General features: G+C 34.3%; 1 long non-coding RNA gene across 1 annotated transcript; it reads right to left on the bottom strand.

The window, feature by feature from the left end:
- LOC110262168 lies at nucleotides 13,440-43,613 on the bottom strand. The gene is made up of 3 exons (XR_002346823.1): nucleotides 43,417-43,613; nucleotides 41,874-41,989; nucleotides 13,440-13,801 (listed from the first exon to the last, which is right to left on the bottom strand). It is a non-coding gene; the product is annotated as an uncharacterized LOC110262168 (long non-coding RNA).

Here is a 72,089-nt window from a genome sequence, read left to right as displayed (position 1 = left end):
AAGGAGAATGAGCTACTTAGAAAGCTGTTCAAAGAACCAGGAGATCATCTCCTAATCTCTGCCTCTAGGAATGACTCCTAGAATGATATGACTACATTGTGCTTACAAGGAAATTGATTTTGATTGAAATCAGGAATCTGGGCATCAACAAAATACTATCATAAGATTGGGCTCCAGGAACAGGGCAGCTGTGCATAAAAAAAAAAAAAAAGAAATCAGAAAGTTACTGTCAAAACTGTCAGCTCTAGTGTACAGAACAATCTGAGCTAGCAAAATGAATCACACAAACTATTGGATGTTCCCCCTCAGCACGAAAATTATGCAAGTAAATCTTACTGGCAGAATCTAAATTTTAACCAGAATCTTTGCTGCAAGCATGGAAAGTGGACTTTATTTTGCTAGTCTCTATACTAACGGTAAATACACCAGGAGGATATTGTAACATATCTTGATCAAGACAGTCTACTGAATCGACACAACCACCAGCAATCTAAAGTACAGCTGCAGACATGACCCTGTCCTGTCATTTAAACAGAAGTGCTAAGAAGTGATGGTGAGGATTAATGATGAGTCATAAATCTGAGTTCAAGTTGTGGCACTCCTGCACATTAGTAATGGTAACCTAAGCAGATCCCTTCCCCACTCTGCCATTGTTTTATGTTCATATGTAGTATTAATCATTTAGACAAGGCTCTTTTAAGTTTCTAACTTGTGTTTTAACATACTCTAGTATTTGGAGAACATATGCTAAAAAGAAGAGTTCTGGGATTTAGAGGTTTTCCATTCTTTACAACAGATTTGTTTTAGCCTGTGGTGGAAGACTAGAGAATATGTCTGTGTACTAGTAAGAAAATGTTAAATTTATTAAAATTCAGTATGAGTAGCATGAACATTAAACTACAAATTTATAAAAAGCTACAAGGAAGGAAAATAAGAAAGATAAAGTATTATTATGCCTCAGAAAATGAAGCAGTTGCCTGAAGCTAAGGGGAAAAATGCGTCTAAACCCAAGGGACAAGCTTTACGAAATAACCAACTTCAAATACAAAGATTTTTATGCCAAAATACTTATTTAGGAACGCAGTAATGAAAATATTGTAGGAGATGCTGTGAAAGGTTTCGGGTGTTGGGACAACCTATATCCTTTTTTCTTTTTATTTTCTCGTCTCCATCTCTTAGTTCTCTACTGTGAAACATTTTATAGCAATAATCATGCCATGTTTTATTTCTAAGGGAGAAAAAAGAAAAGGAAGAAAAAGTCGCCTCTGATTATATTTTAGTGTACATTTAAAGTTTTTGTAATTGGGAAGACTTTGAAAATATGGCATATGCAGATGTGTGTAAGACAAACAGTGTGACTAAAATTAATAATATGAAAATATAACGAGTAAATCTTGCATTCTGAAATTATCTTTTGCTATTACACTGGAGGTTACCATCTTAAGGCTGAAAAGAATTAACTGCTCTATAACTTCTAATATTGTTTATCAATATTTATCAAGGCATTAGTCATACATTTAATAGAGTCAAAATTTACCATTTGATTCTTAAAACATAGATAAATCGGTTAAAGTAGGAATGAAATAACCTCTACTAACTATTATTAGTATACCCAGACATTATTGAAATTTAAATTTGTGTGACTAAAGAGATGGGAAAAAAACTGAAAATTTTGGTTTAGTTATATCAAACTTCAAGCAAGTGTTAAGGAAACCAGGATACAAAAGCAACTAAGTCTGGTCACTCTATATAGAATCTTTTGATTTCTTTTTTTTTTAAATTTATTTATTTTTATTTATTTTTAATTTTTTTATAATTTATTTTTTCCCACTGTAGAGCAAGGGGATCAAGTTATCCTTACATGCATACATTTTTTCCCCCACCCTTTGTTCTGCTGCAATATGAGTATCTAGACATAGTTCTCAATGCTACTCAGCAGGATCTCCTTGTAAATCTATTCCAAGTTGTGTCTGATGAGCCCAAGCTTCCGATCCCTCCCACTCCCTCCCTCTCCCATCAGGCAGCCACAAGTCTGATTTCTTTTTGGTCCTCCCTTTACTTTAACAAAATGTCACATTTCCTTGTCAGGAGACTGTCTATCCTATCTCACACAAACCCCACCATTTCCTTCTACTTGTGCAGATAAAAATGTACCAACTTGTGACAGAAATTGAGAATAATGCTAACTTTTAATATGTTTCTACATATAATCATTCAGACAGGGTATTATTCTAAGGCATTTCCTAGTTGTTATTTTTTCTTTGTATTTCTGCCCTGATGAATTAAGATTAATAAAAGTAAGGCTGTTGATTTAAGACTCTGAACCATAGAATTGACTGTCAATCATGCGGTGAATTCAGTCTTTAATCTTTGTCATTCAATTTTCAAATGTATAATCTACATAAGGAAATCCAATGATTACTATGATTATTTTCAATGACAATTAAAGTGTTTCATTTGAATTCTGTGTCAAGATGAAAATGTCTTAAATTGAGTGCTCATCTCAGCAGTTAAAACTAAAAGGACCTATAACCTCATACTCTGTTCCTTTTACCCATAACTGAGTCCACTTGACATACAATTTTTGACACTAATTATTTTCCTATAAAACAGTAATAAATATTTCTGACATCGGGTTGTTTCTTTACTTTTAGATATGTTCTAGAGTAAAAGACAGTGATTTATTTTGCTCCATTTAATTATGGGTTCAAAGGAAAGTCACCTAATGCTTATATGTAAAAGGACCCGCAACAACTCCAGCTCACTGCTCCAGCATTCCTGGCACGAATCTCTTATCATGGTTTAGGGGAACACCTGCATGGAAGGTAGTAGAATAAAGAAAAAAAGAAGAAAAGTAATAGGTGCTTTTCCTTTTTTGCTTGCTTTCTTTTTATGGCCACACCTGTGGCATAGGCGTCAAATCAGAGCTGAGGCTGCCAGCCTGTACCACAACCACAGCCATGCTGGCTCTGAGCCACATCTGTGACCTATGCCACAGCTTGCAACGATGCTTTAAACTTAACCCCACTGAGCGAGGCCAGAGATTGAACCTGTAACCTCATGGAGACTCTGTCAGATCCTTAACCCACTGAGCCACAAGGGGAACTCCTGCTTTTCCCTTTTTTAAAGAAAGATTTTTGGAAACTGCCATGAAACACTTCCAGTTACATTTAACTGGCCAAAATTCTGCCATATATCCGCATTCAATTTGAAAGGAGTATGAGAAATGTGGTCACCATTCTGGGTAGTCATGTGCCTAACCCTAAATCAACAGCTATAGCATATTGGAAAGGGAATAATAGATACTGAAGACATCTACAATTCTTTGCCATGTTTTCTCTTCATTTTCTTTTCCTTCTAGGTTAATATTTTTATTTTGGCTTCTCCTAAATCTGACCTTTAACTGTCTAAACCCAGATTCTCTGTTGACAGAAGAAATAGGAATCCCCAGGCATTTTATCTTATCTTGAAAAATTCTTATTTTCAAGAATTTTTTCTCAAAATTCATCCATAGTATTTTATGTGGCTGATTTTTAAAGTGGTAATATTGTCTATAATGTTTCTAAGTATATACTTAAACTTTTGCATTTGTGTATTTTATTAGCTGTGGGAATGAGATCAAATCCAGCTCTTGTAAAGTGATTAAAATTTTGTTGCCTTTCACTATGCAATCATAGCACTTAATCTTATATTATAATAAAATTAATTAGTGAAGCATTCCAGTGACATGACGTATTATTTGGTAGACTGTATTGCTCTCTCTTATCTTGGTGAGACATTATTATTTCTTTGTTGCACAAACCTCAAGCTTGGTTAGGTGACTTGCTCTCAAATGAAAACATTTTAGTGGAAGTGGCATGTTCACTTTTGAGCAGAAACCACAGAAATCAGTCTGGGATTCATCATGTTCTATTTTTATTCTGCATGACCCCAACACTGTCCAGACAAGGCAGACCCCATCTGCATGGATCCTGAGTCAAGACAATGAGGAGCAGAATTATATCTGATGGGGGAGCATAAAGGACAGTTTTGTTGACTGTATCATAATCCTACCCATCCTAACTTTAAAAATCATTGTGGGGAGTTCCTGTCATGACTCAGTGTTAACCAACCCAACTAATATTCATGAGGACATAGGTTTGATCCCTGATCTTGCTCAGGGGGCTAAGGATCCAACATTGCTGTGAGCTGTGGTGTAGGTCTCAGATAATGGCTTGGATCTCACGTTGCTGTGGCTATGGCATAGGCAGGCAGGTACAGCTCCAATTTGACACCTAGCCTGGGACTTCCATATGCTGCAGGTGCCATCCTAAGACAAATAAATAAATAAATAAACATCATTATGTCTAAATTTCAGGATTCCTCAAAGCCACTAGTCTCATCAACCTTGCTTTTCATATAAAACCTTCAAAATGCTTTCTCCAAAACAGAATAAAGTCTAAATGCCTTAACTTAGCCAATAATGATTTTTGTTCTTGATCTCTGCCAGATCATTTGGTAAAATCACGCCCCACAACTTCTACATCCAGACCATATCAGCCTTCCTTCCGCCCCTGGAAAAAAAATGATCAAGCTTGTTTGAAGCTGATAACCCCTCCAACAGTTAGTTATCTCCTCTGCCTAAAGGCCAGTTTCCCTGACCTGAATATGTTGGTTGCTTCCTGTTGCTCAGGTCTCATCACATACATACTTGGTATCTGTATTTAAAGAACCCATTGGTTTATTTTTGCTCTTATTTCTGTTGCTTTGGGAGACTGACCTGAGAAAACATTTGTAAGGTTGATATCAGAGAATGTTTTGCCTATGTTCTCTTCCAGGGGTTTGATGGTGTCTTGCCTTACCTTTAAGTTACTTATGATGGAGCATGATAGTGTGAGAAAAAACAATTTATACATGTAAGTATAACTGGGTAAACATGCTGTACAGTAGAAAACTTACAGAACACTGTAAATCAGCTATAATGAAAATCATTATATATAAAAAAAGAAAATAAAAATAAAAAATAAAGAACCCTCCTTCTCTCAGTAACTCAATCCTATAACTTTATTTTCTTTATGCTACCAACAACATTTTAATTTGTGGTTCAAGCAGTTATTTTATGTCTCTTCTCACCAGTCTTAAGGCATTATGAGTGAAAATGACATTTATTGCCCAGAATGAAGTGGGTAATCCATAAATGCTTGTTGAATAAATGGTTGAGATGAGATATGACACCATTTGCTTGAGATGAGTTTGATGAGAAACTCCTACTATTGATTCAGAAGAAAAATAAAGATATCAAGACAATTTCTATCATTGGCTAAATTTGCAAAGCTTTTCAGAGTAAGGCTTTAAAAAGATCATCACTTGGATGAATCCAGTATCATTTTCTCCAACCCTATCATCATCTATAAACATTTAGGCACAGATTAAAGCAGCTGATAATTCCACCATTCTGCAGCAATTGAAAATTCATGTTTCTGGTGCACTTGGAACTTTTAAATGAGGAGGAACATTATCAGTTAGAGAGAAATGTGATCATATTCAGCAGTAAAAACTCATATGGGCTAACTGCTCATTGTTCTGGTTAATAGAGTCAGTTCATATGTAAGCATCCACAAGGAAGAATGATTTATTCTCAGTTTCTTGAGAGTCTCCATCCAGTGTCTCAATAGTCAATTTAAAATGTCTCCTTTTCAATATGTAAGTGAGAGGATTTAAATTCAGCTGACAAGAGGCAAGCCAGTGTTCAAAGAGCAAACACTTGCATGATCCAAACTCTGACAATTTAGACTACAGCTGTGTAATAAAGAGGCCGCTGTGATTTATGAAAATTCTTTTAAGAGAAAATATTCTCTTGATTCTCATAGAGAGCCCACATAAAAGCATGTTTCAACATAAAAAATTTATCTAGTGGGAAAATTTCATGGGAATTAGAACAAGTTAGTTATAACTTCTAGAGACAATGCATGTTTGTAATCTTGTTTCTTCACCAAGATTCACATGATTTTTACATAATTAATAGTGATAAATGTTAAATAATTTATTAATAGTGAAGTTCTTATTTCTGTTCCAAACTTTCTACCAGCACAATTTTTCCTTTATCAGATGAAGTAACTTAATCCAACAAAATATATGCAAGACTTTTACAGTTAAAACTAAAAAATATGTCACAACTTCTAACCAAATTGACCTAAAGAGAAAATGCCATTTCAGTCAAAATCTTAGCAGGCTCTTTTTTGGTAAGAACTGTTTACCCAATTTAACATATATGTGGAAAGAGCAAAAGTCATAGCATAGGAAAAATCTTTCAGAGAAGAACAAGTTTGTAGGAGAGGCATTATCAGATTTCAATACTTATTAGAAAGATACTCCTCATAACACTGTGTTACTGGCAAAGAAATTAGATGAAAATACCAATGGAACATAATATAAAGTCCAGAAATAACACTCATGCTTACACTATTCATTATTTTTCAACCAAACCACCAAACAAACCCAATGATGGAAATAAAGCATAATTTCAACAGATGATGTGAGATAGAATAAATCCGTGGGGAAAAAAGTTAACATCAACCCATACCTCCTACCACACACAATAACTATCTCATAATGGATAGCAGACATAAAAATAAAGTGAAAACTGAAAACACTCTAGGAAAAAAAACATGGAAGAACATTTTTGAGGACTCTGGGTTATCAAAGATAACTTAGCGAAGAGACAAAATGCACTAACTGTTAAAACTAGCTGATAAACAGGACCTCATCAAAATTAAACACTTTAGCTCATCGAAAGACAAAATTTATAAGAAATGAAAAAGCAAAGCCCAGACAGGGAGATATTTTGGTGCAGATATCTAAGGAACGGTATCCAGATAGTATGATATAGTTTAACAAAGTAATAACTAAAAGACAATCACTCCTTGGGTAAGGGAGAGCAGACAGTTTACACAAGAGCATACATGAATGGCCAATAAATACTTTAAAAATATTTTAATATCATTATTATTCAATTAAATGCAGGAAATTCTGAGAGTTAAAAGCTCCAGGGAACTCAGTCATGGGAGACCCACACTTTTGTGAGTTTTACTTCCAGGAGTCTGACCAGGTTCTTCCAGTAAGTCCCTCATTTATATCATTAGTATTCAGGAATATCCAAGTTAAAACTACCAATTTAGAAACACTGGAATGACTAAAATTTAAAGGAAAGCATTAAGAATTGATTAGGCTCTGGAGATACTGGAATACTCATACTTTCCTAGGAATATAAGATGGTTCCATCATTTACAAAGGCAGTTTGTTTCTCATACATCTAAACATGCAGCTACTCTATGGAAGTTCCATTTCCAGGTACTCATTCTGGAGAAATTATAACCTATTTCCACAAAAGGCGTATTCACAATATTCATGACAACATGCAGTTAAAACTGGAAATTAATGTTAAAAATAACTAAATTGTGTAGCAGTGGAAATAACCAAATCGTCAACATTAGGAAGAATAAACACATCGTGATATATTCTTACGGTGATATACTATTTTAAAAAGAAAGAAGCACTAGCATGAAGTGATCTCAAAAACATTATATTGAATGAACAGGTGTGATCTCAAAGCATGGGTGATCTCAAAAACATTATAGTGAGTGTAAAAGAAAAACCTAAAAAATTACTGGGAGACTCCATTATATGGCTATCAAGAACAGGTGAAATTAACTTACGGAGATTAAAAAGAATAGTCATTTTTTGGAATTGACTAAATGGGAGCATAAAAGAATGATCAAAATTGTTCACAATTTTGTTTTTTTACAAATTGAAGGTTTATGGTAACCCTTCATGGAGTAAGTTTATTAGCACCATTTTTTTACATGAGCACATTTGTGTATTAACATTGATCAAATTTGAGGGACTCCCAGTTCTGCATGTAAGGAGCTTGGAAGTTACCACTCAATCTTAACAAGTAAAAAGTTGAACATACTGAAAAATCAACCCCTGTTAAAGCAAAGAGAAGTGGGGCCATAGGGCAAAACACAGCCCCCACAACCCACCCCACCCCACCCCCAAAAAAAACTGGAGAGAGAGACAAGCAGGTATGGAGAATCACAACTTACCAGAACAGAAACTGGGGTTAAAACCTCTGTAGGAACCAGCACTGGGGGTAAGAAAACCTCAATTGTGGTTGACAAATTGCTGGAGACTCACTGCAGACAATTCTGAGAGTTCAAAACTTCAGGGATCCAGTCATAAAGTATCGCACCACGCTTTTGTGAGTTTTACTTCCAAGAACCTGACAGGTAAATGGTAAACGTCAGAGAAAAATCCCCTCCTTCTCCTGGCAGAGGAAGTGGGGAAGGAACCATTCTGAACTCTCCGAGCTTAATAAGGTTGGCTCTCAAGAGAAACTAATTAACAAGAGCCCAGTTTGCTGATGGAGTTCCATCAGAAAGTAACTCACTTGGGAGAAGGAAAATACCCAATTCCAGCTCATGATAGCCATCCTACCTAAGATGGGAGGGAAAAATATGAGAAACACTTGTGAAAATTCACCTTTCAGAGGCAAAGGCTGACAGACCAAGACCTAATCATAGGACTATGAAATGCTTTCCCTCCCTCACACCTCAGGACCATATTATTAAAGGTTATTTCTGGCAGTTCTTTTTACCTAGCACAGGCACACCTCATTCTTTTGCTTTATTGTGATTCACAGATAATTGTTTTTTACAAATTGAAGGTTTATGGTAACCCTTCATGGAGTAAGTTTATTGGCACCATTTTTTCAACAGCATCTGATCACTTCTTGTTCCTGAACCACATTTTGGTAATTCCTGCAAAATATCAGACTTTTTCACATTATTATATTTGCTCTGGTGATCTGGGATTAGTGATCTCCAATGTTACTATTGTAATTGTTTCAGGGCCCCACAAACTGCACCCATAGAGGAAAGCAAACTTAATTAACAAATGTCTGTGTTCTGACTCATTGGTTGTTTCCTGTCTCTCCTCAGACCTCTCTATTTCCTGACACAACAATATTGAAATTAAGCCAATTAATGGCCTCTATGGGTTCAAGAGAAATGGAGAGTTACGTGTCTCTCATTTCAAATCAAAAGCTTAGTGAGGAAAGCATGTTGAAAGCTGAGACAGGTTGAAAGTAGGCCTCTTGAACCAAATAGCCATGTTGCTAATACAAAGGAAAAGTTCTTAATGGAAATTAAAAGTGCTACTCCTGTGAACAAATAATAAGAAATCAAAACTCTCTTATTAATGCTGTGGAGAAAGTTTTAAATGGTTGGATAGATCATGCCAACCACAGAGTTCCTTTGAGCCAAACCTATTCCAGAGCAAAGCCCTAACTCTCTTCAATTCTATGACACTGAGGGAGGTGAGAAAGCTGCATAAACAAAGTTTGAAGCTGGCAGTAGTTGCTTCATGAAGTTTAAGAAAGAAACCGTTTTCATAACATCGAAGTTCAAGATAAAGCAGCAAGTGCTGATGTAGAACCTGCAGCAAATTATCCAAGAAGGTCTAGGTAAGATCATTGATGAAGGAAGCTACACTAAATAAAAGACTTTTAATGTAGATGAAGCATCTTTATATTGGAAGCAGATGCCATCTAGGACTTTCATAGCTAAAGAAGAGATGTCATTGCCTATCTTCAAAGCTTCAAAGGACAAGCTGACTTTCTTGTTAGGGGCTAATGCAGCTCGTGACTTTAAGTTGAAGCCAATGCTCATTTACCATTCCAAAAGTCCTAAGGCCCTTAAGAATTATGTGAATTCTACTCTGTCTGTGCTCTATAAATGAAATAACAAAGCTGGGTGATGGCACCCAGCTTTAACATGGTTTGCTAAATATGTTAAGCCCATTGTTAAGACCTACTGCTCAGGAAAAAAAAAAAAAAAAAAAGATTCCTTTCAAAATATTACTGCTCATTCACAATCACAATGCACCTGGTCACCGTGGAGGTCTGATGAAGATGTACAATGGAATTAATGTTGTTTTCATGGCTACTAACCTGACATCCATCCTGTAACCCTGGATAAAGGACTCATTTTCACTTTCAAGTCATTACTTGAGAAATAAAATTCAAAAGGCTATAGCTGCCTAGATAGTGATTCCTCTGATGCATCTGGGGAAAGTCAACTGAAAACCTTCTGGAAAGTTTCATCGTTATAAACCCCACTAAGAATATTCTTGATTCTTGGAAAGAGGTAAAAATAACATTAACTGGAGTTTGGAAGAAGTTGATTCCAATCTTCTTGGATGACTTTGAGGGATTCAGGTATTCAGTGGAAGAGTAAATGTGGATGTGGTAGAAATAGTAAGAGACCTAGAATTAGAAGTGATGGAATTAGTAGCTAACAATGTGACTAAATTGCTGCTATTTCAGAATAAAACTATAATAGATGAAGAGTTAAATCTAATGTAAGAGCAAATAAAGTGGTTTATTGACATGGAATCTACTCCTGGTGAAGAATCTTTGAAGTTGTTGAAATGACAACTAAGGATTAGAACAGTACATAAACTTAGTTGATAAAACAGCAAGATTTGAGATAATTGACTCCATTTTGAAAGTTCTACTATGGATAAAATTCTATCAAACAACATTGAGTGCTACAGAGAAATTGTTTATGAAAGGAAGAGTCAGTTGTGTGGCAAATTTCATCGTTGTCTTATTTTTTAAGAAATTGCTGCTGCAGTCACCCCAAACTTCCCCAACCTTCAGAAATCACCACCCTGATCATTCAGCAACCTTCAACGCTCAGACAAGACCCTCAACCGGAAAAAAATATTATCACTTGTGAAGGTTCAGATGATGGTTAGCGTTTGTTTGTTTGTTTGTTTTAGCAATAAAGCATTTTAAAATTAAAGTATGTACATTGTTTTTCTAGACACAAACTACTATTACATACTTAGTAGACTTAGTATAGTTTAACATTTACATGCACTGTGAAATTAAAAAAAATTTCTGTGGCTTAACTTTATTGTGATATTTACTTTATTGCTCTAGTTAGGAATCAAACTTGCAATAGCTCTAAGATATTATTAGGTATTATCTAAGCCATATACGTCTGGCTCTCAAAAAAAAATTATTAAGCATACTAAAAGGCAAGAAAAAAATTTGATTATTTTCAGCTTGAGTGTCAGGTGAAGGAAATTCAGTGATTTTTCCCACTAGATACTACTCCTTTATTCCAAAACTTTGAGGAAAAAATTTAAATAAATGTAACCAAGAGAAAAGATGGACTCTTCATCTTTTTTTTTTTTCTCTCTTCAGCAGTGCCAACAGCATGTAGCAGTTCTTAGGCCAGGAATCAAGCCCACACCACAGCAGTGACCCAAGCTGCTGATGTGACAACACTGGATCCTTAACTTGATACTCTACTAGGGAACTCCCCTATGTCTTTTAACTTAATGTTAAAAAGCAATTTTGCCCTGGTAATTATTAACATATTTGATTTTATTTGGAATATTTTATCTATTTCTTTGAGGAAGTTATAACTTTAAAGATAGAAAATGACAAGTTATTAAAGATACCTATTTTCAAAGTAATACTTCCCTGAAAGAAATACTAAAATCTTTCAAATAAAAGCAAAAGTAATATTATGTCAGTGAATATCTCAAATGTGGGTAGATACATTTATTAGGTAGGGAAATGAGATCTGAAGCATTTTTATGCAAAAAAATTGAAGTATAATCGGTGCTAATATCTCTTATTGCCTTTCAGTCTGCTTTTTTCAGTTAATTTATTTTTTTAATCTCCTATATTGTAGGTTTATGTGGCTGCTATAAAAAATTAACACAGTGGTTCAAAACAACAGAAATTTATTTTTTTCACAGTTTTGAGGGCCAGAAGTCCCAAATCAGAATGTCAGCCAGATTGTGCTCTTTCTCGAGGCACTTGGAAGAATATTTCTTGCCTCCTCCAACTTCTGGAGACTGCCAGCTTTCCTTGACTTGGGACTGCATCACTCCAATCTCTGATTCCATATTCACATTGACTCTGTCTCCTTTCTATGCGCCTTACAAGGATACTTACCATTGGATTTAGGACCCACATAGATAATACAAGCTGACACCCACATCTCAAGATCCTTAACATAATTTCACCTGCAAAGACCCTTTTTTTCAAACAAGGTAAATTTTACAGGTTCTGAAAGTTAAGACACGGACATATTTTTAGAGGGGTCATCCTTCAATCCACTACTGTATCAATTAATATCAAATGAGCATTACCCTGTGCTCATCACTTTGTCTGAAGTTACATAAGAAGGCATAGAGAATGATCATCTTAAGGTCTTGGTTTATATACCAGCTCAGTCTCTTAAGCTGAGAATGAGTATGTTACTAAAACTTATGTTTCAGTAATCTATAAAATGTGGATTAATAAATAATATCTAATCAAACATTATTGGGGGAGTTAAATAAATTAAGAACAATGAAGTGAGTAGAACATTTCCTGGCATAGATTAAGTGCTGAGGATATTTTTTCTATCATTTGTTCAATAAAAAAGAAACATTCCCTGACTTTAAGGTATTTTTATACCATCAGATCTACACTAGAGGGAAAAAGTACAGTCCCAACTTATCTGGCACATATTTGGAGTTTAGGTCTCATCCTGGAAACTATTTACCTTCCTAGCTATTTTTGTTCCTCTTATATTGCTAAAACAATGTTTGTGTTCTTGCTTTATATCACCTACTACTGAGAAAAGCAGATCAGAAGAAAGATAAGTGGCTTGAGAAAGATAGCCTGGAATTAAAGATTTGACATCAATAACTGCACTAGAAAATCACCCATAGGCCTATTTTTCCTTCCCCATCCCTGCTTCTTGCCCACCTCCCTCCTTTCTATCTACTTCCACCTGGTTCATAGGCATATTACCAAAACAGCGTATGACGGAAAGAAGAAACAGCAATAAAGTAAAATAATAAAGTGCAATAAAACCAAAATAGATTTGTCTTTTCCAATAAACAGACTTTCTGGATTCAAATTATTCTCCATTCTGCTGTGAGGCCCCAACTGATGCTCACAGCAGGTGGATGAGCAAAGCAAGTCAGTTCTCAGCAGTTGCATGTTTATACTCAGTTGCACTTGCTTCAAACCCTATTTGTTTAAGTAAACATTATGAAGATTAAAAATTATTAATGTGAAAAAAGACAGTTGTCTTTATAAAACTTAAGTTGAACTATTTAGCAACATTAGGTAAATGTAAGTGTGTATTTTAAAATTGTTTCCAAAATAGTCACAAGCCAGACCACAATAAAAGATTGGGGTCAGTGTGGGGAGAAGAATCATAAAAACCTCAGTAAGTTCTGCATTCCAATGCTTCACTTTAAAAGATTAAAAATGGAAACTGCAATTTAAGTGAAAACATGCTCTTTGGGATTCTAGTGAGTGAAACCAAATCAAAGAAAACGCTTTCATCCATTATCAAGCGATTAGCCAAGGCAGAGTTTCTGAGAGCTGCTGTAACAAAGTACAGCAAAGTACAACAAACCTGGTGGCAAAACAAATAAAAAATGCAAACTTTTCATTTGTTTTTTTGAGAGGCTGTTAGTCTGAGATCTTGTTTCCTTTTTGGAGGTGCTCAGGGAGAATCCAGTCCACACTTCTCTCCCAGTTGCTGGGTGTTTCCAGGAATCCTTTGTGTTCCTTAGTTTGTAGATCCTCTAATCTCTGACTCCTCTTCACGTGATTCCTTCCACCCCCTCTTTGTTCCATGTGTCTGTCCTTGTCTCTTCTTAAATGGACATTAGTTGTTGGATTAGGGTCCACCGTAATTGAGTATGGCCTCATTTTAATGAGATGACATCTTCAAAAACCCTGTTTCCAAATAAGGTAACATTCCCATGTTGTGAATGGATATGAATTTTTGAGGGACATTATTCAACCAAGTGCAGCTATAAATTCCATTTGTATTTATATATTTTGGAAAAAAATGAAGGCTTAAAGTATGCTTCTGTAAGTTTTACCACCACCTTTAAATTATTTTTCAATTAACCACATATCCCAGTTGCATTACCTATAAAGAGTAAATGATTTAGATCAGAAAAACATAAACTATATGGGACTATAATTGGTCTATACATGGGAGCAATGGGGTAAGTTATGTAATTTTTATCGTATTAAAACCTAAGAAATAAAGAGGGGAGAAATAAATATAAAACAAAGAAAGAAAAAAATGTTAAAATATAAAAAAGCACATAAAAATCAAGAGATAAAATTGGTTTTTTGAAAATGCCGGAGAGGGTGTGGAAAAAAGAGGACCCTCCCACATTGTTGGTGGAAATGTAAATTAGTGCAACCACTACAGAGAACAGTATGGAAATTACTTTAAAAACTAAAAATAGAATTGCCACATGATCCAGCAATCCTACCCCTGGGCATATATCTGGACAAAACTATAATTTGAAAAGATGCATTTACCCCTATGTTCATAGCAGCACTAGTCACAATAGCCAAAATATGGAAGTAACCTAAATGCCCATTGACAGACCCCAAAAAGATAAAGAAGATGTAGTATACATATACAGCAGAACACTACTCAGCCATAAAAAAATAATGAAATAATGTCATTTGCAGTAACATGAATTGACCCAGTGATTATCACACTAAGTGGAGTTAACTGAGAAAGAAAGACAAATACTGTATGATATTAATCATATGTGGACTCTAAAATACTATATAAATGAACTGATTTACAAGAAAGAAAGAGGCTCACAGACACAGAAAATAAATTTATGGTTATCAAAAGAGAAAGGGGGAAGGGGAGGGATAAATTAGGAATTTACACCACTATACATAAAATAGATAAACAATGTATAGCACGGGAATCTATATTCAATATCCTAAAATAAAACTATACTGGAAAAGAATATGAAAATATCATTTTGCTATACATCAGAAACAAATACAACATTGTAAGTCAACTATTTTTTAATAAAAATGCTATTTTTTTAAAAAATTGACACTTTTGAAAAGATTATTAAAATCTACCAATATTTAGCATGACTGATAAAGACAAAAAAGAAAATACAACTTTAGTACAAGGGACATAAAAGGGGACCTCACTACAGATGCAACATCAAAAATACAACATAGGAGTTCCCTTCATGGCTCAGCAGTTAATGAACCCCATTAGGATCCATGAGGACACAGGTTCAATCCACAGCATTTTTCAGTGGGTTAAGGATCTAGCGTTGCCTTGAGCTGTGTTGAAGGTTGCAGACATGTCTCAGATCCTGCATTGCTGTGCCTGTGGCATAGGTCGGTAGCTACAGCTCCTATTTGACCCCTAGCCTGGGAACCTCCATATGCCATGGGTGCTACCCTAAAATAGCAAAAACAAAGCCAAAACCAAAAAAAAAGACAAAAATATGAACACCTTTAGGATAGTAAATTTGAAAAATTATCTAAAATAGATGTCTCCCCCCAAATAAAATAAAATCCTTACCTTATTGCAGCTGACAGAGGTTAAAAACTCAAATTAATTTAATATATATTTCAAAAATGAATGTTACTAAAATCTATTGACCCAAAGAAGCCCCTTGACAGAGATGGATTCACCAATACATTCTTCCAAATACTATTTATGAGGGAAAAAAGGAATCTTATACAAAATTTCCAGAGAACAGAAAGAGAGATGGTACTTCCCAATATGTTCTATGAAAAAAGCATGAACTTAAAACCAAAACTACGTAAGAATATCATTAGAATGCATTATCACAGAACAATCTCTCTCCTAACTATAAACAGTAAATGTCCTAAATTAAATGCTTGCCAAGTGAAACCAGTAATATAGAAAAATACATCATAACCAGGTAACATTTTTCTAAGAATTAAAATATGAATTTTATACCGTTTAAGTCACGCCAATAAGCTGGTGCATGTTTCTGAACAACTGTGTGATCTTTTACAATAAAACTGTTTTAAAAGGTAGGGGGCAGGGCAAGCTAAAAAACAAAACAAAACAAAAAAAAGCATCATTCGTTTCCCAGCAATACTTGCCTCCTTGGTATCAAAACAGACATACAGACAAATGGAACAGAATAGAGATCTCAGGAATAAACCCAGACACCTATGGTCAATTAATCTTTGACAAAGGAGGCAAGAACATAAAATGGGAAAAAAGACAGTGTTTTCAGCAAGTATTGCTGGGAAACCTGGACAGCTGCATGCAAAGCAATGAAACTAGAACACACCCTCACACCATGCACCAAAATAAACTCAAAATGGCTCAAAGACTTAAATATAAGACAAGACACCATCAAACTCCTGGAAGAAAACATAGGCAAAACATGCTCTGATATCAACCATATGAATATTTTCTCAGGTCAGTCTCCCAAAGCAACAGAAATAAAAGCAAAACTAAACCAATGGGACCTAATCAAACTGACAAGCTTTTGCACAGAAAAGGAAACCAAAAAGACAACTTACAGAATGGGAGAAAATAGTGTCAAATGATGCAGCTGACAAGGGCTTAATCTCTAGACTATATAAACAACTTATACAACTCAACAGCAAAAAAGCCAACAACCCAATGGAAAAATGGGCAAAAGACCTGAATAGACATTTCTCCAAGGAAGATATACAGATGGCCAACAAACACATGAAAAAATGCTCGACATCCCTGATTATTAGATAAATGCAATTCAAAACTACCACGAGATACCACCTCACACCAGTCAGAATGGCCATCATTAAGAAGTCCACAAATAACAAATGCTGAAGGGTGTGTGGAGAAAAGGGAACCCTCCTGCATTATTGGTGGGAATGTAAGCTGGTACAACCACTATGGAGATCAGTATGGAGGTACCTCAGCAAACTAAGTATAGAACTACCATATGACCCAGCAATCCCACTCCTGGGCATATATCCAGAAAACTTTCCTTGAAAAAGACACATGAACCCGCATGTTCATTGAAGCTCTATTCACAATAGCCAAGACATGGAAACAACCCAAATGTCCATCGACAGATGACTGGATTAGGAAGATGTGGTATATATATACCATAGAATACTACTCAGCTATAAAAAGGAACAAAATAATGCCATTTGCAGCAACATAGATGGAACTAGAGACTCTCATACTGAGTAAAGTAAGTCAAAAAGAGAAAGACAAATACCATATGATATGATTTATATCTGGAATCTAATATAGGGCACAAATGAAACTTTCCACAGAAAAGTAAATCATGGACTTGGAGAATAGATTTATGCTTGCCAAGGGGAGGGAGAGGAGGAAGGAGTGGAATGGGTTGGGAGCTTGGGGTATTAATAGATGCTGACTATTGCCTTTGGAATGGATTAACAATGAGATCCTGCTGTGTAGCACGGAGTACTATGTCTAATCACTTATGATGGAGCATGATAATGTGAGAAAATAGTATGGGTACATGTGTGTGTAACTGGGTCAGCATACTGTACAGTAGAAAATTGACAGAACACTGTAAACTAGCTATAATGGAAAAAATAAAAACCATTATATAAAAAAATAAAATAAAAATAAAAAATAAAATAATACATTCAGTTTATCAGAGCATAAAAAAATAGAAAATGAAATTTTAATTATACTTATAATACCATCAAAAATTATAAAGTAGAAATAGTTTGGGCTGAATATGAGAAAAATATGTCATACTGTAGTATTAAAAAATGGAAACATATTTTCAAGAAAAATATTAAAAGACAAATAAATGTGGTTTTATACATCCTGATCACATAACATTAAATAATATTATATCACTTCAAAAAGATGTAACCCATTTCACCACTGACCTTTGTGTCTTGTTGGTATATTTTAATTCTACACAGGATGCAAATATACATTTTCATTACATTTACTTTAAATAGCCAAAGGTCTTTAAGAAAAATTTTTCATCAAGCCTAGAGGACCCCCTTTAAATTTTAAGTTGCCGTGCTGGTGTTAAAATTTTTCAGCCTTTGATTTTGAAAATATTTTTATTTACCTTTATTTTTATAGAATATTTCATTTAATATGGAATTCTGAAAAAAATCTGATTTTTTTTCTTCTGTACCTTAAAGATTTTACCTTAATTTTATTCCAGTATTCATAATTAGCCATCTTTTGACATCATTGTTCCCTAGAGTGGAAGATATCTTCTTATCTCCAGCTACTTTAAAGATTTCTTTTCCTTATCTTTGCTTTTCAGACATGTTTCTGTTGAAATTCCACATTTACTTAATTATGCATTTTCCCACTTTTCTACTAGATCATAATAATTATTTTAAAATCCTTGTCTTGCAATATTAATGTCTAAAACATCCACAGATTAACTTCTATTGACTGTTTTCCCTCTATTGTTTATGACTCACATGTTCTTGTTTCATTGGGCACTTCATAAATTTCATTGTATATTGCACGTTTGTGTCAAAGAAAAATATAGATTAAAATCAATGATACTTAAACCCAAAAAAGGACATGTTTCTTCCTCTTTTAAACTGCTTCAAGAGTGATAGAAGGTATCTATATAACATGTGCTTCTGCTGGTTCTGGGCTTTGTTGCAGACTTTGGTAGATCAACCTCACTGGATTCTAATATTTTATGATCAGAATAATCCCCTCAGCATGGCTTGGGATTTGAGCACTGGTAATATTCCAAAGATCTCTCTGCTTTCCAGTTTGGTAGCTAGTTTTCTGGAGTATTAGAGGTCCCTTTCTGTTTACAGTCTAGCATACACCCTTCTAGGTGACTGGGGACTTTTTCTTCCAGCCCTGACCCTAGCTTTTCACCTTTACGAAATCTTTCTCCACTTGCTACATTGTTCTTAGCCTACCATGGGCTCTAATTCTAACTAAATACAGGTCCGATGTCATTGGGGGATTTCTTTCAGCTATCCTACCCTTTTCCCAGCAAAGAGCATCTGCTTGAATTTGATGAAACACTTGCGTACCCCCGGAAAATTTTTCAAGGCCTGTTCCCATCCTTCAGTTACTCAGAGAAAACCCTGGACAACTTGAGGGGCTTTCTCAGCCCTTTTACGCTGCCCCCAGTCTTCAACTCACTACTTCCATGCATTCAGTGACCTTGTGTAGCTGAGAGAACTCGAATTCAGTTATCTTGCCCTGTTCCTAACCTACTGCATACCTGGTGATGGTCCCATGGCTCTAAGAAATATTCTATCAGCTCTTCTGTCTTCCAAGGACATTTAATGCACTGCTATTATGCACTCAGTGAAGGCCTTATGTGAAATAGTTAGAGCCTGGGCACAAACTGAGGTTCTTTGGGATACTAATTAGTCATGTCAGGCCATATGCAGCCATTAGAATTTTTTAAAGGTTCTGGTTTCTTAACTATTCCATCACAGGTCACTCTTTTCTCACCATATGTGCAAAGAAGAAAACACCTATGAGTCCCTTTCCTCTCCTAGGATGGGTTACTCACTCCTTGAAACATTTAGATTTCTATTTATCCTAAGTTCTCTGATGGTTTTAAAGGTAAAACCATGATTTTATAGCTTATTCATTTGTTCTCATTAGCCCAGAACTGTTTTTTTAAGTAGGACACAAAAAGTCCTAAGTATAAATAAAATATTGATACATGCAAATTCACTAAAGTTAAACATTTCTGCTTCTCAAAAGACTCCACTAAAAAAGTGAAAATGCAATCCATGGGTAAGAGGAAATATTTTCATGCATGTAACCAAAAAACAACATCTATCCAAAATATGGGAAAACCTTCCACAAATCGACAGGTAAAATGCGGCCATCCACGAGAAACCAAAAACCAAAAAAAAAAAAAAAAAAAAAAAAAAAAGAAAGCCACACAGAAGAAAAAAATTCAAAAAACCAGTTGAAAAAAGCATTTTATAAAAGAGGATATCCAAATGGTTAATAAGAACTTCAATATATTGCAACATTTATCAGGGAAAAGCACGTTAAAACAACAATGAAATATCACTTCTTACCCAGTAGGATGGAAAAATTAAAGAGCCTAACATTTTGAAATATTGGCAAGGATGTGGAGCAACTGGGATTGTTATACACTGTTGGTGAGACAAAAACATTTTGGAATACTGTTTGCCAGTATCTGCTAAAGCTCAATATATGTGCACTCTATAATTTAGCCATTCCAGTTATAAGTGTATACCCAACAGAAATGGGAATACATATGTTCACCAAACTATGTGTACAAGAATGTTTTTAGTAACACTGTTTGTAATAGACAAAAAAAGGAAGAAACCCAAATATTCTTGAAGAGTGGACATCATAATTAAATTATGAAATGATAATACAATAGAATATTGTATAGCAATGAGAATGAATTAACGCCATACACAACATGGATGTATCTGATAGTCATTATGTTCAGTGAATAAAGATAGACACAAAAGATCCCATTTTTACAAGGTGCAATAGTAGGCAAAATAAATATAGTATAAGATTTAATAACATTTTTCATGGTTAGTTATTGAATGGAAAGGTGTGTAGGTGAGAGGTTTCTTGGTTTATTCTAATACTCTATTTCATAATGTAGAAGTATTCACTTTTAAATATTCATTAAGCCATAAACTTAAAATTTGGCCAACTTATGTGTGTTATCCTTTTATGTTTAAAAGGTGGCAGAGCTGAACCTCAGACCCGTAAAATCTTACTCAACCTGACTAAAACCTTAACCACTGCTGCTACTTCATCAGGTTGACAATTATCAAGGGGACTGTTTTTTATTTTCTCATTAATGAATATGCAGTGTGGCATCAAAAAGTCATTTCTCATTAATGAATATGCAGTTTGGCATCAAAAAGTCAATCTTCTTCCACTTGAATAATGTGATTTGATTATTTCTTACCGCCAGTTCATGGAGAATAAATTCTCAAGTTTTTATGCTACATGGTTTTAAACTTATCTGGTCATAAATTTATTTTCAGTGAGGATTGTTTTCTATAAGTACTTTGAAAACTCTGGGTTGTCCAAGCCAGATTTCAAGTTGCTTTCACCAGGGCCCTGTGGGTTTCAACTCTTCTGAACTAGTTTTATGCCTATTTCTTGACTCACTCTCCCAGAACCACGGAGGTAGCTTAATACCAAGCTCCACAGCAATGAGTCAAGCATGAAGGTCAAACACCTCCTTGATGAGTTTACATCCTTTCATGTCTCTGCTTACATGCCTACCTACATTCAGTTTCCAGATTCCAGTGGGCACAGTTGTGCAGGCTCCCATCCCCAGATGGGATAGAGAGCGAATTCTTGACTTACTCAGGGATACACCTGTTGCCCATATGGTATAAGTTTGAGCAATAAAATCATATGCCTAATATCTATTTGAGTATTAAAACCCTAACCTCAGAAACTTTATTTGATTCTTACAGGAGTCCATTTCCTACTTTTACTACCTACAGTTTAGTTCTAGAAATTATGCATTCCTTTTAACTGTGCAGTTTAAACATATTATGCCTACCATGTATGTATGTGATGATGTATGTATGTATTTGCAGTGAGTGGACTTTGTCTCTCCACATTAACTGGTTTTAAATATCAACTATATTTGCAATTTGAAAAATATATTTTTATATTATAATACTATATATTTGTTAAATGATATTTTTTAGAATCAACTTTTCCAGAGTCATCTTTATTTATGCAAATGTAATTTGTTTCTACTCAAGCATTCTTACTCGTTTTAAACTTAAGCAAAATTTGGGAAGAGTCCTAAGACTTTCAGGATATTCATCTTTGTCATTCATATCATATTAAGTGTAAAATACATTTTTAAAATTACTTATACTTGGAAATATGCATTGATGAGAAACTGTTTACAATTAGCATGGATGTCTATTTTTTAAAAATTCATATAAGTGCACACATTTAAGTTCAACGAACAGGTTTATTTGAAAATCCTTTATTTCCCAAATCAGCCCCAAGGAAACAGAAGCCACTTACTCTGCAGCCAGCAGACAAACACAGCTAATAATCTGGTGATTTCTATTATAAAAATTCAACCACTGTGGCCTCCTTCCCCTGTCTCTGATGTGAGAGAAATCCCCCCCCCCACCGCCGTATTCACACAACACAGTTCACAGTGCATCCTAGCTTAGCTTTTATACAGAGTGAAATATGTATGTTTTCCTATCCCAGCCACATTCTTCCCCCTCTTATATTAAAATCTAACATAGTAACTTACCTTGTGGTGTTCTATTTGTTACTACTCATCTAGCCCTGTAAAGATCCAAAATTTTACCAGCATCTGGTACCACATCCTGTGATATGCTAAGCTGTTTGGGGGCTTCATTCTGTTCAATTTGAAACTTCATATTCAAGGTGACATTTCATATGTCAGAAAGCTGAAAACTGTGAACAGTGTTACCTTCCTCAGACTGAGAGGCTGCTCTAACCTTTGTATATCCTGGAATGTGTATTTCCTGTGTTCTGTAAATCCTTTCAGTGAAAGTTTTCCAAATGATTTACAGAATGCATTTATGTTAGAAGTTGCTCCTTCAGTTTCTGCAATTTAGTACTTAGGGGCTTTTCAAGGACTCCTATAGAGGCTAGATTTCTTTCTTCAGGAAAAGTTGTACCATTATGGAATATTATTATTAGTTATTCTAAAGGTCATGCTACGTTGTATAATTTAGACAATTTCAGAAGTCACAGTTTTGAGAAAGAGCAAGTTGGCATTATAAATAGCAGCAATGCTCCAAACCAAGCTGTTGAGTCTACTTGTGAAATTTAAGTTTGATGCATCTTTGAAATATAGACATAAGACTTTCACAGTTTTATTAGTTTTCTGAGAAGGATCACATTGTGAAACATGTTTGGGTCCCATACTGAGTCCAAAACACAGCACGCTTCCTCTGTTCATGGCTCTCTGGTTTATTTCCTTCAGGCTAGAGCAGGCTTCAGATCCTCTGTCTTATTTAAAGCCCAGCTCCAGTGAGCCTTCCAGGAAAGGGGACTACTTCTACCCTCAAAAGTCTCCCAGAGCAGTGCTAGTCCTAGTCGTTGACATTTCCACCCAACAATAAGTCTGTTAGAACCTGCACTGGAATGACTACACAATCTTACAGAACATAAAAATACAGGTGGGGATATTTTCAATAATTTTAAAAGCATGGAGTTAGAAGTTTTGCCTGCCACATGCTTATTTTAAAACATTAATTTTGGGGAGTTCCCATCGTGGCTTAGCAAAAACGAATCTGACTGGTATCCATGAGGATGCAGGTTCAATCCCTGGCCTTGCTCAGTGGATTAAGGAGATGGCATTACCGTGAGCTGTGGTGTAGGTCACAGATGTGGCTCCGATCCTGCATTGCTGTGGCTGTGGTGTAGGCTGGCAGTTACAGCTCCGATATGATCCCTAGCCTAGGAACCTCCATGTGCCATGGGTGCAGCCCTAAAAAGAAAAAATAATAATAATTTAATACCTTGTCCTATTATCTAATCTACTATGATAAAGTATTTCTATATGTTCCAAAGTTTTTAAAGTTAAAGATCGAAATTTGGGTCATACATAAACACTTCTAGTAAAGTAATTGTTTAAAGAGGTACATTCACACTTTCATACAAGTGCAGTACAAAATGGTTTTCTACAAGGAAAACCAGACTGAATTGAAAAGTCCCTCCGAAAGCAGAGCTCAGATAGTGTTTGTATTTGGGACTAGTTCAGGCTGGTGACATTTCTGAGGACTTTCAAATGGACTCAATATACTGAACAAATTTGTGAAGAAAATTAAGTTCTGAGCTTATTCGGGTTTTTGGTGGAATAACTCAAGTATCTAACACATAATCCTGAGAAGTTGCTAAGATAGGCAAATACTATTATTTTCTTGACTCTTTTTATTTTCTGATTTTCAATAATCAAGATAGATTTCAGTCACTATGGAATTAGAGTACAGGGCTTATATCTATCAATCTACCCAACTATATTGGAGTATACACACACTTTCTAAATGAAGAGTTACTAAACTTGAATCTAATTGATTCTCCTCTTTTAATCGAACAAAGTCATTTTACTCAAGCTGATATTATTTCCCAGAGAAGATTTTCTAACCAGTGTCCTTTCATAGAGGCCTGAGACTTACTCAGTGATATTGTCATTTTTTACATTCTTCTAGTTGGTCCATTTTCTTCTTAATTAGAGATCATTTTGCATGAGACCTTCCCTATTTGATTTCTCAAGAAAGTCAAAGTGATAAACTACATTCCTAAAAATATTTTCTACAATAGAGTGAAGATTTGCAAGGACTTGAGAATTGAGTGTGATAAAAAATAAGATGAAAATGAGAAGCTACATTCTTAGTATATAAACATGCTTTATTGATATTATGTAGACACTATTCCAAGACCCACTAGTGAACTGCACTTCATTTTTCCTTAAAGTTTTCTAGGTTACTGTTTGCTTAGTACAGAATGAAATATTTTCTTTGCCATCTTAGCTTACTGCACTAAAACAATAGGACCAACATAAAGAGAGACCTGCCTTTCCACATTTTATTTACATTAAGAAGACAAGTTTAAATATGTTGGATACTTAAAAGTATATATTTCTTATGAGAATAAGTGTCATTTTCTGTTATACCTGGTTTGTTGGAAGTAAAATTGTTTTCAGAAAGGAAAAATTTCTCATTGATGACCTTTCAGAAATTGAATCTCATTTAAATAGTCAATGATTTCTCAGAATAACTGGTTTTTAAGGAAAGATCATTTTTCTTTAACGCTGTCTTTCAGTTTAAGGGAACCAGTTCATTTCTCCTACAGTTAAAGAGATTTTTTTTTCCTTGTTTCTAAAAGGAGACTTCTTTGGAAATTGCAGTGTGTCTCTTAATGACAGTGTTGCCCAGAATAGTTCCATTGTTAGTCCTGTGCCTGCTCTGTGATGTGCTGCCAGTTAGAGAGGCTGGAAGGAAACAAGAGCACAAAGGCCGATAATAGGAGCTTCTGCTACGACTGACAAAAGACAAAGAATAAACGTGAGTTAAATCTGCTCCTTTTAGTATCTGAAAGCATAATGTTTCCAAGGAATTTAATTTTAATTTCCTTTTTGGGGGGCTATGTAACTTTTTCTGTGAAGATAATATCTATGCATAAGCCACAAATAAAATATATTTTATTACTTCAAATCATATATCAAACAATAGCCAAGTTTGTCCTATGGAAAGTTGAATTTATACTCCGTTTTTTTTAATAGATGATAGAGACAATCTTCTTACTTCCACAGAAACAGACAATAAACTTAAGGTTACTCATGGACAGTTAGGCATCATGCATGCTCACGGCTAAGAGATTTATATGCAAGAACAAATTTGAGGTGGCTGATAAAGGCATAAATGATTTAGCTGAAATGACAAATCTATTTCAGACACTAATCACTTCCTTTCGCAATTGTTAACTTTGTGCACAGAGGTAGCTGCAACTCAGATACCTCTTTTGTATGTCTCTTCCTTCTACTTTTAAAAAATTCTTTTAACTATAATGCTTGTTTTGTTTAGCTTAATTTTCAATTTTATTTCTAGCTCCAGATGATGTGTCTAAAGGCAAATTTCAAATCTTTAAATATCATTTGGGTAACATTTCCTATTTTCTAGAGTTTTTGAATTTCAAAATTAGTCTTCTGTCAATGAATTTATTTCATATATTTTGATCATGTTGTCTCTTTTCTCATTACATATGTAATTTACTCTAATGTAGGGTTTTCCAGAAACATCTTAAACCTAATTTTTACACTTCCATGCAATTATATTGCTACACTTTCAATTTCCGCTTTCAAGATTGAAGCTATAGAAGGAACTATATGCAATCTCAACGCACATTCAGTGGCCTGATTAGAGAAGAAAATTGAGCCAAAACACTAAGAAACACATACAAAATTTTCAAACCCACCAGAATCCACAAAAAATATCATTACCCCCTCCCCCAAATTTGGTTAAAAAGGTGAAAATACTTAAAGGTGCATAAAAAGTGCAAAAGCATCTCCATGTGCAGAATTATGAATAACTGGAAACCAATGACTGAAATACTCATTTTTGACCAATTTGTCATGTTGTGTAATTTGTCATTATGATCAGTTTGTCATATCAGTTAGTTTATTTTCAACCAATTCACCTATAGTTTAATAACATTGTCCATAACTTCCAGTGTTACCACTGAATTTAAAAGTCCCTCAAAGGGAAAACTCTGTTGGAAGTGAATGTTCGTAAAGTCTTCCAAGAAAGCACACTTTTTTCCTTGTCTCTAGGTTCCATTTCTTTCAGGAGATTCAGTAACTATGTGTACAACCTTTTTTAAATTTTATAAGGACCTCAAAAGTACCAATTTTTTAACATTTTGGAAATTAAATATATCCAAGATAAAACAGGGAGTAAAAATAACAAGATACAGAAAAATATGATTAGCATGATTCTACATTTGCACAAATCAAAACAAAAGTCTGCATTTATATGACAAAACCCTGAACAAATAGTATTGTAGCAAAAGAATTATAGAGTAGGAAATCGCATTTTTACTTGGTAGGTTTTTTTCATGTTAAAATAGTTATAAACATTTTTAGCCACTTTGATAATTTAAAAATTACATGCTTGATGTGAACAGGCAACAGTTTGGCTAAACATACAAATAGCTTCAGGCGTGTATCTAGAGGAAACCACCTAACTGAAAAGTGGCAGATCTAGGTACAAGCTTGATATTCACATGTATTGACAGGAGACCCCTTATGAGGAGAATGAGTGTCCTTCATTCTCTAAAGCCCCAAGGGAGATTGACTGGTGAGCTCTGTCTTCCCCACCATGGAGACAAAAAATGTACACCAGAAGGCTTCCTAGATTCCTAAGTTAGGCTCCTGTACTACCACAGATGCTAGCAGCCTTGATGGTTACATTTCAAAGAACGGCTCCTAAGCCTTGAAGAGAGACATTCCTGGGTTGTAAAAACGGTAAGAAACTTTTAGAAAGAAGCACCAAAAGAATTTACAATTACAAATTTCCTAAGATAACTGCTCTTATAAAAGGGAGATCAGGGGTCTTTGATGAAGGGGAAGATTGTCTAAAGTTGAGTCAAGTCGAGGGGAACATTTAGGCCATCTTGGTCATTTATTTAAATTTCCATTCATAAAACCAAGGTTTCTTTGCCTTTCACGACTGATGGGATCCTGAAAAGAATACCGTAGTAGCCAGATATGAGCCAAAATGAATTTACAGATTAAAAAAATAACCTATGTAAAAGAATCTAATAGACAAGGTGAGGCAGAAATTTCAGAACACAAAAATCAAAGGTATATAATTGCTTAGAGTCAGCTGTACAAACATCCAAGTAATCAAATAATAAAGCACTTAAGAAGATTCAATGTATCACATGAAAATAAGACACTCTGGAGCAAAGTCTATCTTAGCAAACTAAAGAAATCAATAAATGTATTAAGGGAGGCATGTTACTCTTAAGACTCATGTTATTGGTCTGAAAGTTTAAGTTCAAAAAAATACCTCACAGTATAAACACATACTGAGATAGAGAGCTTATGGGAGAAGACAAGAAACAGGATATCTAAAATAACAAGTCCTTGGAGCTTCTGTCGTGGCTCAGTGGTTAACGAATTCGACTGGGAACCATGAGGTTGCGGGTTCGATCCCTGGCCTTGCTCAGTGGGTTAAGGATCCGGTGTTGCCATGAGCTATGGTGTAGGTCACAGACACGGCTAGGATCCTGCAGTGCTGTGGCTGTGGCATAGGCCGGTGGCTACAGCTCTGCTTAGACCCCTAGCCTGGGAACCTCCATATGCCGTAGGTGTGGCCCTAGAAAAGATAAAAATAAAATAAAATAAAAAATTAAAAAATGAAATAACAGGTCCAAATTGGGGGGAAGGGCTAACGACATGGAAGAGTAATAATAATTAAACCAATAACAGCAGTAATAATTACTAAGTAAAAGAAAAATGTGAGTGTGCAGACTAGAAGGGATTATCTATTTTTCAGGCAGATGGATAAAAAATACATATGCCTAAGTCATAGCATGGTAAAATTAGGAACCTAGTGGTTATAAAAAAAATTTCAATCTCTAACAGAAAGAACAGCTTAACTAAAAGGAAAACAAGGAAAGAAAGTGGATATCAATTCTATTTGCCATACTAGAATTTAGAATAGTATACTTTATATACACCTGTAAGGGAATAAGGATCATTTAACAATATATATAAATTACTATCTTGTATATATATCTTGTATGTACTTGTATATTGTATGCACTTGTATATACTATCTTGTATATATATATAAATTACTATCTTGTATGCCTGAAACTAATATAATGTTTTATGTCAATTATACCTTAATATAAGTAAATAAATTTATACATACATATATAAAATTAAAAGAAGGATACCCAAAGCATCTGAAAGAAAATACTATCAAAGACCTATCATTTGAAGTGATGTTCAGTTTCACAAATAATCAGAAAATAGAGTCAAGGTTAAGATCATGAAGGAAAAGAAATCATGGAACTAAAAGCCCATTGTATAAAAGAGGAATCGATACACTGATTTTTTTAGAAATCTTCAGAAAATGAAAGGGAGTAACCTAAAGTTTGTAGACAATCACAACTAAAGAGGGTTATCAGATAGTAAAAGTTTCCTAGAGGGGTGTTTAGGGAGGAGAGAGAGGAAATTGCATGGAAGGAGGTTTGGGTCTAAGGGCCTCTTGCATTGCTGCATGTCTTGTGAACAGACTGTCTTTGCTCTGGACCATATTTTCAAGAATATTTGTATAGCAATCAGCTTTGCTATACAAAGGCTCATTACCATTTACTTGTGTTCCCAAAGCTCAGAGTTCCTTACCTATAAGGCAGCCCCACATGTGCATGTTCCACTTGACCCTCTTTGTGTCACCCTGCAGGAACTGGGTTTGGGGGAACTGTTATAAGAAAAACAATGAAACTCTGGCCACTGCTATTGTATGAGTAATAAAGTGCACTTTGCCTCTGGAAAGAAAAAAAGAAAAACAAAACAAATACCATCCAAATAACAAAAGAAACTAAACTCAAACTTGATGGAAACAATGAAAAACAGAAAGAATGATACTGATAAATATATAATAATATTGATAAATACCACATATATACAGACACAGACAAAATATGTGCATCTCTCTAAATTTCAAGTCCTATTTTAATGGACTGATAGTCTTAGAAAACAAAATATAAAACCTAGAAGAAAAGGGGATATACTATAAGGGAAGCCCTAGTAAGTGCTCTTACATGTTCCCAAACCTAAGAGTTGGGGCAGAGGTGGTAGAGATAAAAGTTTCCAAATTTTCCCTCAGGGAATGGGAGGTAGGGGAGAAGGAAGTAGAGAAAGGAAATAAATGTATTTTGAAGCACTCAACACATTGAGCTAGGAGATTGTCAGATAAATGATGGCATCATGGAGGGGAAACTGCCTCTCAGTGGGAAAGAAATATTGGCATCTTTTATTTCAATTATATATGTCTGAAAAGAACTAGGAAAGGAAAAGTAAGTATGAATCTAGTGGCGAGGCATAGAAAAGGAGGGCAGATTAATTATATCTTGAGCACATAAACAAAAAGAATAAGGAAAAGAGTAAAAATATCCATCTTTTGTGCATAAAGACACTGAAAACCTAGAAGCAGCTTTAGCAGGGGTGGACTGCAGAGAATCCAGGGTTAATAAAACACCATTCTAGGCCAGCTAACTGGAAGTATCCATATCTGCAGAATTGCAGTTGAAAGATGCACAGATTTGAGGTGAGAGGAACTTTGAAGAATCACAAAAGCCAGGAGTTCCCTGGTAGCCTAGTGGTTAAGGAATGGCATTGTCGCTGCTGTGAGGCAGCTTGATCCCTGCCCTGGGAAGTTCCGCATGCTGAGGGCACAGCCAAAAATTAAAAATAAAAATAAAAAGAATCACAAAAGCATGACAAGGAGGGATCAAGTAATTACTTCTGAAGATGTGCGAAAGACTTCTTACTGAGACTTCACTTTTCTAGCTTGGAATGGAGAAGGCTGGGACCCTATGGTAAAACTCCCCTCAAACCCACTTTCATTCACTCAGACCTTGTGACCTTGAGCCTCCAGGGAGTGAGAAATGATAACAGGACAGAAAAAAAATCATTTTGGACTAATGACTATCTGATATTGGTTGCCACTAGGTTTGAAGATGTTTGATGCCAAAATCCTTTCAAGTTTAAACATTTCTGGACAGATCCTCTTATAATTCTAGTTCACTTCATCTGGCACTCTTGACTGAAAATTCTCCAAACTGACTGGGACCTACATTCATTGATCCCACCATCTTTTCAATGCATAACTAGTACCTCCAGCTTTCATCCTGTGGAATTTACAGGCATATTCTGAAAAAATATCTTCCGATTAAATGCTTTTTTTTTCAGTAGAAAATTCTTATTTTGTACACATACTGAATATCTTTCAGTAAAGCTTATATTTTTAACAGACAACGATATATACTTACGTTTCCAAAATGCAATATAACATTATAAACAACCAAAAGATACATTCTAAATATAATTGATAGAATGTCAGAACTACATGTAAGCATACTGAAGATCAGTTTGTATAGGAATGGAATGAAAAGTAAATATACTTTTAAATATAAGGCAATCATTAGTTATCACCAAGTAATAATTTTAAGCTTTTTCATCCAAACAAGATAACTTCTACTTATTTACAGGCATTTTACTAAGTTTGGTATTGTTTAAGGAAAATGGTTGGGATTTTAGGGTTAATGTTTCTTTAGGGTTTCTCTTAGTGTTATCATTCTTTATACATGTTTTTCCTTTAAACAAAATAAGATACAGGCTCTTGGTTAGCTGCTTTGCACAAAATATCTGACTTTCTGAAATGAATTGCTAATTAAATGAGAGTTCTCACATTTCCTCACCATCAAGTATCCAATGTCCAAGTTAACACAATATATATTAGTTTTTCTATTATGGCACCCCATTAAAGGCTGAAATGTCTGTGTTAGGGGAATCCTAGTTACTAAAACAAACACACATCAAGATTTCAATGATTTACAAACAAACAAATATTGCAAAGCTTGTCGTTATAACAGTTGCAACCCCTGGTTTCTCGCTGCCTCTATTTCTTCAGGGCCTCATCATCCCCTTTGCCAAATTTTGTTCCACCTTTCTTAACACAAGTCCTAGCCTGTGGATAAAAACTACCACTGGATTTCCTAGCAATGCTGGTGCTTCTCTCAGGCAACATATTCCTGATGTGCTTCTTGAATGCTATGTCCTCTGGACCCTTTCATAAATATCCCCTGGTGGGTCCTGTGGCTTCACATGATATGCACATTCCAACAGGCCTTTCATCCCATCCTCACCATCTTCACTGTAACTCAGTCACTTCAACATTACTCAGCATTGGCTATTGCTTTCTGCAGGCTTCTAGGAGCCACCATCTCAGTGGGTTTGCCTAATCCCCTTGAGTTCTTGCCAGAGTTAACGTCCTAAAAGAGTTCATCCAAGTAAACTGTCTCTTGCTCATCCAATCTCATGCCAATGCCATGAGTACTTCATTGAGAAGCTCCAAGGAGTTTCAGAATTCCCTAAGCACTCCATGGTGGCTACCCAAAGGTTCACCATGACAGGCAAGCTCCTGTTCAAATACCAAGGAAGTCCCAAACATCAAGGATTCATGGGATGCTATGTTTGTAGATACAAGGGGAGTCACCACTCCAGGAACCAGTAGGAGGTGTAGTCAGATATCAGGAAATCTGTGTCATCAGGAACCCAAGTGGTGCTTGGTCCACAAAGGGCATAACCCAGTTTTCAGGGAGCAACCATCTTACTCAGAAGAGCATGCTTAAGTCTCCAGCTCTGAGGCAGTGAGCACAGACTCCAACCTGAGCTCAGCAGCAATAGGAATGACCAAGTTGCAAAAATGGCTTTGTGCCAAACAGGGGCCACCTGCTAACAATGGGAGAAATGTTAGTTTGCCAATATACTCAGATATTATTAAGAAGAGGAGGAAAATAGTCAAAACCCTAGGAAGCTGGAGAGGCAGATATGACAAGGAGTTAAACTCTGAATTCATTGAATAAATTACCCGAAAGGCACTCATTTAGACTGAGGGAAAAAATCTAAACGGGAATTTAATGACATATTTAATCATTATTGTTTATCTCCCATTAGGGAAATGGGGGGGGTTATATGTAAAATAATATCCTTTGTTAAAAATAAAGGAAGTTTAGAGCCCTGTGGCTTTCATATTTATTCATATTCTTATTCCCTTAATAGCTTTTCCTTAAATTCTTTTTTTTTATGTTCACCTATAAGAGGAGACTGTTAAATAGGAAAAATGAACCTATTTTATTTTCATTTCCAATATTCGCTCTAGCCTTCCTCCATTGATAAGCACATATAGTTTTGGGAACCGACTCCAGATTCAGGAATGGTCCTAATTGATAAAACCATTCAAAATACCCATTTCCCTTGCCAGTAACTGTTTGAGGAAACCAGATCAATCATTGCAAGGTTTATCCCCTGTAAGTGAGTTGTGTTAAACTAGAATATAAGGGGAAAATGTATTTTATAGATGCAAAGGAGGAGATATGCACATGAGAGTCTTCGACTTACAGCAGCCTGTAGGGTAAGCCTGATGGCTGATTTTTCTTTTTTGAAATTCAAGTGCCTGACTTAAGCTGTGATTACACAGGCATCCACTTCAAAGACAGAGCCCTCTCCCTCTCTTTCTCTCTCTCTCTCTCTCTCTCTCTCTCTCTCTCTCTTTCTCCAATAAACAAACTGCCAGTCACAGGACTAGATATGGAGGCAAGCTGCCTCTCCTTCTCCCTCCCAGGAACCTTTGTTTTAGAACTCTTGTTTTTTCTATAACTGGCCATTTGGGCTCTTACTTTTTCTCTTCTTAACTCTAAATTCTCACTCTTAGGTTTGACTCACCAATACAGAGTGAGGCTTTAGAAACCCTGGGTGGGTCCCACCCTCAATCCCAATAAAAGCAGAATCCCAGGCAGGGGCACCCTCTGTCTCTCTCTTCTCTTTCCCCTCAACCTCACTGTGTGGCCTCAGGTGTGCAATGTAATTTCCAGGACCTGTAAGTAATAAACCTTTCTCTCTCTCTTTTTTTTTTTTTCTTTCAAAGTTTCTGATGGTATTGCTGAGGGTGTCTTGCAATCATAATAAGAAACACAAGCCCTGGTAATGCCATAGCACTGGTTTTCCATAGGCTGAGACTGGGAAAAACACAGCTATTTTACCCCAGCAGAAAGACCTCAGAAAGAAAAAAATGAGTGTTGTGTAATGTGGACTAGAGAGATAGAGGAATCTGAATCTTTAAGGCTATAACTGAGCTGCTGAATCTAACAAATGTGAACCCATACAACTTCTGAACATTTGATATTTCCTACTGTTTAAATCAGTGTGTGTCAGGCACTTTCTTTAAATTTGGAGCCAGAAGCATCCCAATTGATACACACCAATGTGAAAGGTCAGTTTACAATGTTCTTGCAGCCAGTGGTCCCTTTGAGTCAGTGTTATCTCAGATGGAAGACTTGTACTGCCATTCGGCACGAAAGCTTCAACGGGAGTTTACAGGGACCATTACTAAAATAGCTATAGCAATAATCACAATAGTAGTCAGCTTGCCTCCTCAACCACTGATGCTATTTTGTAGCCCTCTTATAAAGAACAGTGAATTGTTTTTATTGAATTCACATTCATAAAAGAAAACATTTTTTAAATTGCAGAAGGGGATGTTTTTCAGGAAGAGGGAATATTGCCTACTGACAAACTCACAATAATCTCCAAACCCTTCATTCCAATGAGAAAAAAATTTTTAAAGAAAATGATAATCATACAATGTCATTACTCTTGTACTTTTCATTCACACTACTTGCTAAAAGCCACAACAAAAGGGCTATCTCCTCAAATGGTCCTTTGTGGAGCTCATTTGTAATATATAAAAATGGGTAGAAATTATAAGGCATTGTAAAAATAAAGAATTTTAGAAAAAAATGTTACATAAATCCACTATATCTAATTATTTTTAAAAGAGACAAGAAGGCAGGAAAGACCTAGAAGGTTTTTTTTTTTGTGTGTGTGTGTGTGTTAGTAGAAGAAATAATTACAGACATGTTTGTTAAAATCCTTCATGTTAAAGCAGTTTGGGGGGTTTGGGGTTAGTAGATGCAAACTATTACATTTAAAATAGATAAGCAATGAGGTCCTACTATACAGCACAGGGAAACTATATCCAATCTCTTGGGATAGAACATGATGGAAGATAATATGAGAAAAATAATTTACGTATATATATGACTGGGTCACTATGCTGTACAGTAGAAATTGGCAAGATATTGTAAATCAACTATACTTTAATTTGAAAAAAAGAAAAAAAAAACAAATTGACCAGAAAAAATGATTAGTGAGAAATAAGATGAAAACTATAGGAGTTCTCATCATGGCTTAGAAGAAATAAATCTGACTAGCAACAATGAGTCTGCAGGTTTGATCCCTGGCTTCAGTGGGTTAAGGGTGTGGCATTGCTATGAACTGTGGTGTAGGCTGCAGACACAGCTCAGATCCCATGTTGCTGTGGCTGTGGTGTAGGCCGGCAGCTACAGCTCCAATTTGACCCCTAGCCTAGGAAACTCCATATGCCATGGGAGTGGCCCTTTAAAAAAAACAAATACAAAATATATATATAATACAAAAAAGATTTTGTTCCATATTCACTTGAAAAGACACAACATTTACACATGAGAAAAATAAGGACCTGTATATTTCCTTATATGACATCACTCAATCTAGTTTTTAACTCACTTCTATTACTTTATTTTAATTTATAAAATAAATTAGTTGTTTTAATCATATCTCTGAATAATTCCTTAGAGCTATAAAATAACATTCTGAGAATTTGTCATTAAAACATAAAAAGCATAATAATAAAAAGTAAAGAAATAATCAAATCTAAGTGTGATCTGTGAGAGAATTTGAAGGGTGAAGTATTGGTTCCTCTGTCATGTTCTATAAATAGAACAGAATCTATACCATAAGTGTCAATCTATATTTTTAATAATTATTATTAGATGTCTCCCACTATCTTGTTTTTTAAAAGGAAACTATAATATCACACCACCTTTTCTTATATGGTACCTAAAATTCTAGTTTTTATGGCTATTGAATACTCTGAAATTTTCCTTTATTATTTTTAACAATTCAGAAATAAATTATATTTTAATACCAGAATTTTCTTTAACTTGGATAAGTCACTTCCTAAATTTGTACCTCAGTTTTTCATCAATGAAATGAAGGAGTGAGAACATTGGATAAGTTTGCTTCTAAAGTCTCTACCAGCACAGAAACTGATGATTCCATGGACTGATTAAGAGATACAATTACAGAATTATTTTTCTGGTAGAAAGTGGAGCTAGAGGCAAAGAATGGAAAAGTTCCCTGAAAATTACTACATGTATCCATCAGAGAGAACATCAAAAATAGATTTTTTTGTAAGTGAAAATGTATAAACCTTTAGAATGAAGTTTTGCTTGATTGCCTGAATAAGTTGAAATGATATAACTCACCAAAATAACTATTTTGTAGGCATCATCATTCATTTGAAATGCAATTCCCAAAAAATACTCTATAAAAGAAATATTCTCCAAATGTACATATATATCCCCTTCTTAAGAATTCATACTACTTTGGTAAAAAGAAACTATGAATTCTTATTTATGAGAAACATGGCTTTTTGCCATGTAACTATATTAGAAATATGAAATTCATATATACCAGGCATGTTCTAATTATTTTCTTAAAGTTCTGTTTGTAATCTTCCTATTTGGGTGGGAATGAAAAGAGAGAACAGATGGCAGGTAGTGTATGGGGAATAAATATGATGTTATACTAGAACGTACTAATACATGATTTATGATGTCCTCAGCTAGAAAAATAATACAAGATCATACTTATACAGTATTAGCTATGGAATGCACTGTTTTAAAGTAAATGAATCAGAAATCATTTGTATTGATAAGTGAGATTTGATCTCAGAGTACTTTAATCCCTTTTTATTTCTAAGTTTTTTGTCCATAGATAAGATAATGCAGCTAAGACTAAGGTGAAAATGGTAAATCATGCTTCCCTGAATGCAGAAAAAGTTAGTTGTATTTTGGAAGTAAAAGACTAATAAAAGTTACACACCCTTTGTATAAACTTTGAGGGAAATGAATCAATCAGCAACAAGTTCTGCTCTAATGTCTGTGAAGAGATTGCTATGATATATATCCTGCTTTACAGATGATATCTTCAGAACCAATTCAGGTGTGCCTTGGAGATACTACAAATTTGGTTTCAGACCACTCACAATAAAGTGAATATTGCAATAAAGCAAGTCACACTTTTTTTTTGGATTTCCAGTCCATATAAAGCTATGCTGTAGTCTATTAAATATAGCATTACACCTTAAATAAAAAGTACACAACCTTAATTAAAAATACTTCATTGCTAAAAAGTATATATGATCATCTGAGCCTTCAGTGAGTTGTAATCTTTTTGTTTGTGGCAGTTTGAAATATTATGAGAATTACCAAAATGTGACACACAGACACAAAGTGAGCAAATGTTGGAAAAATGGCACCAAAAGACTTGCTCTTCAAAGGGTTGCCACATACCTATGAGTTGTAAAAACACGATATCTGTGAAGCACAATAAAACAAGTTATGCTGATACAATAGTTACGACTGCCTCATAAAACAAAGTAATAATTGGCAAGGACCATTAGCATTAGCATCATGTTCACTTAGAAAATATATGCACCTAGAAAAAAAATTTTTTAATATTTTGAGAAAAGTGATAGAATAGGGTTTGATATAGCATCAGTCTCACATTCATTGTTTTCTGTTTATTTTATTTGATGTTTCTTGAACTTCTTGAATCTGTAGTTTGGTATCTTTCACTAATTTTGGAAAGTTCTCAGCCATTATTACTTCAAATATTTATTTTGCCTTGTTCTTTTTCCTCCTTCTCGTGTTCCAATTTTGTACACCTTTTGATACTTTCCCGCACATCCTAGAAGTGCTATTTAGCTTGCTTTTAGTTTAATTTTGCTTTTTTTCTTTGTATTTCAGTTTGGGAAGTTTCTATTGAGCTATTTTCAAGTTCACTGATTATATCCTCAGCTATGTGGAATCTAATAAACCTGTCGAAGGCATTTGTGTGCTATTTTTTTTTAATTTTTCAGCATTTCCTTTTGGTTTGTTCTTATAGTTTCCATCTCTCTGCTGGTATTATCTATCTAGCCTTGCATGTTATCTAATTTTTCCATTAGGATCCTTTACACATTAATCATAACAATGCTAAATTCCTTGTCTGTTAATCCCAACAGAGTGTAGTTCTGAAGCTTGCTTTGTGTCCTCAAAATGTATTTTTCCTTGCTTTTTATCTTACCTTGGAATTTTTTGTTGAAAGCTGAACATGTGGCATCAAGTAATAGATGCTCAAATAAATAGGACTTTAGTATAAGAAATTTATGTTACTATGGCTAGGAGCTGGGCTGTGTTTAAGGTTTGTTATAGCTATAGGTATCAGAGACTTCAAATTCTTCTGGTGTTCTTGTTTCTGTCTACAGACATGGGATTTTAGACTCTTTATATACCGCTTCTAAGAGACAGTCTGTATCTTGCAACCCTTTCAGCTGTAATCCACTTCTGGTATACTAGAGACTTTGGGGTGTGATGACAGGGCACGGGGATGAGGGCACATTTTATAATATTCCCATTAAGACTGTCTTTTAATGAGTCAGTGTCTTGAGGGCATGGTTTTCACAAGTATGTCTGTCCTTCTTCCAGGGCTATAATTTGTTTTCCTCCTTCCTCTTACACTCTTCCCTGGCTATTGTATTCTCAAAATATTTCCTTAAAACTTTCTTCCATGTTAAGTTTGATTTTTCATTTTGTTTTGAATGATTTTTGTTGTTGTTCTTGCTTGTTTGCTTGCTTGTTTTCCCTGTAGGTGATACAGGAAAATTGAAGCTGGAGTAAAATTCCCTTATGTTAGCTGGGATAAGTTTTCAGAATTGTCCTCTGGCAAACTCATTGCCCCTAGAGACTCTGCTTTTTTCCCCACTCTTTTTTTTTTTTTTTTTTGACATTTTACTATCAACTTTATTTTCTGAATTTCAACAAAATTTCTTAATTGATCTTTAGTTCATATTTCCTTTAATCTAAATATTATATTATTTTTATTTAAAATAAAGTGTTCATTGAGCACTTTGACTGGTCAGGTATTTTCCTATGACTAAGCTTTGTGTGGAGAAAAGTCTGAGCAAGTTTCAAGATGGCTATTATACCCCTCCTCCAGTAAGGGCCAAGAGGAGATTTTGGTCAAAGGCTCAGTGGGATAACCCAGTGGGGTTCCTGGAGTGAAAGCCTGAGTAAGTGTGGGACCTACTTATGACTGCAGCTCCCAGAAGTTTTTCACTCTTACGTTAATCTACATTCAGGCTTAGCAATCCATAAAAGTAACCACTTAGGTTTTCCTACCATATTTTTTAAATTTCAAAGTTTTCTGCTCCAGGGCAAACCAATCTCAGGAGCTATTTGTCTTTTCCTGTGCCTGATTCTCCATAGTGTAGGGTGACCAACTGCCCAAAGATCAGCTCTCTGATGGGTCCAAGAAAAGCTGACTTTCAGTTTGCCCTGTGTTTTCTTGTAAGAGTAAGAATAACAATTTCCAAGCTCTTCACGTGTCATAACTGAACTAAAAGTCTCAAATCCTTCATTTTGTATCCCTAGACTGTCTTCTGTTTTTCTAAGAGTCTATTTTTAAGTACAAAATTTGATCAAACTGTGGAATGAGTTAGGAATTATATGGAAAGTTTTATCTTCAGTTTCCCTAGTAAGTTTAGTGAGGCATGAAAAGGCTGATTCACAAAGTCCTAGAATTTTACTGAAGAAGATATGAAGTTTCAGTGTGACTGACTGTCTGAATGAGGAACTAATAGGAACTCTTGGTCATGACCTCTGTGTCATCAGGACTTTGAAAGCAGTTCTTGTGGTCTTTAGATTTAAGTTTCTCAATCAGAAATAGTGATATCAGTCTAGAAATAACAGACAAATGATTTGATCTATAGCAGGTAAGAAGGATGAGATTCTGAGTCAGGTTATTTGTGATAGTTGATCTCACCAGAATTAGACTCAAAGGAAAGCTGATCTTCAGACCCAGGCTGTTATTGCCAATCCTAACCCACTGAAAAAGAAAGACCCTAGATAATTTATTTTTTTCTCTTCCCCAAAAGAGCATGGTCACAGTTGTTTGTTGTTGTTGTTGTTGTTGTTGTTGTTACATCTTATATGTTTCCTGCCACAGTACTTCAAAATGAGAATTCTCTTATAGCATAGCTTAGATGAGCCTTTGTGTATACTTACTATATATAGCACAAGTCCATTTAAATTATTCATTACTCTGGAAAATGGAATCCTGTAATGAGCTGGTATTTGCAAGATCCATGAAACTGTTATAACTGAAAAATGCTTCAAGATATACAGGCAACTGCTAAATTTTTTTGTTTAAAAATGTAAGTCTGGGAGTTCCCGTCATGGCTCAGGAGAAACAAATCTGTTATCTATGAAGATGCAGGTTTGATCCCTGGCCTTGCTCTGTGGGTAAAGGATGCTGCAGTGTAGGTCACAGACAAGGCTTAGATCTGGTGTTGCTGTGGCTGTGGTGTAGGCTGGTGGCTATAGCTCCAATTCGACCCCTAGCCTAGGAACCTCCATATGCTGTGGGTGCCACCTTAAAAAGACAGGGGAAAAAAAAGAGTAAATTTGTATTGTAATTTTTATTATATAAAGTTTGCATTCAAATTTGAAATTGTATCATTAATTCATACTATACAAGCTAAATGTGTTACACAGGTATGTATGATTAAACAGAAATCTCACTCCTCACTCAAGCCATAAAGCAGAGGACTGCTTATAAACAATTCTTGGCTTAGTAACAATTAGTCTGTAGTGTGCAGTGCCTGAATCCACAGAGAATACTTTATAATTTCTAAACCATTTACAAAATTTTAGTCTAAACAATAACATTTGTTTAAAAAAAGGTTGAGAAGTATTTAGATTCTGCTCACCACTTTGTTTTAATCTTGCTCTGGAAAAAATTAACATGGATTCTACTCTTGTTCAACTCTTAGCTTATTCAAGGCTGGCATTTAGCATCAATTGAGGTCTTTTCACAAATGGTCTTTTAACTCCCTACCACCTGTCACTAGAAAGAGATTTATATCAGCAACAGATTAATCATTAGCTTCTAAAGAAATGGGGACAATTTTTAGTTACCATATTTTAATCAGATTTGGAGTAGCACTTTGTGAAAAAACATCTGTCATATATTTTTTTATATGCATTACTTTTTTCTTGTAGTTGGTAAAGACAAATACCTCTGAAATACCTTTTAACAAGTTCTTCACTGAGTCAAATGTATATTCATTCTTATAAAATTAAAATACTTGAGTAATAATCTAAAAGTATAAAACTGAAATAATTTTTTGAAGAAAATAGCTGATCTCTAACTGCTTAGCAGACAACTTTTCTAGAGTTCAATCATTTAGCATAACTAAATACAATATGGTAAAGTAAAGATCATTTTTAGCCTTGCTTTTCATGTCCATGACAAAATGCGGCTTTGGAAACTTTTGTTTGTAAGATTCAGTTTACAACTATAAAGGTGGCATTCTGTGCAGGACCTGAGTATGTAGTGGGGATAAAACTATTAGTATTTATTCAATTACACTCAATCCTCAATATTTGCAAATTCCATATTTGTGAATTCACCTACCTGCTAAAATTTATTTGTAACCCCAAAATAAATACTCAAGGTGCTTTCAGATCATTTCTGGACATGCACAGGGCAGCAAAAAAATTTAGTCATTTGACGCATACATTCCCAGCTGAGATCAAACGAAGAAATTCTCTGTCTAGTTGTTTGAGCTCTTATACTGTCAGCAAGTATCCTTTTGTGGTCTGTTTAGAGCCATGTTTTTCACATTTTTTGAGGGTTTTGTTGATGATTTCACTGTTTAAAATGGCCCCCAAGTGTACTGCTGAAGTACTGTCTAGTGTTTCTAACCTCAGGAAGACTGTGACATGTCTTACGGAGGAAATGTGCAAGATAAACACCATTCAGGCAGGAGTTATAGTGCTGCTGGCTGTGAGTTCAGCATTAAAGAATCAATGACATATTTTAAATAAAGAGTCTTCAAACAGAGATACACACAAAACAAGGTGATGCATTGATCAGTTGATGGACATTGTGTGAACAGAGGCTGCAGTAACCTAACCCTGTGTATCTTCTAGGAGCAATGTTCGGTCCTCATTAATTTCAGGGTTTGGAGTGATTTTATAACGCTTAGTTACCGCAAGTAAGAAGAACCCACCATATCTATTTTCAGATTACTTCCATCATATCCAAATACAGTCTAACTTTTCTAATATAAGGGGTTACAGTTATGTTGATGTACACTAAAGTGGAATAGGGGCTAATTCAAAAAGGCAATCTCATGACACAGGTGTCTGTATCATGGGCAATTCTGCATTTTTCTTGGATTATCATGTATTTGGCAGAAGCCAATGATTTATTTTTGTAAATTATTATATTACCACATTTTTTCTTCAAATGATTTTATAAGAACACAAAGTTTTAAAGTTTACTGTGAACCCATTTGCCAAAAAAATGACCTTTTAAGCAACATTATTTCCTCAACTATGTATTTTTGCAAAATGACTTTTCTAGGAGCCCTAATATAAATACTGAAAACCACACCAAGACAGAAAATGTTTTGAAGCACAGATAAAAAGGAAAGTGCTGAGGGAATTACAGTCTAAAGCATTTACAAAAGTCATGTTCCTAACATCCACTTAGGTCAGAGAGGAAAATAAAATCTGTTATGACCTTACCATTTGAAGGAGTGAGCACCACTTTTCTCCCACTTTCAATGAAACTTCAATTTCTCTTTGATCCCAGCCAAAACAGTCCTTTCAGAATTATGTGACAAATTTTTGTTGTTTTTGAACTGCTGAAACAGAAGCTACATTTCAGATTCTCAGCCTTTGCATTAGCAAACATAAAATTACTGTAGCAGAATACAATTTTTGAAAATTGTTTAGTATGTTAGTAAATTAATAATTTGGCTTTAGTCCAAGTAAAAAATAAGCAATTTTAGATACATGTGAAATTATATCAAACTCTGTAAGATTCTAGACTGTTTCTTAAAGCAATACAAATGTTCCCTGCTGCCCAAAACTGAGGTCAGGCTTACCTCCCTAAAAACCTTAAAATATTCCACATAAATATTTATTGCTACTGTAACAGGAGTTATATTTTACTAATGGTAGATTTTAAACTAGGAGTCATATTTTATTAGTGGTCGATTTTAAACCAGTCTGCAAATGCACTTTTACTTAAACTCAGCTGGGAATCTCAAAAGATGTAATCAATATAACTGCACTATAATTGAATTGAAAAAATGAAAGAAATAAACTGAATAACAAATTTGATCAGAAAGAGTTGTTTTGAGGGAAAAACTTTTTTAGAGTACAATGGAAAATAGAGCTTCTAGAAGGTCTTGGTTATTTTTTAATTACATTAACAATCTGGAAGCCCTATGTCTAAATGCAGAGAATGCCCTCGGCTTCCCTAGGAAAAGATTATATTGATTTCTGCATCAGGCCCTGAACAGATGGATGAGGGTCATAGTACATTATGCCAGAAATCAATGCCATTTGACTCCATCACTTTCCAAGCAATAAATATTCTCTTGTAACTGATGCTGTTACTTTAGTGTCTTTTATACTTATTCTAAACACAATGCCAATCTATTAAATACTCTATATTCTATTCCCAAAATAAAATAATGAAAGAGATTTTTTAAAATAAAGAAAGATAGAGCTTCTAGCATCAATATAGAAATAATTAAAAAAAAAAAAAACCCGTCTTTCTCTGTTCCTATCAGGAATTCCAGCTCAAGAGTGCTGTAGTAAAAATGCCTGAGAAAACCTCTGGACAATGACATTGGGAAGTGTTCCAGACAAAATTGTATCAAATGTGCAATCCATCTGGTGCTTGCCTAAAAGCAAACTTCAGAGAGAATCAGAATATGGTCTAGCTGCTTTCTCAAGTGGTACCCCAAGGACCTTCTGCATCCTCCGCTCTTGCATCCATGCTTCAGTGAATCTTTTATTCAGGCATGATTTCTGTTACCGGAAATCAGAGATCTTTAATTTATAGTATTTTAAGTAATGACCCCATATAAGACTGGTAGATTTTATCCTCTATTCTTGTAAGACTTAATAAATGTCTTCCTTATTAATAACCATACTTAGGAAAGATGAGTTCTCTTAGCAAAGGCAATTACTCCAGTCATTTTTGTTTTAGTTTTTGAAAACTTTAATTTCATTGTGTGCCTCTTTTGAGATGATGAGGTTCATGACTAATAATTACCTGTGACTTTCTAGTTCCATGCTCTTGTTCCTTCATCTTTGAAATAATGGAAGGGCAGGATGCTGGAGTCCTGGCATACATTTTTCTCCTTTTAATACTTCTTGAATTCCTGAAAATTAATCATATGCTGAAAACCAAATGAGTACAGAAAATACTCTGAATGACATTTAGGTAGAAACGCACTGGAAGAATTACTGCCAGACTACATTTTATATATTTTACTCTGTACTAATATGAATCTAACATCTATGTACTTAGGGAGCTTAGATCTAAAAATCTGCTAAAATAACCACAAAGCTCAAAATCAGAACAAATAAACACATGATATAGGCTTCTGCTTATCACTAATTTGCAAATATAAAATTTGTCTAAGGTATATAAACTACATTTACTTATTATGCAAAATGTGCTTTGGCTAATAATAAAACCGCTAACTGATATGCATAGGGCATGTGTGCAGCAGGTACTTTCTAAGCTCTTTACATAAATACTGTCATTTATTCTTAGAAAGTTATTTTAAAGCTAGTATTATAAATACCTTCATTCTATAGATATTACAATAGGGACCCAAAGGGGTCACTCACATAATTTGTCCAAATCACAATAACTGTATGTGGTTAGAAATGGGATTCAGGTGTTCCCATCGTAGCTCAGTGGAAATGAATCTGACTAGTATCCATGAGGATACATGTTCGATTCCTGGTCTTACTCAGGGCATTGCCATGAACTCTGGTATAGTTCACAGACACGGCTCAGATCTGGCATTGTTCTGGCTGTGGTGTAGGCCAGCAGCTACAGCTCCAATTTGACCCCTAGCCTGGGAACCTCCATATGCCGCAGGAGCGGTCCTAAAAAGACCAAAAAAAAAAAAAAAAAAAAAAAAAAAAAAGAAAGAAAGAATTGGATCCATTATGGACATAGGTGCTTTCAAAAGTGAACAATTAAGCAGACTTAAAACAATCTAGTCTTAAAATTCCAATCTCAAAAACGATCCAAAGTTAGGTAAATTAATTAAATTACAGATCATCTTTTTTAATTCCCACCAGACACTAGAATTCATTGAATAAAACATTTGAATAATTTGAGTTCAATACATCCCAATGTTGTTTATTTCTACAAAGTTTACCCTATTCAGAATATCTTCACCTATTTTTACAAACTTTTACATAAGATTGCCATCTCTGTTTGATACTGCTTGATCTTCAGTTTTCTATCTGAGATGTGTTCTACAGACAGAGCACTTCATCGTCTCCGCTGCAGCTCTTGAAATCACTGCTACCTGGGCTGAAAGATGGCACTTAGATGCCCAAGAAGAAAATGTCAAGCTACTTCTTCATTGTCAAAATTGTCAGAAGTTGTTGAAGTTGAATCTAAGAGCTTGTTAAAACATCCCTTTCACACTCCTGGTCTCAAGACCACACTCTGGGCATGCTGTACTGTCCTCTCCCTTCTAGTGTCCTCAGCAAGAGCTTGGGGGGCCTCAACAGTACAAAGGCTGAATGTGGCCTATGACAGTGCAAGGAGGTACCTGGACAAAAGGCTATGCTGTTTCTCTACAAAGGAAGGAGACAGCTGAAATAGCAATAAATAATCCTATCAATCCTTCTGGATGATAGCACCTAAAGGGACTTCATCTGATATGCCATTTAGAAAAAATGGTAAAAATAAATACTTGCATTAATATGTCTCGCTTCATAAGCACAGTGCCATTGTGTGTTGAGTTACATTTTCTGCCCTGTTTTGTGTGGGTGGGGACATTCCCTTTCTGTTACCCTTTATTATTATACAGTAATAAAATAGACTCCATTTGTGAATAAACAGTGACTATGGCATATTTGATATAAACACAGTGATGCTCTAATTTACTGCCCAATAGAGAAAAAAAAAATTACTTAGGAAGCAATAATAACAGTAGTATTAGTAGGGGTTGTTGTTTTAAAACTTGGTCTATAAATCAAAGTATGAACCGAAACATTTCCTAAAAAGGATTTCCATTTAGTTTTTGCCAGGTTTTTGTTGTTTTAATTTAGGAAAATATGGGTAATCAGAAAAGTTAGGGAGAGACTGTTATGTACTATCCTGACAGAGCTTCTGGCCTCAGCATACTGGTGTGCACCAAAACGAGTCTTTGCAGCATTACTAAATGAAATGAGTTGAACTCTTGACATTGAATGGGTAAAATGTACTCTTTCAATTGATTTAAAATAGGACATTAAAAAATGTGTTTCTTCAGAATTCCTTAAGGACATTCTTTGGTTTCTCCTTTTTTTCCCTGATTTGTTATTATTTCCCAACATATTTTCCATTTGGCATTTATTCCTTCAAAGTCCAAATTTTTTTAAAATTATGTAATTATAAATAATTTTTCAACTTGAAATCTACACTATTACTTGTGAAATTAATTATGTAGGATATTATTATTAGCCAAGCACTTGTTTCCTTTCTATAAAAATTCTGGATAATTAAGAGGAAAAAATGGAATATAGGTTGGTTTACAAAGTTTATTATTTTAATAGTGTTTAAGAAGTTATATAACTTGTGTTTATCTGTTTAGTGTCTACTTTTATAACATCTCAGTGTTTAAATAGGAACTAATCTTTGTGAAAATATCATTGTGTTAGAATACTACTCAGTCATAAAAAGAACAAAATAATGCCATTTGTAGCAACATCAATGGAACTCAAGATTCTCATACTAAGAGAAATGATACTAAGATATTATTTACATGTGTAATCTAAAACTTGACACAAATGAACTTATCTAAGACATAGAAGCAGATTTACACACATAGCAAAGAGACCCATGGTTACCAAGGATGGGGAGTAAGGGAGGGAAAGATTAGGAGTTTGGCAAGAGCAGATGCTAACTATTATCTATAGGACAAATAAACCACAAAATCCTACTGTATAGCACAGGGAACTATATTCAATACCCTGTGATAAACCATAATGGAAAATAATATGAAAAAATAAACATGTATAACTGAATCACTTTGCCCTTGTACAGCAGAAATTAACACAATATTGTAAATCAATTATACTTAAATAAAATAAATTTTAAAAATATATCATTGTGTCATGCATATTTTGATTATTATGGTCATCCTCAACCCTACCTCACTGTTACTCACTCTCAAAATGCTTTTTAGCAAGCTTAGGACTTGAATCTGGTTTCCTAAACAACTCATCACCTAACATGAAGATTACCATTTTATTCTCAGATCTTCCCTTTCTTATAAATCACTTCAAGTCCTGGATTTGTTGCTCTCTGACATTTTCCACATTGCTTCTAGAATGCATGTTAATATGGTCATAAAGAACAAATAAACATATTTTTAAATTATGCTGTATCTCTCCTATAGTAACAAGCTGTGCCTCAGGGAGTTGAAACTCAATAAATGTTCTTTAAATAACAAAAACATACTTTGTGCCTGTAACATGCCAGTTAAGATTTTTCTGAATCAATCACTCCCCTCCAAGAAATCAGAAACTCATCAATGCAAGTGACGTATCCAAATGATAAATAGGACAGTTCTGAAGAGAAAAACAACATAGTAATTATCAGAAAATCTGCCTTGAAGCTGAATAGCCCCTTCTTATTGTTAACCAGATCTATATGATCACAGCAAAATCGGTTTGGGCCTAAAGGTTTTGATCTCCCTGCAGCCTAGAAATCCATTTAGCAGGGCACACACATGCCTCCCGGGTGCCTTGATGCAGCAAAAACACTGAATCGGTTATTTCAATTCTGTCTGATACAGTCACAGTCATAGTGCTGTGGACTAAGGTTGTTTCTTCTGCTTTCTTTCTGAACAAATGTCATTCCTTTAACAGAAAAGAAGCAGATTCTACATTTATTTTTCTACATTCTCTTCAACTATTAGCAGTACTATGGGATAAAAAGAAGGAATGCTGTTAAACTGAATCCAAATTGAGTTAATATTTAACTTTCATTGTAATTTAGAGATTTTTTTGTTTTCTCCAAAAATGTCCTCAAAATCAAAAACACATTAATTGGGGGGAAGGGCAGTAAAAAGGGTAGGGGAATGGGAGGCACAAACTACTGGGCATAAGACAGACCCAAGGATGTGCTGTACAACACAGGGAATATAGCTAATATTTTGAAATAACTGTAAATGGAAAGTAACCTTTAAAATTATATAAAAATAAATTTTAAAAAACACACTATATTTTTGTTTTAACTCAGTTTTATTTCTTATAGTAGCTGTGATAAGGAATAGGATTATATTTTTCCAAGTTAGGAAAAGATAGAATACATATACCAAATGTAAAAAAGGATGTTGAAAAAATAAGCAATTTAAATAATAATTAAAATCACATACCAGGAGTTCAGATTTGGGTTTGGGTATATAAACCATGGCAGGCCATTACTTCATTGTAAAAAAACTAAAAAGAAAATACATATTAAAACAAACAGAATTTTTTAAGGCATGTAAGAGTTTTGCATGCAAAAGAGTCTAAACTAACTGATGCTCAGAAAATTAGTTGAAATTGGCAGCTGCTTACCTCCATGGGATATTTTCTTAGTATAGCTGGGAAACTGTGCCTGTCACAGGTAGAGGAACTCTTGAGGGGTAAGAGGAACCAACCAGGGACTTTAATGGCTACCTAGTCTGATGGGGTAAATAGGTATGTGGAAAACATCCAAACTCCAAACTTATTCTCCCTACCTGTGATTTTCTGACATAGGTTTTAGCTGAGTACATGCCAGTGTGAGATGGAAAAGCAGACAGATGTTAGCCTCTCAGTGCTTAGATCCCAAAGCCCTGCATGTCAGAATACATACAGGACAAGAATTGCCATCATGGTTTTGGAAATTAGGAAAGAAAACAAATCTTGACATCGAATTATTAGAAACCAGTAGTCAAACCAAATTAAGTAAAGTGACTAAGCCTCAATTCAAATAAATTCGTCTTTGAAGTGATCTGGCCTTTATCATAGCTATCTGATAGAGAAATGCTTGCCCTTTTTGGAGAAAAATGATATCATCCATAGGCTTTATGGTTTGTTTATACACAATGTCCAATATACATAAAACATTTAAAGCTATGCAAAGACAATATCAGGAAAAGAAGGGTCAAAAATGCAAATCACAGAAGATCAAACATAAGGATTAAAAATGTGTAGTTAACAATTATTAAAGTGAAAAGATGGAGAATTTAAACAGAAATAAAATTTTAGATATCTTAGAACATTTGTAATAATGTAGAAATTCACTCTAAGACATTTATAGTGTAAATTTATAATATACATTTATATTATAATAATGTAAATTAAAACTGTCAGGTAAGCTTAACAGTATACTGGATATGGCAAAAGAAAAGATCAGAAATGATGTAGCAGTAGAAATTATACACAATGGCACATGGAGAAAAAATGATAGTAAAACCAGAATAGATTATAAGAGACATGTGGAAAATAAATATTATATGACTTAGTATGTTGTGAAATTGGGCCATCATGAAAAGATGATCATAAAAAGAGAAAGAAACAGAAAAAAAATAGAGAAAATAATTGTTAAAATGTTGCCAATACATATTCAAAAAGCTCAGTAAAACCCAACCTAACTAATAAATTTAAATCAGCAAAATTAAATATTTTATTGATCAAGAAAAATCATTAAGAAAGTAAAAAGGAAAGAAAATATTGGCTATACATATATATCTGACCAAGATTTAAATCCAGAACAGAAAAAAAGAATTCTGATAAATAAATCAAAGACAACTCAATTCAAAACAAGGTCAAAATCTTGAACAAATATGAAAAAAAGATAATATCACTATATTCAATAAGTATCAATTATGTACACATAAATAGATACTAAGCATAATTATCACAAATATGCAAATTAAAATTCTTTCTATGTGGCTCAGCAAGTTAAGGATGCTGCATTGTCACTGCAGCAGCTCCAGTCACTGTGACATGGGTTCAATCCCTGACCCAGGAACTTCTGCATGCTGCAGGTGCAGCTCCCAACTAAAAAATTGCAATGAAATAATATTACTTAACTAGAATGATAAAATAAAAAAATGACAATAGCAAGTGTTGATAAGGATGGAGAGCAAATGAATGTCTCCACTCTAGCAGAAGTGTAAAATGATAGAGCCATTTAGAAATACACAATTTCTACCAAAGTTGAACATGCCTGTAAACTTAACCTGTCATTTCCACCACTAGGTATATACTTAACAGAAATTACTGCATTTGTCCACAAAAGTAGTTGTATAAGAAAATTAATGTTGGTCCTATTACAATAGCCAAGAATCAACACAAAAGCCCATCAAAAGAGAATAAGGAAGTCTTTTATATATAAAAAGACAGAGAAATATTAACACCAATAAAATGAATGAACTATTAGTACACATAACATGGATGGATTTCAAAAATACCTTGAGTGAAAGAAGCCAAACAAAAATGAATACATATTGTATAATATCATGTATATGAAATACAAAATAGACTGAAATAATTAATGGTGCTGTGATTTGAGAAGTGGTTAATTCTGGAAAAGAAAGGAGGATTGTGGGTTATTAAAAGGGAAAGTGCGCAAGGGAATTTTCTGAGGTTATGGATATTTTATGTACCTTCTCTGAGTGGTAGTTATATGGTTATATGCATATGTTATAGTTGATAGAACATTTTATTAAAATTTATGCACCTACATTTAAAATAGGGTAATAAAATACACCCAAAATAAAGTATACCCCAATTAAAAACATAGTTAATGTAGAGTTAGTTCTCTTGTGGCACAGTGGGTTAAGGATCTGTCATTGACAGTACAGTGGCTCAGGTTGCTTCTGTAGCACAGGTTCAATTCCTGGCCCAGGAAATTGAGTCCCTGGTCATGCTGTGGGCATGGCCAAAAAGGAAGGGAAAAAAAAAATGTTAATGCTTGAGAATCAGAAACTTGGGAAAAGGAGAACAATTGAAATTAATGTTTGAATATTTATTTCTAAGGAAATTAAAAGTGAAGATAGGGATATTTATTGTAGTTTAAATCTGTTGATAATGAAGACTATGCATTATGCTCAGGAAAATCTACACATTTTATTCTCTGTTGTGATTAATTCAGAGCTTCTTTGTTGTTTTCAGTTAGAAGAACAATTTAAGTTAAAGGAAGTTACTCCAATTTAAAATTTTAAAGTTTTTATCATATGAGCAAACATAAAATTTTAAGCTATGTAAAAATAATAAATTACTGAAAGTAGAATGGGAGATTCTTGAAGACAAGATACCATATAAAAATATCAGAATTTTAGTTGCTATTACTTCACTATATAGTATAATCAGCCACTTATAACAAATATGTATATTAGCAGAGGTCCATTTACATTATCATAACAAAATGACCTACCCCACTATGACCACAGGATTTCTAGAAAGCCATGCATTAGGAAAATGTACATTAGTCATAAGTAGTAGGTATTAATTAATCAATCAAATTGTAAAAATTTTAGAAATCATCTAAGTGAATATGGCTAGGCTAAAACTTGACTGTAGAGTTAATGAAATTATTTCCCAAACCTGAGCAATCAGAAATAAGATGACAGAGGGGTATGTTTCATAGACTTAGAAATATAAGATCAAAAACTTAGAATGTTTTTATCTTTGCAAACTATGAAACTGTCTAGACTTCATAATTCCTTGTGTTATTTTCCTTAGTTATCATCACTTTCTCTAAGATATAAAATTTCTAAACAATAATGAATCTTAATATATTAATTTTAAAGTATTAATACAAATTGCTGAAGAACTTTTTAAGTTATAAGAAGTACTTCAGGAGTTCCTGTTGTGGTGCAGGGGAAACAAATCCGACTAGGAACCACAAGGTTGAGGGTTCAATCCCTGGCCTCACTCAGTGGGTTAAGGATCCAGTGTTGCTGTGAGCTGTGGTGTAGGTCACAGAGACAGCTCGGATCTGATGTTGCTGTAACTGTGGCATGGGCCGGCAGCTGTAGCTCCGATTGGACCCCTAGCCTGGGAACCTCCATATGCCACAGGTGCAGCCCTAAAAAGCAAAAATAAATAAATAAATAGTACTTCAAAAAGTTTAACTTTTATAATTGTTCACTTCAAAGTAAATTTTTCCCCTTTTTGTTTTGACTTCTTAAAAATTGAATATATGGTACTCATTTCAAAACCCCTGTTTTCAACCCTGAGAAAGGAATGTAATTAATTTTAAACCTAATTTTCAGAAAAAAAAAAGAAAGGAAGACAGTGAGTAGAAGAAGAAAGTAATTCCTTCAAAGGCTTAAACTACAAAATCATACACTAAAGATAATTTGCTTCTGGCATACTCAAACTCATGAACATTAAATTCATGATAGCAAAACATCATGAAAGAAATTTAGAAAATTATGAAAACAATACTATAAAATAATCCAGAAGAAAATATTTTACATATCTAGTGAAATACATTTCATTGAGACCTTCAAATAAAAGGATCATATACAAAAGAAAGGTCTTCAAATTGAGATCTCTATATACCCACAAATATTTCCTAGAACAGATGATATAAAGGAACTCAGACTACACATTCCAAACAACTGTGACATCTCGAATAACCTATGAGAGGCAAGTGATCTGTTAGTAAGGATCAGGAGACAGAAATTTTTTCTAATTTATTTTCTCATTAGGCACTTCATTCATGGTCAATGGCATCTGGGTGTATGTAGATAACTCAGCACTGTTATTAGACCTGAACAGCATATTTAGTGCTTGGTATAAAATGGTACATAAATCCATACATAGCTACCAATTTCTAAGCAAATCATATTTTGATATATCAAAACTACAGTGATTACAAGTACAGGACCAGTGCAAATTTACAAATTGAGATTGCATTTTCTCCTAGCTTTTGAGAAAACAAAACCATAATTTCACTTTAAGTGTAAACAGTTTAATGGAGATGTTTCCTTTCCACTAGGAAAATTTTTTCCAATAAATAAAAATAAATGTTCTTTCTGAGTTTTATTAAAACTATACATAGCTGTAGAATTATTTTCACAAAGTAGATAATGCTTACTGGAGTGCTTCGGCTTCTCAGTTATCAACTCATAAAAAAATCTAAAATACTAGCTTGGGCAGTCAAAGCCAGGCACAGTTAGGAGCCTGTTATCAGCCAGCAGCTTTTTTCTGCATCACCTATCACATTCTAACATGATTGTCGACATTTATTTTGTCTCTCTTCTTAGGATGTGATAGTCTAAAAATCACGGTTTCTCATTTGCATTCTTCACTGGTATTCCTAGCTCCTCAAAGAGTATCTGCCTTACAAATATTTGTTGAAAGAATATTTAAGGACTGTCTGAGAAAATTTTGGAGACTTTTGTTTTTATAAAAGCTAGCATCATGACAGAGTTCTATGTGATCTGAAGAATCTTTCTGGATTTGCTACCTTCTAAGTCAATGTTTATAACATAGTTAAATTATTAATAATTTTCAAGTTGTTCCTTCTATTATGGATGCTTACTTTGTAAGCATTTGTTTTATATTCCCTAGAAGTTTTAAAGAGAAAATAACAAAAGTCACGGAAACAGTGTTTATTGAGGTATCTGTCACATAATGACCAACGTCCCTCCCTACTCTGGATCTTCCATATGTGTTGGGAAGCTGAATATCAGTATATAATAAATTATTTGATGCAAAAACATACCTCTTTCCTAAGGTTTTTAAGTCAGCCCCCTTATCCATAATGAAGCTGAAACTGTAGAGGTATCAGTATTCATACATATAGCAAGAGGACACATTTTTGTCACTGCATACTTATCAAATTTCATGTTGCTTTAAATGCTTTTCTTCAATTCATCAAAAAAAATCTTAAAATAAACTGTGAGATAAATAGACTTTGATCTGAAATCAAATTCTCAACATTTTCATGGCCCAGTTTTGTAAATTTTAAAAGCCCAGGTAATTTAAGTTAGGTGTCATCCATTTGCTAATTTGTTTAGACCCAAGCATGGCAGATAAACAAAATAAATTTTAAAAACTTGTCTTAAAGATAACTATACTGTTAGGTAATTTTATTTCTAAAACTTCTACAAATATAATTATATTTAGTTCTAAAACCCTATATGTAATTGGAGTTTAAAATAATCTTATTATTTAACAATATAGCCATGGTCAACCAAGTATTGTGGAGTTTTGTATGGCACGTTTCTTGTAAAAATTAAAAATAAATCAATGAACAAGATGTTAATTTAATATCAACATCTTACATGTCAAAACTTATTGACAAGGAAATGCTTCAGATACATAGCTAATAAGCCAGGAGGCTTTATAGTCAAGGATTTTTTTTACTGCGGGCACAAACAAATATCATTTACAGCCCTACGATATGCTAACATTCACTTTCCTATAAAATAAATCATTCACAACACATTTTTAAATATGATCCCTAGTAGCAAAGTTTGACAAGGTGCTTGTTTTTAATATTTCATGGGATGTTTAACTCCAACCAGAAATTCTGTTTACATTCAGCAGTGCAATCAATTCTATCACATCCCATTTTTCTGGAAATAGTTTCATTAAAATGTGTTAGTGTAAATGGGTTTCAAGATGTTTATTAAATATCTCATAAGCCTCTTGGCAGTACTAGAATATAATAATGGTTTTAAAATGTTTAAAATCTTTGAGTCTACATAATATAAAGTAAAACATTTGCAATTACAGTGATATCCCACAGAGTTAGATACTTCATTTAAAATTTCTAATAATTTAAATTCATTTCCATGACATCTAGTTTCTTCTGGCTTTTGACCCTAGTTTAATGGAAAAAATATTTTTTTAAAGCAGAAGCAATTTACACATATAGAATTCCCAGCATTGTATTATGACTACAAATTCCTGGTTATAGAATTGCTAACAGTTGTTTTAGCTTATCTGAAAAGCTAATTTAGATCACTATTATTGAAGAGGTTGAGTTAGTGGCTCTCACACATAAAGTTAACATCTAATTCAGTAATTAAGAATTTCAACTGAGCCATTCTTAATGTTCCAAGAGATCTAAAACTCATAGCTCTTGCCCAAGCCTAAAAGCATTTGCTTTCAATAGATATTTAAAGTTATTAAATTCAAGACTTATGGGAAAATGAATTCTGAGATGGTTTTAACATTCAAAAAATTTACATTCTAGAGTTAAAATAAAACTCACGGAGTTCCCGTCGTGGCGTAGTAGTTAGCGAATCCGACTAGGAACCATGAGGTTGCGGGTTCAGTCCCTGCCCTTGCTCAGTGGGTTAACCATCCGGCGTTGCCCGTGAGCTGTGGTGTAGGTTGCAGACGCGGCTCGGATCCCGCGTTGCTGTGGCTCTGGCGTAGGCCGGTGGCAACAGCTCTGATTAGACCCCTAGCCTGGGAATCTCCATATGCCGCGGGAGCGGCCCAAGAAATAGCAAAAAAAGACAAAAAAAAAAAAAAAAAAAAAAAAAAAACTCACATGTTGAATTCTATTAGTTCCTATTGTTGCTACAACAAATTATTACAAACTTTCTGACTTAAAATCACAAAAACAATATTCTGTTATGGTTCTGGAGGTTAGAAGTTCAAAATGAGTCTTCCAGAGCTGCCATCAAGGGGTTAGCAGCATTGGTTCCTTTCAGCATCTCTAGAGGAAAATCGGTTTCTTTCTTTTCCAACTTCCTTGGTTCCTGGACCCATTTCATCTTCAAAGCCAGCAATTTTATTACTCCAACCTCTGCTTCCACAAGTTTTCTCACTCTCCTGCCCCCCTCTTTCCCTTCAAAGGATACTTGTGAGTACATTGGGTGCACTCAGATAATCCAGGATAACCTCTCCATCTCAAAACAGTAACTTAATCTCATCTGCAAATGAGACGGTTAACTTCACCATATAAAGTAACAGATTCCAAAATGCCAGAGACTGGGTCGTGGAATGATTTGATTATTCTGCCTACCACGTACACAAAGTGAATTTTATTTTAATTTTTACCAGCACATCATAGCTTTTAAAAAATATTTAGTCCTTTAAATTATTCTGTTAACCATATGATCATATTTTAATTTCCATCCTATCTTTATTGACTATATATATATTTCCACAAATAGTTATATTTCCTTCTGCTCATTTCAGTTAATATAAGATATTATCACTCAATTAACAGTAGAGTTAACAGTTATCTTCAACTGATACATGACTTTTAAAGTGCTCCGAACTGGGAGTTCCTGTTGTGTCTCAGCGGGTAATGAACATGACTAGTATCCATGGGGATGCAGGTTTGATCCCTGGCCTAGCTCAGTGGGTTAAGGATCCAGCATTGCTGTGGCTGTGGCATAGGCAAGTAGCTAAAGCTTTGATTTGACCCCTAGGCTGGGAACTTCCATATGTCACGGGTGAGGCAAAAAAAAAAAAAAAAAAAAAAAAAGACAAAAAAATGCTCTAAACTGTATGCACCATTTTTATTAGGTTTTATAATAATTTATCATTTCTGATAAATCATTATCTTGCTCAGAAGAATAAGCCTTAATATTTCAGCTGAGACTTTTCCTTTTCCTTTGCAGCCAAATCACACACTTAGCCTCCACTTCTTATACCCGCTTCCTGCCATGTGAGCCATGTTTTTAATGGCATAAAGGAAGAAGTCTAGTGTTGTTATTTATTAAAACCTCACCAAAAAAATCAAAATCAAATTGGTTTAGCAAGTAATTCTGTATATTGGGTAGTGATTCTTATGAACTTTACCAAAAAATTAAATGTAGGATCTGGAGATATTTTTCCAACAGACACATGATACTATAATGAACATTTTCCCACTAGGGCAGCAAAGTGTAAACTATAAAAGAAAATACAGTTTATTATTTCAGAAGGAGGGTAACAAGTGAAATGGTTTATCACTAAGCACAGTCTTCGTAGGCAAGCCACTTAAAAGGCAATGAGGATTTTACTGTTGTCCTTGTAAGAAATGGAATACACTTCCTCTTTTACTCCCTTGACTCTAGTTTAAGCATTACACATGGAAGAATTCACAAAGGACAGGCTATAACATTAGCATGTTTTAGTGCTTTTCATGGTTCACTGGTTGGAAGGCAGTAGAAGATGCTGTATATAAATATCATTGCCTTTATTAGGGAAGAGAAAGACTAGATAAGAAGCAGCCATTCTACTTACTGCTTATGCAAAGAATATATGGGGTTCATTCGATTCTACAGTTCATATTGCTGAGACCAACTTGGGCCTGCGGCCAAAAGATAAGAAAAAAGAAAATAAACTTGCAGAATAAAATTAAGAATCTACACAGATCTTTCTGCAAAAGACACCATCCAACCATCCAGACCATTACCTGTAAGGGGAATAAAACTATGCCTAGCTTAATATCAGAAGTCCATATGAAAGAAGATTTGATTTTTCCATTTGTAATGAGTTCAAATGCATTGCCCGTCAGGTGAGACTGCCAAAAGTTTAAAAATTGGGGCTTTTTTTAATAGAAATGATATCCAGCATAACTAATATGTACATGATCTGACATAAAATGATAATTGAACAAACTGATAATACTTTGTACTGGTCGTGCTGTATCCAGAGTATTGTAGTTAGGACTAGGCATCTTTCTTAAACCAGAGAGTATAAATGAGAGGATGAATGCTTTTGTGCAAAATTTTGATACATCCAAAGTTCTGAAGCAGAAAGAAGGAAACGAAAGAAAAGAAAGAAAGAAGGAAGGAAGGAAGGAAGAAGGAAAGAAAAAGGAAGAAAGGAAGGAAGGAAGGAGGAAGGAAGAAAGAGGGAAAGAAAGAAGAAAGAAGAAAGAAAAAGAAAGAAAGGACGGAAGAGGGAAAGAGAGAGAGAAAAAAAGAAACAAACAAAGAAAAAGTAAATTTGGTTCCACTGTGACCCCTAGGAGGAAAGTTTATATTCAGAAAAAAACATTTGAATAACTAGAGTTTTTCACATGGACTACCAGCTCTAAGGATTCTGTTGTGTTTTAACACTTGGGTGTTTCCTTTAATCACTACAACTTCGCTAAAAGAGAGACAAAGCAGTGATTTTTTTTCCCATATGATTGGTAAAAAAAACAGTCTAAGAGAGATTAAGTAATTTGTGCAAGATCGTACAGCATGTGGAAAACTCATGTCTCAAGTATTAATTTTCTTGCATTCTGTATATTAGACACAATAGTCTCCAGTGAGTGTGATATTATTGCATGAATTAAATTATGTAATATATGTATGTATAAGTGCATAGCATAATATGAGACAATATAGTAGAGAAAAAGAGACACTGAACACTGATGACCTGTATTTTAATTGCCGCCTTACCAATTATAAGCTGTTTCACCATTTGTGAAGTGGTGTTAATACCATCTACTTTACAGGGTGTTTGGAAGAGTAAGTGAGTTAATATGTTATAAAGTGAACACTCCATCAGCATTAATGAATATAAAAATCCATTATCATCTGACATATGGAAGGCATGCAAATGTTAGCTGCATTAGCTCTCCAATATGGGAAGTGTTAATTCAGATGATAAATTAATATATCCATCATGTTGTAGAAGATATTCTAGAAGTACAGGGAGTGAGAAAGGGATGGGAAATGTGAATAAGCAAACTCCCAAATTCCTTTGTAAAATCCTGTGAATCACTGCTTTATAGGGAGTCATATGCAACTTCCTTCCCAAACCAAGTATGTTCATTTTCCATAAATTCACACTCCATATGTATCTAATCTGTGTCTAACATGCAATTAATTAAGTTGCTAAATTTGCAAGCTAACATAGGGCTCAGAAGATAAGAAGCTAGTTTCAGCTGTAAATATATATTCATGATTTCCTGTTGTAGAAATTTCCATGCCCACCAGCTTGTAGGAATTTGTCTAAATCTTACTTGCTTATATACAGATGACGTGACCTCACTACAAAGACTTTCCTAAAATATTCAGTTTTGTATTTAATATCATTTCCAAATTTTCAGATTACGTGTTTGGCACCAGTAAAGATCAATTTCCCATATTTTCTTTGATGTTTACAGGAAATAAAATTCACAGGAAAAGAACTAAGTTTACATATTTCACTAGTACAATATAAACCAAGATGAATTAGGTGTATTTTTTTTCCTCAGGGCACTGGAGCAAAAGTAGACAATACTTTAGTCACAGTACATCTCTAGAGGAAATTACAATTTGTAAATATGTCATGATCTGAGAAAAGGTGGATCCACTATACATATTTTACAACTATAATACTGTCTTGTGTGTGCACAAATTTATGAACTGGATACACTGTGTTCTCTGCTGGATTCATGGTCTTATCTGTGCTACAATTTATTCTTTTCAATATGAACTAGAGAGTGATTATACTAGGCCAAGTGAATATAACCATCTATTATGAGCTAACTCCAATAACCCATTACTATGTTGGTGTCTTGAACAGTAGGTTAGAAATTTTTTCAAGTTGTTTTATTATTTTGTCAAAAAAGGAAATTAATATCTAGGCTAAGAAAAAGAAAAAGACACCTATAAATTATTGACCATGGAAGATCCCCATATAAATTCTACTAATTTATATTATGGATTAAGAGGAGTGTTTTTCATTTCTAAAATATGTTTTTGATGGCTGATCAGAAGAAGGTAGTTTTCTTGCTCTCTTTTCTTACTGTTTATTATTTTTTTCTCACCATATTCTTCTTGATTTTCTACTGCTTATAACTTGATTATTCACACACATTTTTTAACAAATGCACTGAGGTATAATTTATATACAATAAACAGTATACATTTAAATAATAAACTTTGATAAACGTAACTTATATACATTTTTTAAATTACCACCAAATTCAAGATACAGAAAAATTTCCCCCACATTTTTTTTCTTCCCTAGTACTATCTCTCCAGCCACCGAACCCCAGACAACTACTGATCCACTTTATAACTCTAGATCAATTTCTGTTTCCTAAAATTTTATGTAAAGTTTATATAATATGAATTATTTTTACTTGGCATGTTTCTCTCAGCATGATTTTAAGATCCAACCATACAGTGATCAGTTCCTGGCATAAAATGTAAATAACGCTGAGCAATCACAGACCTTCTCTGTACCTCTAGACACTGGTCAGAGCATAGACGCACGGTAAAGAGCCTCAATTCTAACGTCAGACTTTTAGAATTGGGAACCTGTGTCTGCCACTATGGAACTGCGTGAGCTCGAGAAAATTACTAAACTTCTCCATGTTGCATCCTAAATTGAGATCAAAAGAAAAGAAAACAAAACAAAACAAAAAAGCATTTGCCTCATAGGGTTGTTATGAGTATCACATGAATTAAGACAAATAATGTTATACTACACATTTACATTTACATTTGGATGTATGATTATATTCATTTATGTGTAGCCAGTGGGAGGACCTGCATCTGTGGCCATAGTTATCCATTTTCCTAACCACGTAAAAGACTTTCTGCAGAATGAAACCAAAACAAAAGAATGAAAAGTAAAAGGTGTTGCCAATATCATTGTTGGAGTTCCTGAATCCAGCCAGCTGTATGGGAATTCACACATGGACTCTGCTGTTTATTAAGCCAGTAAATTACCTCCATTTTTGCCTAAGTTAAATATCAACCTTGCATTTGAAAGAGTCTTGAGAAAAACATTAGGTAAAGTTGAAAGCACTGAGCTTAACACATAATCAGTTGCTAGGAATGTGACTTACACTGTTCCTTGTTACTCTAGTCCATGTAATTTCAATGAAGAGGAAAATGAAGATGATAATAAACTTTGAATGATATGTTCATGGTCATCTTACTGTCCAGGTAAGTAAGTTAGAAGGAGTGAATTGATACTGAATACTCATTTATTGGATCATTGCCTAGGGAGATTGCTTTTCCACTCAAAACAGAAACGGTGGTTTCAGATGATTTGAGGCCTTGGAATTCCCTTTGTGGTGCCATGGGTTAAGAATCCAGCAGACACTGTCACTGTTGTGGTGAGAGTTCAATCCTAGCCCAGGAATTTTCACATGCTGCAGGTGCAGGCCAAAAAAAAAGAAGAAAGAAAGAAAAGAAAAGAATGCCTCTAAAACATAGGAGTTCTCACTGTGGAAATAGGATCTTGGGGTCTTGGGAGTGCTGGGATGCAGATTCGATCCCCAGATTGGCCCAGTGGGTTAAGGATCAGGTGTTCCCACAGCTGCATCTTGGATCTGATCCCTGGCCCAAGAACTCCATGTGCTGCGGGGAAACCAAAAAATAAAAAACTTAAACAAAAAGAATAGGGGCAGCAGAGTGAGAGGATGTTGGTGCTAGAAAGTTACAAAGGTCTTTACCATCTTTAAAATTTTGCCTAGAAGTAATATGGAAATTTCGTCTTTTTCAAAACTCTCTAATAAACTATACTGAACCAACTCTTTATCCACCAATTCCCCATCAACTATACCATAGCTTTATACCAAAATTTTCCTAAAGCTATTTTGCTGCACTAGAGATGATTAATTGAATTCCTAATATTGTAAATTTATAATATCTCTTTGTTTATTATTATTTATTTATGACCATACAAATCACAACTTGCTATTAAAGGTATAATTATCTTCCCTTGGAAAATGCATGTAAACATGTAAATTATAAATGTGAGTGTATTTGCAAATGAATATATCCACCTAGCAAATAATTCTCTTAGCAAATAATTTTGTGATATGCTCTGGGTTTCCTTTAGTTTTCCTAAATTTTAATTAATTTACTTTTCAATTATAAGAGCAGTAAAGCAAATTTTTAAAGTCTAGAAAACAGATGCACCCACTATTACAACTATTTTTCATTTTTACATGTTCTTTTATAGCATTTTTATAGTGTGTTTTACATGGTTATCATCATGGTAAGTACAAAATTTTATGGTCAGACCCTTCTTTTGCATATTAGAACACTGCTCTTGTTTCTACATAGTCCTCATAGGTCTCAATTTATATTTATATCTATTCATTTGTTTTATTTTTTAGATTCCATGTATATATAACATACAGTATTTGTCTTTCTCTGTCTCTTACTTCACTTTTCATAACATCCTCCAAGTCTATCCATGTTGCTACAAATGGCAAAATGTTATTCTCCTTTATGGCTGAGTAGTATTCCATTGTATAGATATATACCACATCTTTATCCATTCATCTGTGATGGAACTTAGGTTTTTTCCATATCTTGAATATGGTAAATAATGCTCTATGAACATTGGGCACATGTATTTTTTTGAATTAGTATGTTGGGGTTTTTTGGGGTATATACCCAGGAGTTGAATTATTGGGGCACATAGTAGGTCTATTTTTAGTTTATTGAGGAAACCTCCATATTGTTTTCCATAGTGGCTGCACTAAGTTACTTTCCCACCAAAAGTCTACAAGGGTTCCCTTCTCTCTACATCTTTTCTAACATTTGTTATTTGTATTCTTCTTTTTTCTTTTTTTTAAATTTATTTTATTTTTTAATTCTTTTTGATGATAGTCATTCTGACACATATAACAGAATATTTCATTGTAGTTTTAATTTACATTTCCCTGATGATTAGCAATGTTGAGGATCATTTCATGTGCCTGTGACTAGCTGTATGTTTTCTTTGGGAAAATGCCTATTCAGGTTTTCTGCCTTTTTTTTTTTTTTTTGGTCTTTCTGCCTTTTCTTGGGCCGCTCCCGTGGCATATGGAGGTTCCTAGGCTAGGGGTCTAATCCGAGCTGTAGCTGTTGGCCTATGCCAGAGCCACAGCAATGCGGGATCCGAGCTGCATCTGTGACCTACACCACAGCTCATGGCAACACTGGATCCTTAACCCACTGAGCAAGGCAAGGGATCAAACCTGCAACCTCATGGTTCCTAGTCAGATTCATTAACCACTGAGCCACGATGGGAATTCCACTGCCCATTGCCCATTTTTTAATTGGGTTGCTTATTTTTGAGATTGGGCTATACTATATTTCTTGCTAAAGCATGTTGCAAAAGCAATAAGACAAGTTCTCAAATATCAATCTTTTGATAATTCATTATAAGAAGAAATGACTAAAAAACCAATTTAATAATTACCTCAATAGGAATTAACAAAAGTATGATTTGCTCCCTGGTACTCAACAGGAAGTACAAAGATAAATTTTAATTCAAACAACGGACATTATATAACAAAAAAAAGAAAAGTTGTATGCTAAATTTTCTAGAATGAGAACATTTCAAAATACAATTGCCATAATGTTAGCATCAAATGTTCTTTATTTTCAACTCTGAAGCTGAGAAATGGTCATGAATGCTAATAATAAGAGACATAAATTTAATTAGACTGGCTTTGCAGGTCAATAGGAAATGCTTCTGAGTCTGTGGCTTCATTTAAATTAAATCACATGCAAAATGTGACCAAAATAAACCACTAACAATGAAATATAAAGTGTTCAACACATCTAAAATATAAGACATATTTCAAAATATTGATATAACAAAATATTTTCATACTTGGTGAATCAATTAGAGTTTGTAGATATGGCTGGTGCTTGAATGTCCCATCCCTCTGAACACCAGGGCAAATTCAGAACAAATATTTAAAATTAGCAATTTTGTGAATTGGAATTACTTGCCAATTTTCACTGCTCTGTTTTTTTATATACGAACTATCCTTTACCTGTCTGTGCCATGGGGCATGTTTTTTTGAATTCTAAGCCAGATAAGGTAGCAGGTTTGTCTTGGCCATAGTTTTAAATTTGGCATTTGGAAAATAAAATGAGCAGAAGAAATTTAAGGGAGAATAAAAGAAAACGACTTCTTTATCCTGAGCTTGAAGGCAGCATATCATGCAGAAAAGAACCAGATGCAACCACAGCGAGAACTGACTTATATTCATACCACATGCTAATATGTTAGATTTCAGTGCTTCCTTTTCTCACTGTAAATAGTCCACACACTTGGCCGCATGTAGAGTGACACACCTGATGGTAGAAAGAAAATCTGAAGGCAGATGATCTGCTACATTTCTCGTAGCACTTGCCCTGTGGGGAGGCTGTGCTCCTTTTGAACTCTGCTGTGGATAAGACAAACCAATAACCTGTGGTAAGTCAAAACACACACAAAATTAACCTTGATAGGCTAAAATGGAGAAACCTACAAAAGACAACATATTAGCCAGTACACTAACTCTGATTGATTCACCGTGCTTTTCTCTAACAAGGCATTTATGGTCCTTGTTAAAGTAACTGGCTTGCTTTCGTGCCTCTAAATTTTCATGCTCATTAAGCTAGTCTTTTTAAAAAAAAATAAAAATGTATACCTTATTTTCCAAATGTAATTTTGATAGTCTTTTCTGACCTTTTATAGAATACTTATATTTTTATAGTTCTTCATAATTATTTAACTTTTGCATATAATTATAATTTTTATTAATAATAATGTTACTTCTTAATGGATAATAGCTTTCTGATATTATTTTATTATTATAGTTGTATTAATAAATGGTCATTATCAAAAAACTATCATAATACATCCTATAATAACTCTCCTATTCTACAGGAGGCCAACATAGGGCAGTCTCATTCCCTAAATTACATTCATGAACTTCTTTCACACACATGAAGTTTTTCCTTACATCAAACCTAAATTGCTCCTATTACAAATTACACCCATTTTTGTGGGTCATTGAAAATAGGTAACAGCTGGTGGCATTTTCTGTACAGGATGAAATTTTTAGGGAGCCATTTAAATTTGGCAAATGACACATGAATCATGAAGACTGGAGATACCCTGAACATTCATTATCTATCCTTCAAGTCAATACTTAAATAACACCTAGAAGATTAGCGATCATTTTCTTGAGTAAAACTTAAAGTGTTAGTAACCTAAGTGGGTCTTTGTAGCAAAGACATTTTGGTAAACTAATTATTATAATTAATTATACTAAATAACTTTTTGTTTTCATTATTAGTGCTTTAGTGTACTCACCTGATCAGTCGTTGACTCAGTGATCTGTTTCTTATACAAAACCACCCTATGTATGGACTCAACTAGAATATGAATTATGATTTTAATAAATTAACAAATAAATGACATTGATAATATTTTTCTGTTTTGAATGATGCATTAATTGAATTCTTAAATGACTAATTTAAAAACTGAAATGTATTTAATAAACACACCCATTGCAGAAGTCATGTGCCAAGAATAATTATAAATGCACTAAATATTAATTCACATAATTTTATAATAACCTTTTACAGTAAGTTGTATTATTATCATAATTTGATGGTCTAGGGGTGTGTCATGGTAACAGTGTCATAAGTGGTTTTGTTATTTGGGATTTTAACCCAGGTAGTTTGATTCCAGAGTTAGTACTCTTTTTTTTTTTTTTTCTGTCTCTTGTGTTTTTTAGGGCCACACCCATGGCATGTGGAAGTTCCCAGGCTAGGGGTCTAATCTGAGCTACAGCTGCTGGCCCATACCACAGCCACAGCAATGCCAGATCCAAGCCACGTCTGCAATCTACACCACAGCTCACAGCAATGCTGATCCTTAACCTACTGAATGAGGCCAGAAATTGAACCTGCAACCTCATGGTTCCTAGTCAGATTCATTTCCACTGCACCACAATGGGAACTCCACAGAGTTAGTACTCTTAACCACTATGCTGTGTTGTCAAAAAAAAAAACAAGTGTGGTAGGGGAGGAAGAAATTGTGGGAGTATGGCTATAGCAATATAATTTTTGATTCTCATAAACACAGAGAGTAAGTGAATAATAAAACACAAAAAGCAACTAGATAGTATATCTAAAAACTCATAAACAATATTTATAGCAAATTGAGGTGGCAAGGTATCCCTGTAAACCTCAAATATAATTAGTTGAGGACCAACCACTAATGACCACAAAGCTCATATTATATCAGCACCTGCACACGAGAAAGCAGAGAAAAGCAACAAGGTGTCAGACAGAAATTTAAAAAAAGAACTTCAAAATATGCAGAAGCAATAATTGTGCAATTTGAAAATGGCTACTAAAACTGATAGTGAATTTGCCAAATCCAATATGAGGTGAGTCAAGGAGTCCACAATAAAATAATCTGAATGGCTAGAGCAATTCTATCTCTGGAAATCGTAAAACTGACCAGTAGTTCTCCCAGGCTGAGGAGAAACTGCAGTGGAATCAAAACTGGGCAGTACAATTAAAATAGAAATGAAGGGGAAAAAATGTTTCAGAAAAAAATGGGGAAGAAACAAAACCAGGAAATATTAGAAATTTTCCCTAGTTTTGGTGTTAGATAAAAACAAAAGAAGGAATTTAGGGAAGTTTAGAAAACCTCTCAGAGGTTCGGAGAAAAAAAAAATTCACATCAAAAGAGGAAACAAAAAAAGTATTGAAATCAAATTCCATGCAGTTTTTGTATGAAAAACATTTTCCAAAACATAGTATAAATAAACTATAACATGCTAGTTAAAAATGAGCTAAATACATTAAAAATTACCTAAGACAAAAAATTTTTAAAGCAAGAAAAAAGCTCTCAAGCATATTGACAAACCTTGGGGGTGGGGGGGGGATAAAAGAAACCATCTTTTCAGAAATAAAGAATGAATTAGAGAAACACAAACAAACTTAAAGAGAATAGGTAATACCCTAAGAAAAATAGAAGTTAAAAAATGAAAAATTTTAAAAACCAGTGGTAAATGAAAGAAGAGGTTAAAATATAATCATATATAGAAATTGACAAATAATGAAGATAGGCAAGTAAGTCCAAGAATGAAGGTCCAACAAACCTTAATAGCAGCCCAATGAATGGAGGAAGAGTAAGGGGAAAGGAAAAAGAAATAAAAATTTCAATTAAGGAAAATTTTCTTATATAAAGAGGAGGTAAAATTACATATTGAAAAACCATATCACATTCATGAGAGTATAGTCTCAAAATGACCAATGACAATAAATACCAGGCCTCAAAAAAAATTAAAAAGATAAAAATTTTGACATTAGGCACAAAAAAGAAAGTGACCTATAAGAGGAAGAAATTAATTTAACACCTATATTTTTGATATTGATATTTTAACAAAAAAGTAAATAGAGTAATAAGAGTTTCTATTGTGGCTCAGCAGGTTAAAAACACAACATAATGTCCATGAGGATGCGGATTCAATCTTTGGCCTCACTCAGTGGATTAAGGATCAAGTATTGCTGCAAGCTGTGGCACAGATCACAGATGCAGCTTGGGTCTGGTGTTGCTGTGGCTACGGTGTAGGCCAGCAGCTGCAGCTCCAATTTGACCTCTGGCCCAGGACTTTACGTATGCCATAGGTGCAGCCTTAAAAATAAAAAGGAAAAAGAAAATAGAGTAATATATTTAATATATGTAAGGTGAGAAAAGTTAGGGTTTTATACCCAGCAAAACTGATTTCAACTATAAATGTCAAAAGTGTTATCACATGTGAGAACTCAGGAAATATTGTTCCCATGAGCCCTTCCTGGGGGATTTACTAAAAAATACACTTCAGACTACTAAAATGACTATAAAATATTACAATAAGTACTGGTGGCCAGCATTAAACATATGGACATTTGTAAATCTAAGTTAAAACTAAATAAAGGTTAAAAATGCACACTGTGGTATATGGAATGATTGGCCAACAGGGACCTGATTTATAGCACAGTGAACTCTATCCAATATCTGTAATAATCTATATGCGAAAAGAATCTGAAAAAGTATCAATACATGTACATGTATAACTGAATCCTTTGTTGTACAGCAGAACTTATCACAACACTGTAACTCAACTATACATCATTAAAAATTTAAATAAATGAAAAATGGAAAAAGAGAAAATTGAAAAAATATAGAAAGTATTATTTGAATAGCTATGTGCCAAGATATTTTTAAACTATGGAATAAGTTAGGAGAGAATTTATGCAAAGAATACTTTCAACTATTCTGGTTAATTATTTGGAGGTGGTAGTATTACTATTCTTACTCTGAGATTATTGTATGTCTAGTGTTGTATAAAGCAAATGGTGAATTATGAGGTATTCTAACTCTATCATCTCTTGTGATGTCAAGAATAAAAATTTTTTAGAATGGAATAAAGGAAATATGGTTGTAATAAAGAAGAATTAAGTTGAAAAAATGTCTGTAGGCCTAAATTTGAATTAGAAATAGCTATATAAATGCATGCTATTGGGATGCTCATTTCTACTGTATTTTGCTGACTACATAGTTGTGGAATGCAATCTAGTTGCAACAAGCTCTCTAATTCCAATATTGCAGGCTTTAATTATTTATCACAAAAAGAAATAGATGGAGAAATGGCTGATTCGGGCCTGGAGCAGAAAATGTACACAAGGGGAATAAACTATCTCCATGTCAGACAGAGGACTTCAAAGACAATTACTATTATGTCAAAATGATCCAAGAGCTAATTTAAAGAGGCTATTACTGACTAATGATAGGAGATGCATTTATTGATAATATTTTAGAAACTAATTGATTAATGTTGAAGGATGATAGGAAATCAACTGATTACCTTGAAAATGGGTACATAAAAGGGCAGATTCAAGCATTTATCATGACTTTCCAATTTGAAATTCAAATTAGGAATAAAATAGCACGTCTTTATAAAAGTATTAAATTAATAAGTTAAATATAAATAATTGAGATGGAGTATGACTTTTTTCAGCCCTCAATGAATGAATAGATTTTTCTATGCATTAAAGATCACTACTAATAGCACAACAGAAAAGAAATATGGAGACACATGTATACTGACTCCAAAATCCATACCATGAGGTACTCTACAGGTCAAACACTCAGCATTTCTTAATAGACAATAAAAGAGTATTATACACACACTCACACATATACAATAGAATATTACTCAGCCATAAAAAAAGAATGAAATACTGCCATTTGCAGCAACATGGATGAAGCTAGAAAATATCATACTAGTGAAGTAAATCAGACAGAGAAAGACAAATATTATATGATGTCACTTAATATGTGGATACTAAAAAATAATACAATTGAATCTATACAGAAAACAGAGACATACAAACAGAAAGCAATGTTATGGTTACTAAAGGGGAAAGGGAGGGAGAGGGATAAATAGGAATATGGGATTAACAGATACAAACTACCATACATAAAATGGATAAGCAACAAAGATTTACTATATAATATGGGAAACTATATTCAATATCTCATAATAACCTATAATGGAAAATAATCTGAAAAAAAATGTATATAGAAAACTTCATTGCTTTGCTGTATACCTGAAACTATCACAATATTGTAAATACTTCAATTTAAAAAAAGACTTAAAACACAGCAAAATTTTGGTATTACAAAATTGTTATCAAGAAATTCTCACATGAAAGTAACATTGTAAAGAAGTGCAATGAAGTGGTTACTAGTCAGGATGGTGATTACTAATGAGGGTGTGGGAGGGGATTGGAAGTGGTATCAGGATCACAGAGAAGCCTCTGAGTGGCTGGAAAAGTTTTCTTTATTGACTTGAGTGGTAGTTACAAGAGTACTATCTTAAAATATCTCATTTAGCTTTACATTTGTTTTGTGTGTTTTTCTGTGTCTGCATTTCATTATCTGGTAATAAAGAAAATAACCATTGAACCATTGCTTTATCCTTTATGAAACATTTATTTAGATACTAGCATATCTTCTAAGTGTCTATTTATAAGTCAGAATGCCCACTTCTTATCTTAAATCTCTTGTTTGGGGCAGAATCTACCATATCTTCCAAGCCTAATATCAGAAAGTCTTGTAGATGTCATGCTTCTTTCATATTATACCTAGTTTGGCCATTTTGCCACAACTTTTCTGCATATCCTTTCCTCGTCAATCCTATCATCAATGACTTATTTCAAAGTTTTAATACTTCTCTCCTGTATAATACAAACCACCTGCTATCTGATAACTCTCCCTAGGGTCAGGTTGTCTTGTATACCATCCTTCATAGCATCGCCAAAGTGAGATTTCAAAGATTAACATTTAAGATATGATCATTTGTAATTAGGATGTCAAATACAATTTAAGGAAATTAGATGTAAGAGTGGGTTTTGCTTTCACACAGAACTTAAATGGAAGAATACATTTTTGTAAACTTTCAATTAGCAGTATTTTAAAGCAAGTTTGAGTCAATCATTACATGAGGTAATAGGACTAAATTGAAGTAATAGAGCAATTAGAGAAGCTTCTGATGTTTCAAGGAAAATTGAATGAAATTCTTTGAATCATAGATACTTGCCATGATTAAAGCCTTTCATAGCATCTGCCACCTTAGAGCTGACCACCTACTAAGACTAAGTGCACTATGATCCCTGGGATCATCCAAAAGTTTAATCTTTAGGTCTAGCCAGTCAGGAGAACTCTGTAATAACTTGCAGAAAATTCTTTCATTATTTTCCAAGATGCCTATGACAGCTGCAGATAAGACTGTCACACAGTCACAGACACTGTGTTTTCAATCTTGAAAATGTCTTAAGAACCTAGTATTCACATTTTAAAACACAGACATTTAAACAGAGTGATGTTAGGAGGGTTGCCCAAATTCCTAGCAGTTGAGGTGACAAGAGAAGAAACCACATCTCTCGACTCCCAATCCACTGCTTTATCTTCCTGAGTATCAGGAAAATAGAGGAGCTAGGAGACCTCAGAAAAGCAAACCGGGGCTTCCATGAGAGAAAGTAAAGGGTCCTTTACCCCCAAAGGCCATCCTGACCACACATTAAACAGGATGTGAGAAGAGGGCAGAGGGGATGCCCTGTCTTTGTTCAACCCCAGCCCTGGGTTAGATGCACTTAGGGTAGCAAGAAGTTGCTATTGGCCACTGAATTTTTCGATAGTAAATAAAATAGTGTATCAACTTATCAACTTTTATTTTTTAGCTTACAATGTGAGTTACCTATTCTCATAGACTGGTTCAAAAACAAGTTCAAATCATAGTTCTCATAAAAATATGTCAACAAAATCTGTCCTAAGAAAACTGAGATTTTGAAATTCATAATACCTAATAATTTCTGATCAATCAGGGAGGAAAAATGTGAATAAATATTATGACCATCAAGACAGATATTAAAAAAAAAAAGAAGCAGCTGAGTCAATCCCTTAACTTTCTATAACATGGAAAAGGAGATAAAGTTAAGTTTTGGTCTTTAAAGTGAATATGATACAGATGAAAATTGCATATTTAAGTTTGTTTTTTAACAGACAAAGAAACATTTTAAACACTAAAGGCTGCAGTAAGACTTAGGTTTTATATGTGAAGTTACTAGATTATACTTCCTTTAATTCCATAAAAACATTTACTTTACTTTTTCTCTGAAAAATAAGAGTTTGCTATTTAAAGTGAACTAAGAGTATTCAAAGCTTGGAAATCACACAGAACAAATGAAGTCCAGAATTTGTTGCTAAATAAGTACATTTTATGGGGAGTTCCTGTCATGGCGCAGTGGAAATGAATCCGACCAGGAACTATGAGGTTGTGGGTTCAATCCCTGGCCTCTCTCAGTGGGTTAAGGATCTGGCACTGCCATGAGCTGTGATGTAGGTCACAGATGCACCTCGGATCTGGTGTTGCTGTGGCTATGGCGTAGGCCAGAGACTACAGCTCCGATTAGACCTCTAGCCTGGGAACCTCCATATGCCTCAGGAGCGGCCCAAGAAATGGCCTTTTCTAGGATTTTTTGCCCTAGAAAAGGCAAAAAAAAAAAATTAAGTACATTTTATGTACTACATGTATGTACCAAATCAAGATGCAGAAATGAAGGGTACAACTTCAAATGGAAAAACTGAATTTGTACCAGAAAGATGAAACAAGAGTATCCTTACCTTACTTTTTTTCATCAATGCTCTTTTTAAATTTTGTGGTTAATGTGTTCTATAGGTTTACAGTCCAAAAAAATGTATATCAAGTATGAAAGACCAAAGGATGTATTCAAATGAAATAAATAATTTATAATAGTAACATTATTTTTCAATTTCCTTTTTAATATTTGAAATAAAAATGGAAAGAATTAAAAGGGGGAAGATTTTACAAAATAGCAGTTCTTTTGTTTGTTCAATATCTGTCTTATTAATCATTCTTTTCACCATAATTACTTATATTCTGATTAAAATTCCATGGTTGCCTTGTATGTTGGAACAGGCCAGAATGATAAACCTTATCCTTTCCTATTGTTTTTATATGAAATTAGGTAGTGAGATTCAACCCTACCTTTTTTCAAACAAATAGAGAATGTTGAAAATATGAAGAAAAGCTCTAAAAAAACAACTGAAATGTTTTGCCTTATTTTAAAATCTATGACTTAAAGGTAACATTTGTCCTTAAGCTACCTACTGTGTCTCAAAAATCCACTCTTGAGAGTTCCCATTGTGGCTCAGCGGAAAGGAATCTGACTAATATCCATGAGGAAGCAGTTTCTATCTCGCTCAGGGTTAAGGATCTGGCAGTGGCATGAGCTGTGGTGTAGGTCGCAAATGTGGCTCGGATCTGGTGTTGATGTGGTTGTGTCATAGGCCGGTGGCTATAGCTCTGATTTGACCCAAGCCTGGGAACCACCATATGCCTCGGGTGCAGCCCTTAAAAAAATAGAAGACAAAAAACAATCCATTCTTCATCACTGAGTAATCACACCAAAATGGCACTTCAATGATGTTGTATTTGTAGAGTTTCAAGGGACGTGGTTTATAAAAACTTTCATTATC

This window comes from Sus scrofa, chromosome 8 (genome assembly GCF_000003025.6).
Source record: "Sus scrofa isolate TJ Tabasco breed Duroc chromosome 8, Sscrofa11.1, whole genome shotgun sequence".
In the NCBI taxonomy this organism is placed as follows: domain Eukaryota; kingdom Metazoa; phylum Chordata; class Mammalia; order Artiodactyla; family Suidae; genus Sus; species Sus scrofa.
This window is presented reverse-complemented; position numbering and strand designations above follow the sequence as displayed.